Source organism: Strongylocentrotus purpuratus, unplaced genomic scaffold (genome assembly GCF_000002235.5).
Source record: "Strongylocentrotus purpuratus isolate Spur 01 unplaced genomic scaffold, Spur_5.0 spur5_scaffold_13, whole genome shotgun sequence".
In the NCBI taxonomy this organism is placed as follows: Eukaryota; Metazoa; Echinodermata; class Echinoidea; order Camarodonta; family Strongylocentrotidae; genus Strongylocentrotus; species Strongylocentrotus purpuratus.
Window position 1 is genome coordinate 25,107,737 of NW_022145598.1, and position 72,089 is coordinate 25,179,825.

Sequence of the window (72,089 nt, forward strand, 5' to 3'; positions counted from 1 at the left end):
TGACACCATTTGGTGTTATCAATCACATAAATAATTGACTGCACTATTAAGACTGATCCTCTATCATTTTCCGGAGAACCGCCCCACCGCATACACTATCCTCCTGCGATCCGATTTTCGAAGAAATGGCAATTATATAAAGTATGGAAATCTAAACAAACATCAGCTTCCCAATTTAGGTTCTGAATAATGATAGAAATAGTCATAATAAACACCCAATCGGCCTAAAATAGTAGACAATCGCACTACTGACCTGACGTCACTACGAGTCAGAGCCGATTTACCTTGTCCTCCCTCAAGAAAGTTTCAAATCCCTCCAAAATTAGATTTGATAATTCATAAGACTATTCGTACCCTCGATCAATAAGATTTAGTGAATGTTCCTATCAAATGTTGTTGCAAATGCTTCCAAAATTGGTTCGTAGTCAGGTCGTATATAAAGTGCGATGGGTAAACCCATCCATCATACATCTCCCTCACCCGAATGCTCCCCGAGCGCGGAGGCAAGCTCAAGACATTTCCAGGTGGGCCAGCGAATTTCGCTGCGTGCGACATGTTTAACCGTGCCTTCGTGTTGTGGTCGGGTTTCATTTCTTTAAGATTTCAACGAATACGGTGATAATTCGATCACATTACGTCAAGCGCGTATGCAAAGATTAATTTAATTTAATCGGCAATTGCCGAAAAGTACTACTCTTAAGAATAAATAGGCCTAATTATCTTTTCCATCAATATAGAATTCTCGTTTGGGTAACGAGATGTCGCTGGCTGAACGCTTGGACAGGTCGGCCCCTATCTGTTAAAACATGAATATTGTAGGTGCAGGGACTTGATAGAGAAGGACTGGAATCAAGCCGGCGAAACTCTTGTAATTTATTCAACGCATTCATGAGTTCTAAAGCGTAACAATGGGATGTGTAACATTCCACTTGGCTTTGAAGTTCCATGCTCCACACCGCGCTTCCACTGCGGGGACTTTCGGAAGCCAGGCACCAGTTTTACATTTATTACAAAATATTAAATTACCGGCAAAATTTCAGTGTAAATCAAAAACTTTTTGGGGGGATTGTATTGGGAATAGTGCATCAAACACATTTCCAAATTTAGAACTCCGTCCTTCCTATAATTTGTGTGCCAGAGTTGGTAAAAGAAAAATTGCATCCTGACAAAAACTCAATAGTTTAGAATGATGCGCTAAGTTGTGCATGTTTTAATGTCCCGTTATTTGATCCATGATTTACAATCTTCAATAACATTAAGTTTGCTAATGCGTGTTTTTGCGTGTTTTTTGTATTTTTGAAGTTGAAAAAAGGATGAAATTACACAAGTTTGTGTTCGCTTGTTCTACTCTTTACACATTCAACAATGGATGAGAAATCATTGAAAGGGACAGCGAACAGTTGCTGTGATACCATTTTCTGATGTAGGAATTCTAAATCCTGAAATTCATGCGCTCTTTTATCTCACCACCTGGTCAGCAGTTGCAGATTAGCGCATAACTTTTCGGCGGCGTGGAGCATGGGGTCAAAGGAGAGCGGCTTGATTCCAGTCCTTCTCTATCAAGTCCCTGGTAGGTGTTTACAAGAGCATCCTGTCACATGAATGCTCAAGAAATACAGGAAAATACAGGAACACTTGTCCACCAATATGGCAGGTGTTTTTTATTAACACGCAAAAAACCAACATAGCTGTATTTTCATAATCATTATAATTATTGGTTTCCTAAGATTCGTACCATTCCCCGATCAAAAATCTCCTTTTGTTTCCTTCTCCATTTGTTGTTGTTGTTGTTGTTGTTTTGTTTTGTATTCTTTGCTCGTTTATTCTTATTAATACGTTGTATAACTTGTTGACAAAGTAGATTACAGGATTAAATTCATGACAAAATATATCAAAAGGACAACCTTGCCTTGCGAGTAAATCAGTTAGTTGTCTTCGTCTTTTTTCTTCTTTTTTTGTGTGCAGCGTCGCTGAACCTCGATGCGGAATTTGGTTGCACTCCTGTCCTCGGCAAGGGGCTTGGTGTGGAAGATAGTCGTATACCAGACTCTAGTCTGACCTCGTCATCGAAATTAAGTTTTAGGTATAAAGCTTACTATGGAAGGCTGAATGCCGTTAGTGGACGTAACAGAGCCGGTGCATGGGCTGCCGCCCAAAATGACAACAAAGCGTGGGTTAAGGTAATTTGCTCTAGCATGTCTAAATGCACGTTGAGATGATATCAAAAAATAATTTGTGTACAGCTAGAATGCACAAGAATCTAACTTCTCTTCGTGATAGGCAGCACCTTGACAGAACTCCTAACAACGCTGATGATTATATTATAAGATACAAACTAGGATACATGCTATGACAATTAAAAACAAAAATAAGGGCTGGTCAGACTCGACCTTCAACGAAAACGAAATTTTCCTCTTGAGGTCCATCCTTAATAAACATTAAAAGGCGTACCGTCAATCGAAAATCCCGCTTTCGCAATCATTCAAATCTGACCAGCTCTTTCGTTTTGCTCATATTGAAAGCAATTGTGTTTAAATGGTACATAATTTATATAATTGGTTGTCCGAACTATTGTTATCAAATGCAAGATAATCTGGCATCGGATATATTAATATTTTGTCTTCTTTTCATCATTAAAATCACCAAAAGGTCGATCTCGGCGAGGATACTTTGGTAACTGGTGTTATCACACAGGGACATCAGGCCGTATCTATCTACAGGGTTACGTCATTCCAAATCTCCTACTCAAGAGACGATAACAAGTGGACCTTTGCTCTGGAAGAGCATTGCGGGGTGCGCAAAGTGAGTGTCATTTTCGTACTTCCAGATAAGGCCAATTTTGTTTTGGTTAAATCTACCATCTTCCTTGTTTAATCATGTTCTTTTAATTACTTGTATACTTAAACTACTTTAAAAAAAATGTCCTTATTGAATTTTGCATGCGATTTTTTTTAACCATATCTACATACGTTTACACATCCAAAAGGATGAATTTCCTATGCAAAATTAAAGGATTTGAAAAAAGTATTTTTGAAATATGAAAAAATGAAATCAAAATCAATTATTTATGTGCCTTGGATATGATATCTCTAACATTAATCAACGTTTGCCATTCTCCACCTAGGTGCAAAAGGGTACCTTGAAGTTTTCGGGGTTTATAGGAATTGCAGGGCACTTGGGAAGAGCAGAAGTGATACTGATGAGGCTTTTCATTGTTAATACCAACATTATAGATCATTATTATTATCATTATTATTATTATTATTATTATTATCATTAGAAATAAACATCCATCGCTTTCGTTCTTTTTCAGACATATGCAGGAAATTTTGATTCTGACACATATGTGACCACACTGTTTCCTGAGCCAGTAACCGCACGGTACGTCAGGTTTCATCCTGTAAAATTTCTTAATTACGCGGCTATGAGATTCGAAGTACTTGGTATCAAAACTTGATTCATAACGAGTTATTCTTAAATTGATTTATTGTGTTACCAAATCTTTTTTATTCATTTAACGAGTTATCATTAAACTGATTTATTTATTTTGTATTATTTTTGTATTATTCATTTAACGAGTTATCATTAAATTGATTTATTTTTGTATTTATTTTTTTGTATTCATTTATATATATATATATATATATATTCATGAATTAATTCATTTATTTAAAGAAATATATTTGGGTGATATATAAGGGTGAGTCGATTAAAATTCTAAATGATTTGAATAAAGCCCCATAGTTGTGTTGTCGTACGGTTACACGATTACAAGTGACAGCAAGATCTTTAAAGCTAAATAATCTCCTTTTTTCATGGAGATTTTATACCATATGCGCTGTAAAAAATAATTTGTTCATTGGTAATTTGTACGTATTTTTTCCATGTAGAATTTACTTGTAAACATTAGTTTTGCCACTTACGCACTAAATTTAAGTCTTGCTAACTCAAACTTTCAATTTAGTAGAACATACGTGGAATATTTAAGTAAAATCAAATACATAAGAACTTTAAGTAATTTCAGCTTGTATTAATTTAGTAATTTTAACTCAAAATCAGAAATTATACGTATTACTCAAACAATTTATGTTGATTATTCTTATCTTTTTAAAGTAAGGACCGATGCAGTGCGTAATAGAAATATTTACATAATTTATGAATATTCATTAAGACCAAATTAAACTCTTTTTTAAATAAAACAATTCTTTTTTTGTGGTTGAATGAAAATTTAAAGACTTTAAAACATTTACTAATTCATTTAACATGGCTAAGCAAAGACAAGACAATTTTTAATTGTTACCCAGTTCAAAACAAATCAAAACTTGATATTTCAGGAAATTGTCAACCAATTTTCCTTTTAAGATGCTACGATCAAGTATATATATACCGGAGTGTTGGCTCAGTCAGTAAGAGCGTCCGCCTCACAACCGGGAGGTCGTGGGTTCGAACCCCGGCCGCGTCATACCAAAAGACGTTAAAAGATGGGAGTTGTTGCTACCTTGTTTAGCGTTCAACAATAAGGGTTAGAGCAACGTCGATCTGGCGCTGCAATATGTAATTCTATCATAGCTTTTTTTTAATTATCTAAAATGATTACAATACTTAAATTATTTACGTTAATGTAACTCGATTTAACTGAGTAAAAATTTATTCAGCAAAATAAGTAAATTCTACTTAAGATGCCGGAGGTAATATTTACTTAATAAAAATAAGGCAATTCTTTTCCTCAATTTTATTGAGTTATTTCGACTATTATTTTTTTACAGTGTGTTTGTACCGGGTGTTTACTCGATATTCGCTGTAGAATAGACTTCACATTTACGATGGAGCGACAATTAAGTCTGAAATGATCAACAATATACCGGGAACTTCAATAAACCCATAAACGTACGTTTATGATAAACCCTACTCTTATGGAAAGCTCATCATCATAAATTTCCATCTAGAATGTTCTCCGAGACACAAAGACAAGCTAGAGTAATTTGTTTTTCGGTGGGACATCAAGTTTCGCTGCTTGCGATATCGATATTCGTACACACGATAATTAGTAATTAAGCTCTTTCTTTTCTTTTCTTTTGTTTGTATTTGTACTTTTTGTTTCTCTCTAAATGTTTTGTTTTAATTTTTTTTTTAGAGGTGGACTATGACGTGTATGGTTTTTTGTTTGTTTGGTTTTTGTCTGTCGTGTATATAGGCTCCAATTCATGGGTGTTTTAGTGCTAAAGGGTTTATTTTCTCATGTATATTCAACACGTAATTTATTCATTTAACTATAATGATGTTGATTTTTTTCTTCATATGAGCTGTATGTAATGTACTTTCAATTATACTATGTAATTTTCAATTTGTGTTGAATGTTTATCAAATATCTATTTGTAACACCTGTGAATGATGGGGGTACTGTGGAAAACAGCAGGGAAAGATGCACGGAAAATGTTTGCAATTTGCTAAAGCGTTTGTTCGTGGAAGTTGTTGTCATGTGCGCTCTGTGTACGGTCTGTATGCGCCCTGTATGCGCCCTGTATGCGCTCAGTGCGCTAGCAACACGCTATGCATTTGGTGTCAGCTCGTTAGCTTTTCCAAAGTCATGACAAAAGTTATGCACACGGCCTTTTCTGATTTCCAATGCGCGGGCCGTGCGTCGTCTTCGTGTGACCACCTCTGTTGAGAACGCGGTGCATGCGTGGACCATTCGTCCAGCGCGCTAGCAACACGTTGTGCATTCGTTGAAGTTGTTATCATGTGTGCTCTATGTACGGTCTGTATGCGCCCTGTATGCAGCTGCATTTCTTTGGAACAATCTCCCCTTGCAAATTCGCAATGCTAGCTCTTTAAGTACATTTAAAACAATGCTAAAAACACATCTCTTTAAGTCTTGTTCCTGAATAGTCCTTTCGACCTTTTTGCCTCTTATATTTTGTGTAGATTAACGTAGGATACTATTAATCTTTGAACTATTTGTATTTTGGGTGTAAGTGATTTGTAATTATGTACATGTATTATTTTCATTTGCAAAGATGTAATGTTAATTGGATTGATATAATTTGTAATGCAAATTCTGTTTCCTTTAATACTTATCAACTAATTTCTTTTAAACCGCGTAGAGGCAGTTTGCAATTTGCGGTATACAAATATCTTATTATTATTATTATTATTTATTATACCACTATGCTGAAGATACGGCTGTAGTTGACTGTTGGTTATGTGGAAAGTACTGTAACAGTAGAAGTTTGATATAATTAGCATATACAAGTGTATTGAAAATGATGTTAATTCATCAATGTTTTACAACTGTTTGCATTTCATAAACTCAATAAATTGGGCTTTATTTTAATCATTGGTATTACTTATTTGATATAATTAAAAGAATTAAACAAAACAAGAGAGGAGAAAGGAAAGGAACTATTAAAATGGTATAAAAGAGGATGAGCAAATGAATTTTGATTTCATACCTCAGAAATGTGTATCTTCTTAGTTATATGGATTCTGTAATTGAACATTTCATCATTTTGTGTAGAGATTTTTAGAGCCAAAGTGTAATGCGTATTAATTTTGTTGGGGTTAGCATTTTCAGTTAAACACAAGTTTAAATAAAAAATGTTATGTTCTAAAACAACTGACCATTTTATATTGACATTTCGGGAATTTCACCCAAACATGAATGAATAAGTTAATATGGTAAGTTTGATGGACGTTAAGAGTTGAAAATGATTGCATGAGCAAAAATCAATTAATGGTTTTAAAAAATTGGTAGATTAAAAAGGTGTAGCGCCACCTCTTGTCGGAGACAGATAATGATAAATTTATTCTGACACCGATGATGTACACTGTCGCTCATAAAGTTGGAATATTTTTGTTTTACCCCAATTTACGGAATTATTTCAAAAATAATTTAAAAATAATAGATCTAGATAATAGTATACATTCTCAGATTTAATTGAATAATAATATGCCAATGTATGTTTTCCGTGACTGCTAAAGCATGTATATGCTACTATGCTTATCAACTAGGGGACCTACTCCCTTAAGTCATAAATGACAGTAATGAGGATTAATGCCCCACAAAAGGGCACTAATATAGCACATCGACACGGTTTTGATCCTGGGGCCTCTCAGTTACGAGGCCATTGCTTTGTCACTGAACCATGACTGTACGCAGCGGGGGCTAGGGTAGGGGGCAGTTTCCATAAATAAAAAAAAACTCAGAAAATGCAATAAATTTTCAATAATTTATTGCATTTTACCCCGGTCTCCAACATAAAAAAAAATCCTCTGGACGGCTATGCATTATAGCTCAAGGCATGGGCACACAGAGGATTTTTTTATGTTGGGAACCGGGTAAAATGCAATAAATTATTGAAAATCTATTGCATTTTTTTTTTTTTTTAATTTATGGAAACCGCCCCCTACCCTAGCCCCCGCTGCGTACAGTCATGGTTCAGTGACAAAGCAATGGCCTCGTAACTGTGAGGCCACATGATCAAAACCATGTCGATGTGCTATATTAGTGCCCTTTTATGGGGCATTTATCCTCATTACTGTCATTTATGACTTAAGGGCGTAGGTCCCCTCGTTGATAAGTATAGTAGCATACACATGCTTTAGCAGTCACGGAAAACACGCATTGGCATATTATTATTCAATTAAATCTGAGAATGTATACTATTATCTAGATCTATTATTTTTAAATTATTTTTAAAATAATTCCGTAAATTGGGGTAAAACAAAAATATTCCAACTTTATGAGCGACAGTGTATGATGTGTTGAAATGTAATTGCTATTTATCTTTTTTTATTAGATGTGAATTCAACTAAATTGAATTTAATTAAATCATCTGTATTGCCTGAGGTGGTTTCAGTTCAAGATACTGAATATAATCCGTTATATGAAATATGCTTTGTTAACATTTAAATTAGTTACAGATAACCTAATACCCCCTAATACATTTTTTAATAACAGCGAAGAAACATTTCTACATATATTTTGTTACTGTATTTATTCAAACGAAATATGGTCAAAACTTGAGCGTGGGTTGTCCCGTAATAATGTACATATTCAGTTTAAAAATGAAAATAAATTATTTTGGTTAAATGAAAGTAGCAACAGTGTCCTCAACTGCACTATGATTATAGTAAGGAAAGAAACTTGTGCAGCCAAATGCAAACAGTAATGTGCCAGTTTTTGTTTGCCCATATTAGCGATAAAGTGTTATCATGATATGGAAAAGTATATATGTAAAACAAATCTGAAAGAAAAGAAATTTATGAAAAAGTGGTTTCCTTTTACAAACTGCTTCTGATTGTTTGTTTCTTCTAAATTATTTTGCCAAGTAAATCTGTGATATTTTAAAAATGAACCGCAATTTGTAACTGATATCTATAAATGTGAGTTCTTATCATATTTTGAATGGCCAAGCATATCAATTTGAAATTCTGCATGTACATATTTCTTCTTGTATACATATATGTATGTGAATGATATTATTCAATAAAGGAACCCGGTGGAAGGAAAACAAAATCTTCATTGCCTCACCTGTATAGCATAAAGGCTTGTTCAGTTATGGCGTGGTGAGGCGCTGCAATATTTAAAGTCGTCATGTAAATGAACGGCTACTGCGAGCTACATATGACTAGAATGTATTCACTGAACAATTTGAAGAGCATTACATTCTGCGTCGTTATATACGTGTATTCGTGTATGATTTGGTGAACAAGTGTAACATTGGAAACAGAATTGAATAAATGTTACGTCACGGCTTGACGCCCATGCGGGATCTCGATCCTTGTCAACTTCATAATAGCGTAGATATCTGATAATTTTACGAAATATTCGGCTAGCCTTAATAAATGTGTCAAAACTTGGATTAAAAACATAGTATAACCCCCCCTCCCCTCTTCTCTCTCTCTCTCTCTCTCCTCTCTCTCTCTCTCTCTCTCAATCCGTTATTTAAAACTCCCCCTCTCTTTCTCTCTCGTCCCTCTCCTCTACCTCGATTTCCCCCTTTTTTCCCCATCCCTCACATCTCCCCTATCTCTCTCACTTGCTATCTCTCTGAATCCCTCACATCTAACTCTTTCTCCGTCCCTCTCCTCCATCTCAATTTTTCTCTCTCTCTCTCTCTCTCTCTCTCTCTCTCTCTCTCTCGCTCTGTCTCTCCATCCCTCACCTCCCCCATCTCTTTCTATGTCCCTCTCCTCTCCCCTATCTATATTTCTCTCGCTGAAGCATACTTTCTCCTTGACTTTAAACTTAGAATAAACAATCCATGTACAAATCAAAATCCTGATAAGCACAATGAAATGTTCATGTCGTGCTCATTCCGACAGAAAATTATCCTCTTTTATTTAGGACGATCCCAGATTGATATATGTACAAAGCTAATACATCCATAAGTATAATTTATACAATATCGTTATATTTTATCCACTACGGGATTCACCAAATATATATATGTATATTCCATCATAATTTTTTTCAGAATCATATCAGGAAACACCAGGTAGGCAATTAGTTTTCATTTTGTACAATCTCATTGGAACAAAATACAAAAATATCAACAGAGAGTAAGAATGGCAGTTTGCTCAAGTCGTATCTTTCCGAGTGCTCTTCAGACTTTAAGACCAAATACTATTTAGTATTTTGTTCATCTTGAGTATAACGCCTTTCTGACTCTCAACATTTCTTGAGAATAGGATCTGAAACCTCCACATAGAGCAATACATGTGTACAACCTTATTGCGAAAAATATTGTCTGCTGAGAGTAAGACGGGCATTAATTCATATACTATTAATTTCATTCTGACTGTAAACATGTCTTTAGAATCAAATTTCGATTCTCAATAAACTATCTGTTTGGAACCAGAAGGGTGCTAATGAACTCACATACTTTAACACAGAGTTAAAGCCCTTCTGGCTCCGAACAGATGAGGTGCTTGTCTGTGAAGGATCAAAACAAAATCTCAACAGACAAACCGACAAGCAATCAATGTCATTTTGTACAATGGAAACTCGTTATAAACAAGGTCCTTGTAACCATTGAAATTACCTTGCTATATAAGGATTCTTGTTATATCAGGGTTACTAAAAGCAACTTGAAGAATATAAAGAGCTACTAGGACCAACAAAATCACCTTGTTATATCAAATACCTTGTTATATCGGAGCTCTTTATAATGAAATTCCACTGTACAATGTCATTGAGACAAAATAAAGCTGTCATCTGAAAACGAGAAGGGAGCATTCATTCAATATGCTTTAAGAGAGTTAACACCTTCGCTCTCTTCATTTCTTAAGAATTGAATCTGGAACCTCCACAACAACGAATTTGAATGCCACTTTGTACGATTTCATCGAGAGAAAATAAAAATGTTTAGAGTGAACAAAATGAGGCCAGTAATGATTGTATATCAACGACTTTGTTTATCATAATGCACAGGATCTTTTTAGAATTACAATCACATTAATGATGATGATAATAATAATATTAATAATGATAGTAACAGATTATAATAATTATTATTATCTAAAATATATATACAGCTCTTATTACTACGTTTCTAAGCGCTTTACATTGTGATTATTATCACCCTGGTCATTGGATTCAACTGTTGATCAGCCCATGATAGTACTCACGTTTCGCGTCATTTTACAAGCGCAGACATGGCAATCCAACCACGTTAATGTTCACACTTTCCTGGGTACCATTTAACACCTGGGTAAAGAGTGGCAAATTTAGAATAAATGGATAGACCATTCATTTAGGCCCTTTGACTGAAGGTGCAGCAAGACAATTCGGGCTAAAGCATGTAGTAAGACCATATACACATAACCTACTTTTTGCTACGATAAATAAGTAGAGTACGTTATTTTAAATGCTGTCTTACAAAAATAGATAAACTTATGCATCATAGGAAAAAGTGGAAATTGGACCCAGCTTTACATCGTCAGTCCAAGACGGTGTCATCTATGAACAGATCTCACGTACAGGTACATATTTATGTATCAGATGTTTTGATTTTTGACACAGAGAATTAGATGTCATGAATCAACTATTCAAAAAAAAGACAAGACACTTTGAAGCTGAAATGAGATTTTAGGTGGAAGACGGTCTGGACTTGAACATCCCAGTATTTGAATGTAAATGGTTGAAATCACATCATACAAAAAGGGCTTGTTCTCCGAATATGGCAGAATACATAGTTCACTTGCAAACGAATCTGTAAAATGATGTTCTACCTTGATTGAATGTGCCTATTACCTGTGTACTACAAATGATTGTGTATATAACATATTTGTATATCTACGTGGAGAGTATTCAAGTAACAGTATCAAATTCAAAGTAAATTTTATTTTCATATCAATTTGTAAAGAAAAGAAAGTGAAGCGGAAGCAGAAGAGAGAGGAGAGAGAAAGTGTGTATGTGTGTGTGTGAGTGAGAGAGAGAGAGAGAGACAGAGAGAGACAGAGAGAGACAGAGAGAGAGAGAGAGAGAGAGACAGAGAGAGACAGAGAGAGACAGAGAGAGAGAGAGACAGAGAGGAGGATGAGGGGGTGTAATGTAGGTATTAAAGAGGCATGTTCCCCGTATTCCAGAGGGCGTTCAAAATACGTACCCGCTGGCGGACGGTGCTAGCTGCCTATTGACACCAACAGAATACGGCTCTTACGCAGATGGCATGTTCCGAATGCCCGGACAATACCGATTATCGCATACATGTGCCGAAGTAATGCCAATCGCAGTTCGGCTCTAAGATTCGGCTGCTGTTTCCGCCCACTTTCGTGACGTCGCGATCGTCAGCGATCAGCTGGCTTGGCGAAGGCAGGCCAGGCCGCGCGTACTTTGATTGACAGCTGTATGCAAATTAGAAGTCGATCTTCGGAACCAAGATGGCGATGACTAGAGCAGCGATAACTACACTGGCGGGAACGTGCCACTTTAACATAGAGTGGAAATGTGATGAAAGTGAGAGGGAAGACAAGGGCAAGGGAAGGATACTTGGAGACTGGCTCAGGTTAAAAACCAGAGCATTAAATTATCATTCACACAGAAGAAGAAACAAGATTTGATAATACAAGAAGAAAATAAACGATACAGATTTTGCATGAATAAATGAACACGTACATTCCATCTATATTTTCTATTTGCCTTTAATATATAAACAAGTTTGCACAAATCATTCACAGAAAGACTTTGAGGGGAGATGTGCAGACAAAATGGGATTAAACAGAAGGGCTCAAGACTGTGCACAGGATAGGAGAGACCCACAAAAGAGAAATAAATGGACAGAAAATTATATCAAGAGTAAGATGTATTGATATCAAAAGATTGGGTAAAGGGGAGAACTGAGAAGGAAGAAAAGGAGGTGAGAAAGAAAGAGAGAGAGAGAGAGAGAGAGAGAAAGTGTGATCGAGAGAGAAAGAGTGAGAGAGAGAGAGAGAGAGAGAGAGAAGCAGAAAAGGAATACAAGAAAAATAATACTAGAGTGAGAATAAGTTGAGAAATTCTGATACAGCTATTTATAAAGGTAAGAAATATCCCTTCTCGTACATGACTTAAAGATGAAGTTGAGTTCTGGTCATGCGATTGCATTGTGAAAGAAACGGTGTGGAACCGACCAGAAAAGGTTGACCATCTAGCATATAAGAATTTGTGTGTATTGCAAGGTTCTGGAATCATCAAAATGATAAGAAATTTGGCCAAGTCTTGGTTAAGTTACAAACACTTGCACAGAAAGATGTAAATGGGACTACACGAACACGTGGCGTAAAAAGCCGGCCCCCGATTTTTACGATGTTACATGCATATTTAGAATATAAAGGCATTTGAAGAGCCATGCTTTTCAGAGAACATGTCTTAACTGATGTTCTTCCACACTTGCATAATAAGAATGAGTAATGCTCACAAATTATTTTTCACCTCTTCCCAGAACTCAACCTTCTCTTTAAATGGCACATACTACAGTGTAACTAGTCTGCAAGCACAAACCCTGGTCAGTGGTAAAAGTGAGTCTGCACTATAAGACTACCATATGCCATGTACTGTAGCTGCTCCTGACACCAGTAGGTAGCTGGGCTAGACTTTTCTCAAGGCACAATGATTTTTTGATTAAGTGTCAAATTAGGGTCTGTGCCTGCAGACTACATACTAACCTAGTACTAATACTGTAGTAGGAGACCAGCCTGTAGGTCCCGTGACGAAACTATGGGAACAAAGGTTTAAAAGTGTTTTGTGTTCCCCAGTAGCGTACACAGGATTTTTTCAAGGGAGGAGAGGGGAGGTTTTTTTTAATATGTTTAAATCGGGCCGAAAATTTCGCAACGAGGGGGGAACGGGGGGGGGGGGGGGGTAAGAGGAGACATTTTGTTCCGTGGGGGGGGGAGGGTAAGGTCACCTTTTTTAGGTTACCCATTGGCATATTTTTTTTTTAATTAAAAAAAAAAAAAAAAAATCACAAAGGGGTTGGGGGGGGGGGGGGGGGGTTGCTCCTAAATACACACATAACAAAACTGAAGGGGGTGACGCGCCTGGTGTTCCCTGATGAATACCAAACACTTTTGACTTGGATGTGAAATGGGATAATGATATTGCTCATATCCTTATCAAGGAGTGATGCGCACTAAATAATGCTTTTCTCCCTTTTCAGTCCTACCATACCTTTAATTTGATGTGCGACATTAAAAAACCAACACATCAATTTGGTCTATGACTCGTTTTTAATACTCGACTAGGGGTATGGAGACGTATAATGTTAAGATTCAGATTCAGATTCAGATTGTGGCGTAGTCACGAACGACTCTCCCGTATAATGTGGTGTGCACAAATATCATTGATGTTTTTGTCTCTCCTTCGGCACATCCCAAAATGTATTATGAATAGCATATTATAATCTAGGTTCTCTATAAAGAAAAGTCTACCTCTTGCGTCATACAATAAGGCCTAAAATAAGAAATTGTTGTATTGCCCTTTGGGTGCTAAAGCATGGGTCGGTCGGTCGGAAAAGTTTGTTTTTTTAAAACTTTTTTGTTGTCGCCCTCTTTGGGCCGATATTTTTCAGTTTTTAATGTGTTTTTTTTTTTTCTCCCGCCCTCTTTTGGCTGATATTTCTCATTTTGTAATGCTTTAATACATGTGTTTGAAAATTTGGTCGATCGATATTTCGTTTAGTTGGGGGGGGGGGGGGGGGGGTTATGGTCGGCTTCTTGGGGTCACCCATTACCACAATTAAAAATATATATATATTATTTATTTTTGTTATAAAAAAAAAGAAGAAAAGGGGGAGGGGGGATCGTTAAAGACATACACATAACAAAGGTTCAAGGGGTTAAAGGTTTAATCCTGACCCCCCCCCCCCTGCGTACGCGCCTGATTACAATCATGAGTGTCTAATTTGATATAGACTATAAAATGGAAGGCAAATAAAATCAATAAACCTCTGTATTCTTTTATTAGAATTATCACATCAATCGGGAAAATTGGTGGGTTTTAAAAAAAGATTGAGGAATACAGAAAAAATATGGAAAATGTTACCATGCATATGATTTATATCGCTTTTAAAATCATCAGTATACCTCACCCTTAATTCCAGCCGATAGTGGAGTAGGAAGGGTCTATACATAAGGGAGGGGCACTTATTTGAACCGGGGTGGTGAACTGTGGGGGCGCACTTGAGGACAACGAGAGGGGGGCTCTGTTTGCCTGTATGTCTGTCACTCTGTTCCCCCCTCTCTCTCTCTTTCTCTCTCTCTCTCCTCCCTCTCTCTCTCTATCTCTCTCTATCTCGCTTCCTCTCCGAGTTGTTCGAATTTTCCCTCCTTTTTTCTTCCCCCTTTCTCTGTCTCTCTCACTCTACTTCTATGTCAATCTCTCGCTCTCGCTCTCTCTCTCTCTCCCTCTTTCTCTCTCTCTCTCTCTTCCCATCTCTCTCTCCCCCTCTCTCTCCCCTGGCTTTTTATCACTCTTTCTCTCTGTTTTCCCCTCTCAAGTTCTTTTGTAGTCCACCTTTCCTCCTTTTTATTTAATGCTATCCATAGATTCATGTAATTTGAACCACTAAAGAAAGAAAAAGAAATGGCTTTAGTAATAAGGTAATGGTAAAAAGTAGGGTTTTCCGTGATAAATAGGTAAGGAACTATACGGTGCTATCAAATATTTAGAGCGATAGATGGCGCTATACACATTGCCCATTAGAGATCGTATAGTTGATTTACAGCGGTGCTTTTTTGTTGTTGCTCTTTCTCGTTTGTTGAAAAACAGTATTTACTTTTACTTCACTCTCATGGTTGGTTTACACTGTGGAACATGTAATACATATAAGTTAAAGTTGTTTTTATTATTGTTTCAATTATTCAGACAATCAGCACATCTTTACAAAGACCCCCCCCTCCCATTTCTGAAATTCTCACAATTTTAAACTATTTAAATTTAGGCTACGCCATATAAACGTGAACGACCCCCCCCCCCCCCAATTATGTTTCCTGCTATTCATTGACCCAATTTTCTGTTATTCCGAAGGTTCGTCATTCTCAGGTTTAAGTCATTCCAAAAGTTCGCCGAAGAGTTAAGGCTCGCATTTCCAACTGCTCTTTTTTCCAAAGGTTTGTAATTCCGAACATAAAATAGGGTTCATTTTCTTGAACAATGATAACTCCAAGATTTTGATAGAACCCTGTTTTATCATGGTCGTAACTACAAACCTTCAAAAATTATGAGTGCTACGCCGCGATGCCAAACTCGTCCCGAAGTTCACCATTGCCGAATCTTACAGATGAAGGACTCGACACGGCTACTGACATGGTTGCATGGGATGTCATTCCACTTGTACATGAAATTTTTGGAAATGACCACACAGTCATTGTAGCCGCTTTGATCGTTAGGCTGACTAGGTGCCCAGGATGTGTAATTGACGTCGGTTCCGTCAGCCCACTCTGCAGATGCCTCGGCCGTACGGTCATGCAGACCTATCCAGGTCCGTATGTCTGTCGTCGGCTGTATAATGACAAAGATAAATGATCAAAGTTTTATTGGATAAGACAATGGTGATCTTTAAGTAGATACGGTAATATTGCTACACTTTGTCCGGCCTTTTTTTCGTCAGAACTATGTAGGATTAGGTTTGTAGATAAAATAGATAAGATTGAGTGTTCTTTACTCAGGGACTGCTCTCTCAATAAATATGTTAAAACATAAAGACAATCTATTCAAATCTTAATGCAACAACTTGTACGAGGGACTCACATGATAAGCTATTCATTATGAATACGTAATTTTCATATTTAAATGATAATGTTGACATTACGAATTTACGATAATAAAGGTGGCTTGAATTATGTTTAAATTGACGAGTCTCGATCTAAAAAAAAAAAAAAATTATATTAAAAAAAAAAGGAATCAGCTGTCGTGACATTGGGTTTTTCCTGTGGGTAATTATTATTACCATGTATCAATTTTCACCTAGATGGCGAGTTGGAAATGTGATTCGTGTCTTGCCAAAGGACATGGTGCCGGGCTGGAATTCGAAGCCCCCCCCCCCACACCCTTGGATTGAGAGTCAAGTGAATGATGTTATATACCAAGACAACTTCACACATGATGGCAAAGAGTGGTGACCATTTCTTGAATAACATAATGATGATCATTTGTCACTAGTAGAAATAATCCCGAAGGCAGCTCATCACACAGCTTAACTGGGATGTCTTTGCAACGAGTGACAGTGCATGAAATAATTAAAAACAGTGAATGATGCCTATTATTACCAATACAACGGTGGACGTGTGAGTAAAAGAAAGAGACGTAAAGTCACACCTCCCCTGGAAAATTTAAAAAAAGTGCAAAAATAAAATGTATAGCAAATATACTGACTGCAACACACTTTTAGGTTCTAGTGGGCACAAACTTGCAGCGATAAGACTAATGAAAATGCATAAGTCTTCTTGCTCGGTCGCTACGCTCCCTCGCATAATATCCTTCAAAATGAACGAATAAATATTGTATCAAAAAGCTGTATTCCATTGGTATTACGTAAGCACAGTTTACACTGTCTGTTTACAAGATCAAGAGTTATAGAAATAGATCAGTGCAGATTTGAAGTCCCTTCCTGCCTGGTTATAGTCACTTCCGTCACCTTCGCCCCTCACTTATTATGAGATGGCTTTTTATTTTCTTTTGGCTTCTTTTTCCTTGTAAGCAAATTTCGAATTGTCATTATATTGTGCCCACTCTTTTACACAATCCTGGACCCCCCCCCCCCCCTGGCCCTGGTACTAACCCTTTTGGATCGGAGCGACTCGTACATCGCTACAATGAAGTCCATTTCGTCTTGAGAATGGATGGAGACAAGATGGCCTATCCTGCTTGATGAGGTCTCCTCGCCACAGGGTGTACTAAAGGTTCGGCAGGCTAGTTCAGCATCAAACCAGGAGATGTTTGCCGAGGTGAAGAATCTATGGAACGAAAGGCATTTAATGCTTGTATTGTGTCGAATATTGCGTTTATTCTGTCGCTGTTTTTAATATATGTTAATGTATACACATACATACACACACATAATATTATATAAATATATCAATAGTAATTAAAACAATTGAAATTAAAAATCGTTGAGAGTTCATTTATTCACCATGACCGGTTTCTATTTTATTTTTGTATCTAGTTCGTTAATTACTTTCTATTATCTTGAAAAATGAAGAAATATAATCAAACAAACACATATACAAATTATTTTTTCTATTTTTATTTGTATATTGCTGTGACGGAGGATTATCCAAATTTAATGAATTATTTGTTATATACATTATATTATATGCGTATTCTGCCGATCAAACCGAAACACATAATTGAACATAGAAAGATTCGGCTGAATACTTTGCTTCCGGCATTTCTTTCTTATACTTGAGTAAGAAATATGTGTCGCGGAACCTGTCTAGAAAGGGCACCTATCTACACTGGCCACGTTTCCTTTGTGTCGGTGGCCTTTATAGACAGATCCGACTATACACTTTTCTTCCTGCAATGATACCCATACCCCGAATTTAGCTCATCTATACAAAGAACTGTTTTGTATGCATTTACTTCACCTGGGTGGAAACTGGCAAATGCAGATTTATATCTTGTCAAATGGCATTCTCCGTACCATGAGCTTCATAATCCAGCATCTCATACACTAGACATTTTTTTTCCCAAACTTTTTAAAGGTCACTGCACCCTTATCAAGTTTCGCGTCACCCCATTCCAAAATTCACCCAGATCACAGATAAAATAATTTTGCATTATGTTGGCACTCGTCAAATATAAATTATGGATATTTGAACAAAATATTATCGAGTGAGCAAAGCAAGCGATTAAAACAAAAAGGACATTTTGACATGGTAGAAATGCTATTTCACAATCAAAACACACTAAAATATAAAGTTATATATCCGGGCACCTCGACGCAGAACATGTACATTGATACAAAAAATCATAATATTCGGGTCATCTCGATACACGAATATGACTACTCGGGCATCGCGTTGTATTTTCAATGTAAAAATTGTTATTCGTCAGGGAGCTTGCTTCCCGAATATGGCGATATTCGGGCACTTCATCGTAAAATGAGGGACATTTAGGCACCGGATCGAATATGGAGGTATGAAGGCACTTCGCTGCCTGAAATTATCTAACTAAGTTTCTCTCGCGGCACCCCGGTTGGAAAACGATGCACTGGACCAGGACAACTCAACACTTCGGTAGCTTTTAATTTGCCTCATTGAAATCCCTTTGTACCCAGCTATAGGAAGCCTCGTCAACATCAATGTTGTTCTTCCTGAGGTTCCTGTAAATATTCCTACACCGTCAACCATCGACACCTGGTTCGAAAGGGGGAAATGTGGATTAATTTCTTGCCAAATATGACATCGGTGCCGGGTTTGGCCCTCATTTCCAACCCTTAACCCTCGGATTGAGAGAGTCAAGTTAAATTAACCACTTTCTGACTATACCATACCACCTCCCTCATCAAGTCAGATTTCTGATTCCATGAGGAATTACTATCCAATCGAAATCAATTGTAGCAGAGAACACACTCACCGGTAGCAATGATCATTAAAGCCCGTCCATAGCGGTGGGCATCCGCACATCCCCGCTTCAGCTCCTGGCAACTCGATGATGGCTGGACCGACGACAAAGATCAACGCCAAAACCGAAACACTGTACATGCTGCGTCGACTTAACATGATATCAATAAAGAATTCGTAGCTGGAAGAAGCCCTCACGGTATGTGCAGCCGACAACGCAATTTGTTGAATAACTAGTCGCTGCATCAATTCAACTATCATTTAAATACTTCCATCCGTATTAGACCCCGGTCACGTCAACGAGACCAACACCAGACCGATCACATTATACCGAACTAATTAGTACATTAACGATTACCCCCGAATAGCCCGGGTCAAGGATCGTTCGGTTTGGAGAGTCTGCATGGGGTCAGTCTGGCAGTGTGGCTGTGATACGGAAGTTCAAAGACATCGATATAGAGAGTAATCGGATTACCCCGGCGGATATAACCGGTAATAAAAGCTGGTCATCCTGCCTACTTTATAATATTGAATAGGTTTGCATGTTCTTGGGTTTGATTGCTTTTTCTTGTTATAAGGAAGATCTTGTAAAGATTTCTGGAAAAAATACATGTTTTGTAGACATACATATTTGAAATCGAACACTTTTGTTATTACATTTTTATGTAGGATAACCTACTTTTCACTTCCACTGTAATCAGCAGACGTACGTTACAATAGGAAATGTCGGCTCGTATTTAAATGGCACAAATCTCTTCACAATTAGTAGAAAATGGGTTTATCCTAATATATGACGCACATAAAGGTTTCAGAATTAGGACATCACTTTCTTCTGATACAACAGTTTTCTACAATTGTCTTACAAACATGTACTCTTTCACAATCGAAAAATTGTTGAATATAGAATATAGGAACATACATGTGGGCCTGGTTCATAAAGCCCCTTATTAATAACATTTTCCACAGATCTGTAACAAATCTGCTCATAGCCATTACATTCAAATAAGATACATTAAACAGGACCTAGACTATCACCAGATACCCTAGTCATAAATAGAAAGGGAGAAAGGCCGACACCCCACCCCTCTTTCTATATAACATAAATGTACACAGTACTCGCACGCACCAGGCACGTAACCACGGAGGGGGCACGTGCTCCCCCTAAAATTTCCAAGATCGGTTGAACTTTTTTAGACCCCTTTTTTGACCTCGATCGATTACATGTATGTGCCCCCCAAACATCGAACTCTGGCTACGTGCCTGGCACGCACACGTCCACCTCGTTCCATACCTGTCTCTTTCTCTGCCCCTGTCTCTCCCCTACTCTGGGATTCCTTAATAACCCTTTCCCATTTCCAGGGGCGGCGGAGCGTTTTACAAAGTAGGGGGCACCAAGAAAAAAGGGCACTATCTAGAAAAAAGGACACCTGCAAAGGAATACCTCAAAGCGAAAATATACAATGTTTAGACATTGGTATATTGTGATTACGTTATCGGGGATGATTTCGACATTTGTTGTCTTTTTACATGGTCCAAGACACTTTGATTAAATGCATAGGTCATATTTGCTCTACGGCTAGGATACGGCGGGCGTACGCCCCCGAAATCGAAAGATACTTGCGACGGCCGCAGAAGATCTGCGGTGGCCTCAGGGTCGCCCTAGGGCGTATCCCAATCTCTACAGGCCGTACGGGTTGCCGTGGCATTAAAACGCGGAGTTATAACTGTTTTCATTTCTAGTTTTGCCGTACCGATTAGAAACGCCGTAGCCATGCCGTAGAGCGGTTCCACGGCGACTGTACGTCGGACGTACGGTAGCCTTGCGTTTTTGATACTCCAGGGGTGAAGCGGTAGCATCAGTCTGGCCACACGGTCGCCGTATGGTCCCCCTTCGGCCGCCTTGCGGATACCTGGTGGCTACCTCGTAGTAGTATTCGTCAAAAAGCTACGGCCGCCGCAGGGACACCTCATTGACCTCCCCCCCCCCCCCCCCACACTCAGTGTTATTTAGGGTACGCATATGCGTGTTCTCTCCTTTTGAAAACACCTCCTAAGTCCGGTGTGTAAGTCAATTTTGCGTTCTACGAGCCGAACTTTGGTGCGTGAAAAGTACCCCTTTACCGGACATTTTGGTAACACGCATGCGGTCATTCCGACCCGGTGTCGGGGCGGGATTGACCTACTAATGCGACCGTGCGTAATCACTTCAAAGGCCGTACGGCAGTTGCAGATTTTGTGTCTCCACAAATTCAAAATACGCCGTGCGGGTACCTTCATTGTGACCGCTACCGTATGTGACCGTGGGAATGCTGCGGCGGTCCTATATTGCTATTGGCCGTAGATATTTTAGACCGTGCGGTCGCTGCGGCAAATGTGACCTAGGCATAATGGGCAATGGGCATCATACTTTCCCATGGGCGTCAATCCTTACGTAATACCTATTGTTCAGGGGGGGCCCCCCCTGAACAATAGGTATTACGTAAGGATTGACGCTCATTTTACTTTCCAATTGGGGGTGCTGGTCTGAAAATGTTATTATAATATTTTAAGATTTTAGGATTATTTAGGTCGCAGGGCAAACATCTATGTCTTATAGAGAAGAAAAAACCCAAACAATCCTAATGGGGTTTTTAATATTAAAGCGCAATCTAATCATGAAAGACTCAAAAGATATAATATTAAGGAACATAATTATATCAACTTTAAATGCGAGCGAGCGTAGCTGGCGAGCTTCGAGTAAAAGTAAAGAAAAAGTTGCTCTGAGTCACTTTAACAAATATTAGGAGCACATCGTTATAGTGAAAGGAAAAGGATTATCAATTATCCAAAGGGAAAGGGGCACTTGTTAGAAAAGGAAATAAGCGCTTGTTAAAGTGAACACAATTATCAGGGGTGAAATGGGGGAACTTCTCGCGGGCACTCAACAGAGATGAAAAAGGGCTCTTTATGAGAATGGAAAAGGGGCATTTATTTCAAAGAAGAAGAAGCAATTATCAGAAGGAAAATGGCACGGATTACAAAGGACAAGGGGCACCGAGTCACAATAAAAGGGGATTTTATTAACAAGTTAAAGGGGCACCTCTTAAATTAAAATGAGGGCACTCACTGGAAATGACAAGGGTACATACGAAGGAATACAGGCACTTGTCAAAATATAAGGGGCATCGCTCATATCTAAAAAGAGGTAATTATGAGAGGTGAAGGGGCATTTATCAGAGATGGTAAGGGGGACTTCTTGTACCTATAAAGGGGCACTAATTTGAGATGATTAGGTGCACTTTTGAGAATGGAAAGGGACACTTATTACAGAGGAAAATGAGCACTTTTCGAAGGAAAACGGGCACATATCAGATTTTAATAGAAGCTTTTATCAGAGGTGTGAGAAGTGGCGTTTATGAGAAGGGAAGGGGCTCTTATTAAAAAGAAAAAAACATCATGGGGTAAAATGGCACTTACAAGACAGAAAAAGTTGGCACGCGCAAAAAGGGGCATTTATCAGAGGTGAATAGGGGCATTTCTCAGAGAAGAAGAGGGGATTTATCAGAAGGGGAAAGGGCACTTATTACAACAGAAAAGGGCACTTGTTGAAGTAAAAAGGGGCACCTCTGAAATTTGAATAGGGGCAATAATCAGTGTTGAAGGTGACAATTATCTAAAGTGGTAAGGGGTACTCAGTAGAATTTAGAACTTGGACATTAAAAGGGGCACTTATCTGAAGTAAAAGAGGGCACTTTTCTATGTAAAAAGGCACTTGAGGTGAATTTCAACAAATGTGGGGCACTGTGCCCCCTTCCCCCCACCCCCGGGTCCGCCCCTCTGCCCATTACCTGGTAAAATTTAGAATAATCAGCTTTTTAATCGCAAAGGACCATGGACCCGTTTCCTTCTTACTTGTAAAGATACAAACAAAGTCGATTAAACGAAATTAAACAACGAATTCATTTTATTTTAAGTCGGAAACGTGAATAAAAACAAAAATGGACGTTTTAACTTTAAAGAGGAATTCAAACCTAACACGAAACTACTTTAAAAGCAACCAGAAAAATCAAAGAAGCAGACTGGTGAAAGTTTGAATGAAATCGGTCAAAAAGTATGATTAAAAAAAAATTGTTATCACTATACGTATGGGAATTTCAAAATGGCCCAATCGGTAATATCACTTTGACGTAATGCCGGACAACTTTCGTATTTCTTCAAATACAAAAAAATGACTCAAATGTCATTTTAACAACAAAAAAAGTATGACCCATTAAGGTTCTTTCCTTTACGAGGACCTATAAATTTATAACTATACGTAATATATTTGTGAGAAGTGCCCCAAAGGAGAAAAAAAACAGTAATTGATAAAAACGCGAGAGTTGTCAATGACTACGTTATAATCCACTGACCAAACTGCCAATTTGAGATTTGCATTGGTTTAGTGAATAGTGATGTCGTATTTCAAACCTTGAAAAATCTACTATGATCTGTCCGATTTATTTCAAACTTTCGCCTTTCTGTTTCCTTTTTTCTCCCGCTGTCATGTAACTGTACTTTATTACAAAGGATGGATTGCCCTCTAGGTATTCTTCTCAACATAAATGTATCTGACGACTATGATTGATATCTATCTATGTGCACTACAAACAAGCGCGTTCACAGGGGGGGGGGGGGGGGGGGGGGTTGGAGGGTAAAAAAAGTGTCCTCTTACCCCCACCCCCCCCCCCATCTTGAAAAAATCCTGCGTACGCGCCTGATTACAAAGTGTAAAACAGTATGGTAGTAAGGACAAATCTGAACGAGACTTAATACACTTTACATGGATAGAGTCCTTGGCATTTTTTCTATTTATTTGTTTGCATCCAGTCATCATTATGAGGTCTACCTTTAATGGCAGTAGCGGATCAATGTGGCATGGGGGTACGTGCACCCCTCCCCCTCCCTCCTAAATGAGGGGTGAACAGGATGAAGGAAAGAAGAACCACGGGCTGATGATCCTTTTTTTATTTTTTTTATTATTGCTCGTCAAAAAGATTTAGAGAATCCGGATCCTCCACCGGAAGGTACTTTATAGACCTTCACCATTCATTTGCAAGTAAACCATGTGATTCCATGTACTTCATATTGTTTGTCTTAGGGGAAATACCGTTTGAGGACATACTCCGAATGCAGGAACTTGACTTGACTTTTTGTAAAAGTATCGATTACTAGTTTTAGGTTTAAAATGATACTTTGGAGGATGGCCAGATTTGCGGCATTAGCCCGCCCCCCCCCCCCCAGTATCAAAAGTGAACATTTAATACAAAAATATATAAAAACTCTCCTGGTTCTAATTAGTAATGGTGGTGACGTGTAAATGTAATCTTACCAATCTATGCTGTCATCGGAAACGGTCTAAAAACTGGTTTCGTCCAGCTATTGGACAGATTGTTTGCATAACAAAATAACTTATTTTAAAATATAATCATAACCACACAATACTAAAGTGACACACTTATATTTTGCGTTCCGTAATCAGCATCAGTGATCTTTCTTTTCACTTTGAGCAGTGTTGAGAACAATTACCTGGTTACGGAACTTCGTCGTAAAACTTAATACGACGTCATGTCCAGGTATAATGGTGAAATAAGCCAAATAGTGACTGCCAAATAGCCACAGATGTTTTACACATGGAGACTTCCCACTTTGAGCGTTTTACAATAATCACTGCCAAAGTGATGGAGGTGCTTAATGTCATGAATACCTGTTGTTTGCCCTCTGAAAAGAATGCTTTCACCTGTGTATCATAGAATGTACCATCGGTGCAGAAATGAAAAATGATAACATAATTTCATGATCCAGCAGTCGTCTCAATGAGCTCTACAGTTGTGTACAATTGCCCTTTACGCATACAAATACAGGAATTCCTGGACACTGTGCACAATTAGATGGCCTACTAATGGCGATGCCTCTTAATTGGCTGTGCAAAAATTCCTGTTACAAATGTGTTTTCCCCTCTCTAACTTGCACCTAGTATAATGTACTTTCACGATTGTTCACCATTTGGGATGTTTGCAGATGTACGATTCGACGTTGTCGGGATCGCATCCCATATCGTTCCATTTATAATCGCCCCATCTTGCGAAGAACGTGCAGTCATGGAAGCCATTGCGATCATTAGGCTGGCCCGTCCCCCAGTCCGTGAAGTTCACCGTCGTCCCGTCGATCCATTCTGAACAGTTCTCAGAGGCTCTGTCGTGGAGACCTATCCACGCCCGGCTTGGACCCTGCGAATTTAAGGTCAAAATAAATAACAAATAATAACAATAATAATAATAGGCATTTATATAGCGCCGTCTTTCTAGAAATTCTATTCCGAGGCGCATTTATTATTACCCCGGCTTTAGCCTAGCTGCCATGACAGCGCTCCAACATTTCAAGGAATTCATTCCTGCCAGGAACCCATTAACATCGCCTGGGTTAAGTGTTTCAAATGTAGATCAATGTATTGTCAAAGGACATTTAGTGCCGTTGCGGTACTCGAACCACGGACCTTGTGATCGACAGTCCGGCGACGTATCCACTTGACCAAGATAATGGGGAAAAGAAAAATCCCAATCTGATCTGAATTTTGCACATACTTTCATAAACTAATCTTGCTGCAACAGATTATTTGTTTAGGGCTTTCAAATCCCTGATAGGGCTTCTTAACCCCCCCCCCCCCCCTTCCCCTCCCATGCCCATTTTCAAACGAAAAGGGTTAGGCATCACTCAAGGCATCTCCTCATCCGACAAAATAGGGCTGGTTCCAAGGGTGTATTGGGGATGGGGGTGGGTCAGTGGCGGATCCAGGATTTTCCAATAGGGGGGGGGGGGGCTAATATTTGAAAATCGCGTCGTCCAATATTTCGCTCAGTGGGGGGGGGGGGGGGAGGGGATGAATCCTTCTTTTTTAAGGTAGGCAATACATTTTGTTGCTCAACGTGGGGGGAGGGGTGAATCCTTCTTTTTGTTAACACCCCCCCCCCCCGCCTGATTACCCAAACAACAACAACCTACAGTATCACATTTTTACTGTTCTTTTTTTTTTTTTTGGCCAGCGGGGGAGGACGTCCATGTTTTTTTTTATATTCAAAAATTGGTAAAATTATCGTTACCATCTTGTTTCTTTTCTTCTCAAAGATGTTGTTTATGCCCTGCATCTACCAGTAAATTTCTTGTTTGACATGGCTATTAGTATGTAGGAGCGCTTCTAGGAAATGAATTCGGGAGGCGGAGAGGGGAGCTTTAGAGGGGCTTGGGGGCCTTGCATTAATTTGTTACACTTGTTGTGCCTCGCGGGAAATGTAGGAGGGCTTTAATTTTTTGTAATAAAGAAAGCCCCCCCCCCCCCTTAAAAAAACCAAAATACCTCTAGCATCGCTACAGTGCTATTAGGTTTTCTTTGTTGTGCACGTTGGATCAACAAAGTGATATTAAAAATGCAAACGGATAACAACTGCAGCGTTTGGAATTGATTGCTCCTTACTCGTTTTGGTCGAAGAGATTCATACATCGCGGTCAGGAAATCCATTTCTTCTTGGGAATGAACAGAGACCAGGTGAGCGATGGTTTGGCTGGAGGTCGAGTCACCGCACGGGATCGAGAACGACCTGCAACGAAGCTCTGCGTCTATCCAGGATATGTTCCGATCGTTGAAGAACCTGGTGGATCAGAGAGATAAGGGTAGAGGGAGGGAGAGAGAGAGAGAGAGAGAGAGAGAGAGAGGGGGGGGGGGGGATAATGGCAGTAAAGTGGAGGAAAAAGAGACATAGAGAGGGGGAAGAGAATCAATACGAGATTGTCAGACAGGGAGATTTTAAAAAAAGTATGAGAGGAAAGGTGGCGTAAAGAAAGAGTATGGGAGAGAAGTTGAGAGAAAGGGAGAGAGGGGACAATAAAATGAGGTCGCGATAAAGAAAGGAAGGAGAGGTGGCGTTCAATAAAATGAGTCAAAATGATAGAGAGAGAAGAGGTTGGCACAGCTAGAAGATGGGAAGAAATATAGGAGGGGGTAAGAGACAGAGAGATAGACAGAGAGAGAGAGAGAGAGAGAGATAGAGAGAGAAAGAAGGTGAAAGGGAGAGGGGGAGAAGAAGAAACGCAAAAATTAAAAATGAATACGGCTTCAATAAATCCAACTGGAAAATGAAAGGAAAAAGAAATAGATAAATAAAGAATTCGAAATAGAGGGTGGGGGAGGGGCTAGTAAATTAGAAAAAAACGTGGGGGAGTGAGGAAATAGGCATAATTCCTAAACGTCGATGGGTCATACAGGTGCATTTTGTGGAGGTACACTGCGCTCAGAATTTCGTTTTGCCTAACACACCTCGCATGACTCAGATACAGGGTCGGAACTTTTGGCATTGGCACTTACTGCCTTGATTTTTGAAAATGAATGGATGAGTTTATCGAAAATACTGTTGATAAAAGTCAGAAATTAAGATATATGTATATCGTCAGAAAATATCTACTATCATATTAGGTTAAAGATAAAGGTGAGTTCTGGTAATGCGATTGCATTGTGAAAGAAAAGGTGTGGAATGGATCAGAAAAAAGTTGATCCTGTAGCATGAAAGTATTGGTGATGTACTGCAAGGTTCCGGAGTCAGCAAAATCATAATAAATTTGGCCCAGTCTTGGTAAAGTAACAAGCACTGTACACAGAAAGATGTATAGGGGACTACACAAATGGTGCCTGGGCTACTATACCTAGATTTCCATATCTTTCCATGCTCATTACTCAGCCAGTATACATTTTCTTCCAACATTGTTTGGCACATGAAATTTATTTGTAATCTTGAAGATTTAGTGTAAGTTTCGTTTGATTCTGTGAGAATTCATTAAAAAAAAAAAAAAAAAAAAAAAAAAACAGAACTCAAGTTTATCTTTAACATCTTAAACCAGGGAGAGTTATACTCTCCCTACTTAAACAGTCACAACAGTGTGTTAGCTGCATGGGGACATACTGATTGAAAAAAAAATATCGCTGAAGGGTAGGGGACAAGTTACATAAGGAAAGCGGACAACCTTTGCCCGAATATGAACCTTGCAATTTCGAATTAAAAAGTTAATAAGGAAGGATGTTGACATTCGGGCAGACAGATGTAATTTTCCTGGAAAAATTGTGACCGTATGCATATATGACCGAATATCCCATTCTTTGACAAGAGGCGCGATGGCTCTCATTTTTCAAAAGTTGTGAGCGATGCAACCATCGCCTGCCGTTCAATAATTGTAAAAAAACCCACGAGTAAACAAATAGTACCTGAATTAATAAATGAATAAATGAATGAATATATATATTAAAGAGATAGATGAATAAATGTATAACAAATACAAAACAACAGCAGCTGCAACAGCTAGCAACGCTAGATACAACACGCAGCAAGTGCTATGTAAAAATCATGAATGTAATGTTTATCATGTTGATTGTATTTATTTTACCTGTAGCAGTAGCCGTTGTAGGCGGTCCAGAGCGGTGAGCAGCCGCAGCCACCCCCGGCAACTCCTGGTAGCTGTTGCAAGAAAGCTCCGATAAATATTACTGTGGCGACAACCACACAACTCCTAGCAAGGGTCTCCATGTTATCGCACTTACAGTCGCATCGTGCGATGACGATATAAAATATAATTTGGCAACACGATGATCTGACACAGGAGTTGCAATGTTGTTTGACGACGCATCAGTTGTCATCCGACCACAAATTATGATGATGTCGCGACATTGAGATGCCTCCGAACAGCGGCGTAGCTCTGGGGCACTTGAGGGTAAGTGCCCCCCCCCCCCCACAATCAAACGTCAAAAGAAGGGCGAATAATAAAAAAAAGAGAAGGTGACTGACAAAATATTTAATAGGACCGCCTTTCACACCCTTCTGGCCCTTTGGATCCTCACTCGAAGGCCATATTATTCCGCAAGTCATGGTCCTGCGCCCTGAATGGCTGGTTTAATATCCCGCCTCTAAATGGTTGTTCCACGAATTACTTTGTAGCTACCCAGGTGCAGGGAGGCAGTAATGCAGTTGACATCGGAGCTTGCCAAGTGAAGCGCCCTGTTCGACACAGGGAAGCAAGTGGCATTTAAAATTATGTCAAACTTTAGCCTGGGAAGAGGAGCTAGCCTAAGCAATATATTCATCGACGCTTTGTGCCTCAGTCATTTGTTAATATTATATAATTATATGTAGGAACTAGCCTCATCAGTAGTCTTTATATCGACGCTTTGTGCCTTGTGTTAATATAGGTTTACATATAAATGAAATTATGAAGAAAATTGATAACATGTTCTTGCTTAATTGTTACCCCTTGTCATGTTTGCAGAACTGGGGGGGGGGGGGGGCAGTGACGTAGTATGTTGGACATGTTTGGTGGAAAAAAGGCACAGGACGGGATACACAGAATAATTTCATCATCAACGAGAACAAACTCATATGGAAAAGCAAAAAGAAAAGAAGACGAAGAAGAGGGTTTGTGTGTGTGTGTGTGTGTGTGTGTATGTGTGTGTGTGTGTGTGCGTGTGTGTGTGTGTGTGGTTGTGGGGGGGGGGGGTCTTTAAAATCAGATTAAAATCAGAAAGGTACTTGGCAGCAGCTAGCAGGTGGGTTAGGGTGCACAAATATGAAATGCAACAGTGTTGCCCGGAGGCATGTGCCCCCCCCCTCACTTGCAACTCCCAGCTCATTTACAAATCTCTACATTGCATACTGCACATACTTGATCATTTACATCAAACGATCGAGAAAACAAATTGAATGTTAAATAGGCCTATTTTGTGACTAAAAGGAAGCATGTACTTCGTTTAAATGTAAGCCCCCTCTCCCTCCCCTTTAATGAAAAGCTTAAATAATCTCACAACTTTATTGATCAATCTAAATAGTCATGTAGGTTTATCAATAAAGTTCTGAGAATAAGTATAATCATGAATTTTTTAAATCAAGAATAAATCATATTTTCACAACCATTTAATGACAGGAGCTTCAAGAATTGTTTTCCAAAATATATGGATAACCGTGTATGTTTATGTTATACTGTCGATCGGTCGCTGATCTTGCTTGCGCAAGGCTCATATTTTGACTGAGGTAAAGTCAAATTAACAACAGGGTCATATCGATGAAATTTCTGCTTCTATCCATGCTATTTTATTTTGATCACTCACGTACACGCCTCAGCTGTTCCTAGGTACCACCTGTACATTCCCCAGGACAATGTTGTCGGATGAAGCTGTTGTTTGTTTGTTGATTTTGCTTGTTTTTAATGAATATGTACCTGCTGTCTATTTTCGAATTGTAGTACTTTGTTATTTTTATGATGTAATCGCAGACACGTGTACAGTCTAATTGAGTTAACTTTCTCTTTATAAGTGAACATGCCTTCCTATACTTAATTCTATTCTCATTTTTATTAAATCTTCCATTTACTATTTTTTCTTCCTATTAACGTTCTTAGTCATTTTCATAGTAATATCTATAATGTTCTCTCGGTAACTCTGTTAACTTATTATGGGCGTTCCCAACTCAAGCTATGCTTTTCGGGTTTTCCCCTCCTTCTGTATCTGAATTCTTTACTGTATACTCTATGTTGAAGTAATTGTTACATAATTGTGTTTCATATTGTATTGTTGAGAAGGAAATACATGTTAATAAATACAACAAAAAAAAAAACAACAAAAAAAAATGCTAGAGAATAAAAAGAAACGAAACATTAACACACCTGTTTAAGGTTGCACTCAGCTGTTCATGAGGACATGTTGATGATTCACCATGCTGTTCTGCTCTGTCATCTTAGTTTTAAGCTTTGCCCCCTACCTGTACCCCCCCCCCCCCATACTGACTGCTCCTCTCCTCTCTCTCTGAGTCTCTCTCTCTCTCTCTCTCTCTCTCTCTCTGAGTCTCTCTCTCTCTCTCTTCTCTTCTCTCTTCTTTTAGGGTCCCTTCCTTACCCATTTCCCCCTTTCTCTAGAGCCCTCTTTCTTTCCCACACAATCACTCTCATTTTCCCAAAGATCCGAGATATAGACGAATAGCGAATGCTCCCCAGGAAGTGGAGATTGTGCACACAGTGTCTGCTGGCAAGCACTGAATCCAATGACCGGGTTAATAGTATATTTGTAAAGCGCTTAGATACATTTTATTAAGCGCTATATAAAAGCTTAATATTATTATTATTATTATTATTATTATAGAGAGAGAGAACAAATAGGACAATAGAGAGAGAATAAGAGAGAGAGAGAGAGAGAAAGGGAAATGAAAGGGATAATTATATCTGGAGTGATTATTTGACAATACATCATGATAACCTTAGACATATCGTAGGACAAGAGAGCACTCAAGCAAACGGTTGTTCCTTCTTCCGCCAATCATTATCAATTATATATTATAAGCATGTGTGAATTCGAACAGTGAATGTTTATGCTGTCGCGTCGAGAAAACCAAAAATGGTGTAGATCCCCTTTTTGTTTATCAAAGATACCATAGCACATTTTCTCCATAATTTTGTTTTTGCCTTTGGCTTTGCATTTCATTTGGCGTCATAGAATGGCGAAATCTGGGGCAGGAAGGGCGTTAGAGGTAGTTCGTAGCCTACCAAGAGTTGCCTTAAACAACTTAAAGGATAATCCTGGTGCAAGGAAAAAGGTAATGAGCAAGATTTACTTTCTGTCCTTGCAAGAATAAAGCGACTTCAGCTTCACGCAGTGTGGTTCTTGTAAAATTTTACTAAATTACAGTCCCATATACCCGTTTAAGTGTTTGTATCACGTCCCTACAAATAAATAAATAAACCTGCGCTTGTTCAGAAACCTATCCAAAATTTGACCCGTAACTCCGGCGTGGAGATACCCTACTATGAAGTAAATATTCATTAAATGTCCAAATTAAGATCATGAGTTAAAAGTCGTTATGTTTATTAGATCTCCCTGTTTCTAGACCGAAAGCTTCAGTCTCTATAATCGTCGGTTGTTCCACTGAGACTTCGTCTGGCTCCACTAGACCTCCGGTTATAGAGACAGAACGATCGCCTATGCCAGCCCGTGTTGAACTTATTCCGCTAGATTTTAGCCGCTAGGCCCCTCCCACAAACTTGCCACGGCCGTATTGTTATGCCCCCAAAATCCCCCAAAATGTCATTTTACCTCGTTCATTTCCAATTTTAAATTAGGCCTAGGCTATAATAAATCGGTTCCACTTACTAACTTGATTGATATAATCCGTTTAATGGTCCCTTTTAAGGAAATTATCGGTCAAAATCGACATCCATGTTGAAAATCTTGCAAGCCGTGTTAAACTCTCGCTGCCGTCAATCTCATCCCTTCTAGTCTACGCCGAAGGCAAAATGATTATTAAGGAAAAACTGTGCGCCATCTACACGTTCGTAATGGCGTTATCACAGTTTTTCCTTAATAATCATTTTGCCTTCGGCGTAGACTAGAAGGGATGAGATTGACGGCAGCGAGAGTTTAACACGGCTTGCAAGATTTTCAACATGGATGTCGATTTTGACCGATAATTTCCTTAAAAGGGACCATTAAACGGATTATATCAATCAAGTTAGTAAGTGGAACCGATTTATTATAGCCTAGGCCTAATTTAAAATTGGAAATGAACGAGGTAAAATGACATTTTGGGGGATTTTGGGGGCATAACAATACGGCCGTGGCAAGTTTGTGGGAGGGGCCTAGCGGCTAAAATCTAGCGGAATAAGTTCAACACGGGCTGGCATAGGCGATCGTTCTGTCTCTATAACCGGAGGTCTAGTGGAGCCAGACGTAGTCTCAGTGGAACAACCGACGATTATAGAGACTGAAGCTTTCGGTCTACCCTGTTTCGTGCTTCCTATTTATTATCATTTCTTGTTTAAATCATGAAGCAAATATTAGACTATTATTATATTTTAAACAAAAAAAGAATCCCAGAAAAAAAATCACGAATTGCCATGACAATATTCATTTCAATTTTCACTGTTTCGGAGGCAGTTATGGACAAAGCGAGCGCGAGCAAGTTTTCGACTACATGTACAAAGTCAGTAGGAAGCCCGCGTTAGCGCGCTGATCTATAGCACTAGCAGGCGGAGCAGGTATTCCACGCCGGAGCTCCCAGTGCTCCCCAAGACGAAAACTAGCACTGCGTTGATCGGAAATTGGAATCTGAATTAGACAGAGATATCATTTGTGCGTTGCGGTGTCCAGCTCCATTGATTTCATACATGCGATGAGATACTTTTGAGCTTGCAACCCGCACAAAATCAGGCTCTAAATCTGAAAAATACTTTAAATAAAGCTTGTTTTATGGTACCCATATTTCTTACAGACACGCGTAAGATACTCAATTTTTCAGATTCGGGTAGCGGGACTGCCGATTACATCGTTAAAATGTGATATTTTAGGATATATTTCCCATTGCAAATGTGGTTCTTCAGTGACTCTGGCATGGTTAGACCGAAAGCTTCAGTCTCTCTAATCGTCGGTTGTTCCACTGAGACTACGTCTGGCTCCACTAGACCTCCGATTATAGAGACTGAAATCTGGGGACCTCTTTCTGTGAGGCACTGTACGGAACAAATGGTTCGGTTCGACCGGACCGCGATGAATGAGATATGCAACAAGATTTTCACTCTTTACATCCTCATAACTGCGGCAATTATAACACAAATTAAAAATAACATATATATAGCTTATTTGACTTACGATAGCTTGCTCATTTAGATCCTAAATTAATGATTAATCCGAGAAAGTCTCGTAGTCAACATTATCCGTCTTGGTGTTAGTTGATGAATATTCATTTTTTCTTTTCGAATGTCCAATAGCTACCGTACAGTATGAGTCAAAATAAACTAACCCCCCTAACGCGTGTAACGTTTGCAATACGTTAATTATATATTTAACGTTTGTAGGCGTTACCCGTTAGACGTTAGCGTTACCCGTTAGTTTTGTTAGTTTTGTTAGTTTTGTTAGTTTTGTTAGATGATGTTCTAAAATTGACCGAACGAAGGAACGATATATGCGCTTCAAGAAAATGATGCCTAAAATATCTGAAACATCGTAATTATCATCTCAAAATACGAGCACGAGTATGTTCAAAATTAAATACGATGAAACAATGCCAGACTAATTTGAAACATCCTTATTATCGTCTCAAAATTAGGGAATGAAGTTACGATATGTGCTTCGAGATAATGATGCCTAAAATATCTGAAACATCGTAATTATCTTCTAAAATTGACCGAAAGGAGGAACGATATATGCGCTTCAATAAAACGATGCCTAAAATATCTGAAACATCGTACTTATCATCTCAAAATACGAGCACGAGTATATTCAAAATTATTTACGATAAAACAATGCCAAACTAATCTGAAACATCCTAATTATCTTCTCAAAATTAGCGAACGAAGTTACGATATGTGCTTCGAGAAAATGATGCCTAAAATATCTGTAACATCGTAATTATCTTCTAAAATTGACTGAACGAAGGAACAATATGCACTTCAAGAAAATGATGCCTAAAATATCTGAAACATCGTAATTATCATCTGAAGATACGAGTATATTCAAAAGTATTTACGATAAAACAAAGCCAAACTAATCTGAACATCCTAATAATCTTCTCAAAATTTAGTAGCGAACGAATTAACGATATGCGCTTCGAGAAATTGATGCCTAAAATGTCTGAAACCATGCCCCAAACGTCGAGTCTACCCTTTATCCTATTAAGTCCCTGCTTACTCGGGCTTCAGGACATCACTTTCACAGGTCATTCCTTTACCTCTCCTCCAAGTAAATCTAATTATCTCTAATCCTCTTAACTAGCGAGGGACAATTATCTATTACGTAATCACCTTGACTACAATACCTTTAATCACGAGTGTGCCAGATTAACTGCGTTTGTCTCAGTGTGTGTGTGTACTAGAACTTGTACTATAAATTGAAAAGGATATAGATCGCGGGAGAGAGAGAAGCGGAAACAATAGAATATCGCTGATGTTACAGGCTTTTATAACAAAAAGTAAGCCGACAGACCGAAAGAAATGAATGAAGAAAATGAAAACCAATATCACTGGCACTTGAAAAAATGAAAGAGACATTAAATCGCGGGAGAGAAAGAAGCGAAAACAATCAAATATTGATGATGTTACAGGCTTTCATGGCAAAAAGTAAGCCTACGCAACGACAGAAATGATTGAAGAAAATGAATGCCAATATCATCGGCGCTTGAGAAAATAAAACAATTAATGAGTTGCGGGAGAGAGACAGAAGCGAATTCAATTAAATATCGCTGATGTTATAGGCTTTTATGACAAGTTAGTAAACGGAACGAAACAAATTATTGAAGCAAATGAATGCCAATATCACCCCGGCGCTTGACAAAGTAAAAGAGAGATAGATCGCAGGGGAGGGAGAAGCTAAATCAATTATACATCGCTGATGTTACAGGCTTTCGACGGAACGACCAAAATGATTGAAGAAAATGAATGCCAATATCACCAGGCGCTTGACAAAATAGATCGCAGAGAAGAGAGAAGCGAAATCAATTATATATCACTGATGTTACAGGCTTTTACGACAAAAAGTAAGTCGACGGAACGAAAAAAAAATGATTGAAGAAAATGAATACCAATATCACGGTTATCACCAGGCGCTTGAGAAAATAAAAGAGAGATACATGTAGATCGAAGGGGAGAGAAGCGAATCAATTATATATCGCCGATGTTACAGGCTTTCATGGCAAAGAGTAAGTCGACGGAACGAAAGAAATGTATGAAGAAAATGAATGCCAATATCATCGGCGCTTGAGAAGGAAAAAAAAAAAGATATAGATCGCGGGAGAGAAATAAGCGAAAACAAATAAATATCGCTGATCTTACAGGCTTGCATGACAAAGAGTAAGCCTACGGAATGAAAGAAATGAATGAAGAAAATGAATTCCAATATCACCAGGCGCTTGGCAAAATAAAAGAGAGATAGATCGCAGGGAAGAGAGAAGTGAATTCAATTATACTAAATATCGCTGATGTTACTGGCTTTTATGACAAAAAGTAAGTCGACGGAACGAAAGAAATGAATGAAAAAAATAATTCCAATATCACCAGGACATTGACAAAATACCAGAGAGATAGCTCGAAGGGGAGGGAGAAGCTAAATCAATTATACATCGCTGATGTTACAGGCTTTTACGACAAAAAGTAAGTCGACGGAACGAAAACAATGATTGAAGAAAATGAATGCCAATATCACCAGGCGCTTGACAAAATAGATCGCAGAGAAGAGAGAAGCGAAATCAATTATATATCACTGATGTTACAGGCTTTTACGACAAAAAGTAAGTCGACGGAAAATAAAAAAATTGATTGAAGAAAATGAATACCAATATCACGGTTATCACCAGGCGCTTGAGAAAATAAAAGAGAGATAGATCGAAGGGGAGAGAAGCGAATCAATTATATATCGCCGATGTATACAGGCTTTTATGGCAAAGAGTAAGCCTACGCAGTGACAAAAATGATTGAAAAAAATGAATACCAATATCACAGAACTACACGTGCACTACACTGTGAAGATCACTCCCTGGCCCTTGGCTCATGAATATAACTGTCAGATCCTGAATAGGGGCTATGATAGGATTAAGGCGATTAGCAGGTAATCCCTTATAAGGGATTACGAACAACCCTGTAAATGTGATGTCCCTACTTTTTAAGGGGATGTTTGAGTCATGCATCGTAATTATCATCTAAAAAAACAAGCACGCATAAAATTATATTCAAAGTGATTTACGATAGAACAATGCCATATCAATCTGAATTTCTGAAACATTGTAATTATCTTCTAAAATTTACCGAAGTCTGGATATGCGCTTCAAGAAAATGATGCCTATAGTATCTGAAATACTTATCAACTCAAAATACGAGCATGGAATTAAAAAAAAAAAATCGACAAAATAATGTCAAACTTATCTTAAATTAAGCTGATATGATAACTTATGCAGACGGACGATAACTGACTTCAAATCCAGGTACTATTCCATCAATAAGGTCAAAATAATGAAGCAATTATGTCATCATGAGCGCGAGATTTTGCAAACGTAAGACACGTGAAAAAGCATTGTAGTCATCCCGATTTATCATTGAACGGTTGCTCGCCCTAAATCAAAGCCATTTTATTCGATGCCAATTATGCCCATTGTTAGCTCAAAATTGTTGAGTTTTTACAGGGCTACGGTCTCGCAAGGTGAACATCAGAAGCAAAATCTCATTTTCTGCCAATTTCATAGCAGGACAAAGAGGAAGAAAAACGCGATGAATAGTATAAAAGATAGGGATCCAATTTATCCGGATAGCTACTGCTTTATAAATTTGTTCCCCCTGCTTTTGATTAACCTGCCACACATTTATAATCCCATATAGGAGAACAATGCAATGCATGTATCTGAGCAGCGTCTCTACTGCTACCATCGCATGTCAATCATGAACAGTGGCCTAGCTCTTTTGTTCCATTTTGCAGTACATAATAATTAGTAGCCCCCTGCTGCCAATGACGAGAAACACCTCTATTTTCTCCATGCCTTTAAATATTTAATTTGTAGTGTGTCTTTTTTTATCTTTTGCATCCAGGACATGGCACAGAAAACATGCCTTCAGGAACGGTTGCATGAATTTATTTTTACAGAAATATGCATGTTGTTGATTTATGTTCATTATTTTGTTATTGGTTGCTATTTTTGGTACTAACAACGTCGTTTATAATACTAATTTAACAGTTTTCAAACATTCAACGTTTTATTTTGACATCGTTTTTTTTCTTCTTGCCCTGCATTAGAGTAATATGTTGAACATCACTTATGTTTCACTATGACTTGTTTTCTTTGAAACTCTTTACTATCTAGTCTTTCCGACTTTATTTTAAAATCTTTTGTTGTTTTTCATTATTGACTTTCTTAAGAAATAACTAATTTGTATTACTCGCTTTCTACATTTTCATTCTTATAAAATCATGTTTCGTTCCCCATTAACATATCTTAAAGCGGTAGTTCAGTTTTGGGGTGTATGGGGAAGGATTTGGACTATTCTCAGGACTTGGTGTCTAGTTTTTCTTTGCAACTCGTTACTAATTCAGTCTTTCCAACATTATTTTAATATTTAAGATATTTTGTTTTTCACTATTGATTTCCTAAAAAATGACTACTTTGTATTACAACCCCCCCCCCCCCCCCACCCCTTACAGTAAATGCACCTGACCTCATCGAGTCCTCAGAAGAGACGTATTTTTGGTTCTTGGAATTCAATTTAATTCCTTCCGATTCTTCAATTTGTCATTTGGTAATAACGCGATCTGACAATTGACATACTTGAATTACTTGATTGATAAAATTGTTTAGTAGGATGACCAAGTACTTACTTTATGCACTTGCCAACATCATGCACATCATTTTGTGTATAAAGTGCCTCATCACTTTCTACCAACCTGTATCGTAGATTGATCCGTGAGACTAGGTAGTAAATGTTGGAAAGAGGAAGACATGATATATGAAATAATAAAGGGAAAAAGATGGCCACGAGGAGAATGCCTTTTTATCTTCTAATTAGATCATTACGTGGCTGGAGAACCATCTCTGTGCAATACAATCTGAATTACCGGGAGCTTCGAACGTGCTCTTGATATTGCATAGCAGTGAGCCAGTTTTGTTTGTTTATTTATTTAAATACGGTGATTAAAAAAAACATGCTTTCAGCTTAGCATAGCTATTTTTAGCATGGAAGTCCCTACATGGTATATTAAAGTACATAAAAGTTACCAAGAAGTAGGTCCTAGCAGTCTTCAAGTTCCAAGTCCCTGGTCCTAGGGTGGAAACCTAAATCAATGGAAACTTCCTCCCTGCCTGTGTACTCTTACATTGCGTAAAATGCACTTTCTCTGTCATCAAGCATGGTTTGTAGTAGGTCCATGCATCAAGTCTCTCAGCAAGAAATTGAGATTAGAATCCAGTCGTTGACTGATATACTTATATCAGCAAGATAAGAGATAAATTTGTTTCTCTGGGGACTTGGTGGTTGAAGGCTGGTGGAATGTGACAGCTATAGGGCCACGCGAGCGCGAGCACATACTAGTAAATCAAGTTTAGGGGTGAATATAGTAGCGATCTTTTGTTTTTCTTCCAGTCTCTCTCTACTCCGCCCCCTTTATCTCTTCACTATCTTCCCTCCTTCTTTCACTCTCCCTCCCCATCTCTCTCTCTCTCTCTTCTTTCTCTCTATATACCCCGTCTCCCCTCATCTCTTCCTCTCCCTCTCTCTCCCGTCCTTTCAACTTTTCTCATATTCATTCCTTTCCTTAAAATCTCACAGCATGCGCGTCATTTTCTCTGACACAACAGCCATATTTGTCCATATTAATACAAGTTCATAACCCAAACAACTTTGAAATCATCTTTTTATGAAGTTATGCGATAAAGGTTATAATTGAAGAGGTGAAAATTGGGCTCTTCTTAAAACTACAAAAGGCGGCACTCATCAGGAATGAAAAAGCACTTACGATAATGGGAAATGGGCATTAGTTGAAAGAAAAGGGGCACCAATCATATTTTGATAGGGGCATTTTCCGGAGGTGAAGGGGGCCCTTATCTGAAGTAAAAATGATTAACTTCTCGTACCTGAAAAGGGGCATTTACGAGAAGGGAAGTGCTTTTTTTATAAATTGAGGTAGCTATTATTATAAGGGGCATTTATGAAATTATAAGGTGCGCTTGTCCGAGTTAAAAGGGGGTAGTTATTAAAAGGGGAAGGGTCACTTCTACAACAAAGGAAAGAGGGCACTTGTCAAAGTAAAAGGGGCACTTTGTGGGTACTTGAAAAACGGGGGGGGGGGGCACTGTACCGCTAGCTAAACGTAACACAAAAACAGTTTGCCATTCATTCTATTCATTCTCAGCTTGCTACTCTTTCTCTTTTTTTAATGGAGGTATAGTTATCAATAGAAAAAGGAGCATTTGTGAAAATACCAGGAGCGCTTATCCGAGTTAAAAAGGGGTAGTTATTAAAGGGGAAGGGGCACTTTTCTATGGAAAAGGGGCCCTTTTGAGGTACTTGAAAATGTGGGGGGGGGGGGCACTGTACCGCTAGCTAAAAGTAACACAAATACAGTTGGCCATTCACTTATTCTATTCATTTCCGGCCTGCTACTGCTCCCTATAGCCAGTGGCTTAGATCCTTACGTAATACCTATTGTTCAAGGGGGATCCCCTTGAACATAGGATCCCCCTGAACAATAGACATTAGGCCTTGTAGCTAGGACAACGCCCTTTGCCCCCGCCGAGTGTCAATAGCAGGCCACATTCAGAGTAAGCTTTTTTTGTATGTGACAGGAAGTTTGCTATTAAGCCTTGACCGTAGCTCTCCATACAAGCATTACTATAGTGTTGGAATATATTCCGACGGCTATTGATACGAATATACATACAGGAACATAATTTGAAATTGTATATGCGTACAACTGCTTGTCTTTACATTTTCATTTCATAGGGAAAATAGAGGGGACTGATGAAATGATACATTTAGATAGAAAGGGAGAGAGGATATACAGTACGAGAGATGATGAAAATAGAGGAAAGCAGCGTCGCCGGGATGCGTTATTTTTTTATGCGGCACAGATTGGGGCTTTTTTTTAAAAAGGGGTCTTGATTTACAGACTAATACTGGTCGTGTGCGTACTAAACAGTAAAGGTAGTAGAGGTCTGTTTTTAATACTGTTACATTTAATCCACTACCGCATGGAAAATCATTACATCAACAATTAAAATCAAATTAGAAAACTGAAGAGGAGGCAGCACGTCAATAAGGAGAACATCACAATAATGAGTCAATAAAACTAACTTAAACGAAGAGGAGTGTTATCTAAACACATAGTTCGCGATGGATATACAAACTTCTTCGCAGCGCTAATATAATGCTAGCTAACATGACTAGTCTCACCTAAGTGCAGACACTATTCAGAAGGGAAAGAACGTACTTCCCATAGGTTTAACACGCGCCATACCCCAATCTGTGCCGCATAAAAAAAATAACGCCGCCGGGATAGGGGGGGGGGGGGGGGAAGCAAAAAAAGAAAATAGGCAACATTTGTGGTTACCTCTTTATTTTTAATTTTTTTTTTTTTTGGCAGGGCTCGGGGCCAATTAGATACATATATATATACATCTAGCTAGGTTTACGAAAGGTCCTTGGTTTACGGTCAGCTGGGATGACGATCGTAGTCTGTAAATTTACAGCAGAAAAATCGGTGTTGTGACAAAATTAATATAGAAATTAAAATTGGAATTTACATTGCATGTACCTTAAAGTGAAGATAGGGATGTAAGTTTGTATACCTAGTGTTTTTTTATTTTTACTTTTCCCTTTTGTTGATTTATTTTTATTCAATACATCATTGTAATTATTTTTTCCCATTTCCTATAAATTACCTTCTATCTTTACGTCTCCCGATTTCTTTTTTTCTTGAAATCGATTTTTTTTTCCCCCTCTCTTTTCCATCACCTACTTCATCTGCACCCACTAATTTTGTTATTCCATCTCTTATAAATGATGATTTAAAAAAAAAAAATGTTTTATTAAAAAATTCTCAATAATTTATAAATAATAAAACCTAACTTTTATAATATCTATTTTTCGGAATTTCATTGAAATTGGGGTGGGTGTGCATCTAAAACAAAAGAGAGAAGGTCATAGATCATTAGAGAGTGGGAAGGAGAAAAACTGAGTGAGAGAGGAATTGGAGAGAAAAAGGATGCAAGAAATGATGGATGTTGAAAGATGAGGTGTTGAAATTATAATTTTATCTTTTTGTAAATATATATGAGAAGTTAAAATATTTCTTAAATCCTTTTTAAATGGTCCGTATGTTCCAATACACATGGCATAGCTCTTTAACAACGACATTAAATAATCACAGATTTATTATGACATTCCCCCCCCCCCCCCCCAAGTATGTCCCGAGTGGCGCTCTCAGAACAAAGGCGCGTAACAAAGTTAAATACATGAATATACGCGGTGTTTTGGAACTTTGGTGTTGATTGACATGACGCCTCATTTTAGATAGACAATCAGCCTATACAGTGCGTCCCAGAAAACACGAAACCGAGAATTGCCAATGTTTTATCATAACTTAATCACAATTAACATTAATAAATGAAACATATTTGTAGATCAGTGTAGGTCCACGATTAGAGAGAGAGAGATAACAAAACAAAAATTGGGGGGGGGGGGGGGACAAACATCCATAGAGAGAGAGAGAGGAAGATAAGAAAGGAGACATTGGTGATTCGAGATAGATTATCAAGAGAGAGAGAGATTAAAGGTGTAGTACCCAAATTACTGCCCACCTACCTGACCCATGCCCTGACCAGGGCAAGGAAGTGGTTGAATTGTTATGTTCCTTCTAATGATGTCGCTTGAATCCACATTGTCTTTGAAGAAATGATTCACCTACCTGAATAAATGTATACTGCGTCACTTCATCATCAGCCCATCACATCATCATCACCATCATCATGTTAGTATCAACATCATCATTATTTTTAAATGCGCAAATCTGATTTGTTGAATGAAACGCTTACAAAAAAGATATTAAAATAAAGCGTCTTTACTTACAATCGATTGCAACTATTTGTGCTACTTGGCCCAGCTCTATTATCATCACCATCGCTTTTCTTTATCATCATCGCGGCGAATATGCCAACTGTCACATATTCATGAGCTAGAAAAAATATTTATCTCCGTAACATACAACTGCTTTTCAGGACTAATAGTTTGTATTGGATATTGCTACATTGATAGCAAACTATTCATAATTGCATGCATATCATTATATTGGTATTGTATATGGGATATAATGTACAAACTGTACATCCAAATGAAGACTAAAGGATGACGAGGATGGTGTGCGATTCTGGTGAGGAACCAAAGGAGAAGAGGGCATAGACTGTAAAATTTATACAGAACTTGGTGGAAACAGGTAGGTAATTGATATTGTTCTCGAAGTATTCATCATAAAAATACATTCACTACTAATCGTAGTCGTAAATATTGGCTTGATTGAGGCAGTGAGGGATCTTAGCCTTGGTTATCACACCCCTAGGAATCACGGGCGGTTCGTGGCTTGACGTTTCTTGGTTGGAGTGGCAGGTAGTGTCTTGGTGCAGGGGGAGGATAATGATTAATTGTCTGCAAGAGGTAACTTGTGGAAACACTTACGTATGATTGGGCGGGCGGGGGGATTGGGGTAGCAGTAGTGTCTCAGGATAATGATCAATTATATGCTACCGGTAGCTTGTGAAAAAAACTTACTTACTTTATTGATTGCAAGACAATAAAGCCATAAACACCCTCGTATATATATATATATATATACATATTTTACAGATAAGAGAAATTAAAAACGAAAAACAAACATGTGGGTTATAAAGGGCCATAGATCATTGTGGAAGTAGACTACCGGTACTAGTATTCCTCACTTCATACCTAATTTATGCATAGTTTTATTAGTTAAAAACAAAACGGGATTTTAAATCAGAACAAAGCATGCATAAAAAAGTAGTAGAGCCTACAAACACCAGTCATTTTTCAGAAAATCCGTTGTGAAAAACAAGGAAAGAACTCGAAATAGCATTAATTATTTTTGAGACTGAATATCATCATAATAATCAAGTGACAAAGAAACAAGATAAAACTAGAAATTTAATTCGTCATGGGGACGAATTAGGTGGTCTGTCTTCAATTCTTATGATCATGCTCAACTTCAATTTAATTACCCCATGAAATTATGTTAATGTAAAATGATATATTTATTGTATTAAGATATGAATTGATGAATGAAGTACTGATAAACTCATGAACTGATAAATTGAACTGATGTAAAATGAACTGAATTGATGAGCTAAACGGATGAACTGATGAACTGAACTAAACTGATGAGCTGAACTGATGAACGAAATATTGAGCAATTATGATGATGCATAATTAAGTAATATTGACTGCCTTCTTGGCAATATGACGTATATCGCCTGAACCTAAGGTGAGGATGATATATGGCAAGTCGTATTGCCCTGAATTAGGCAGTAAATATTACTATTATTAACCACATCAGATATCTAGAGCAAACAAGAAACTCTTACTATCTTATACTATCTTATCAATTATAAATTACTATCTTATAAATTATGTAGCCTAAACTCCACAGGATTTCCTAGCATTAGAAGTTGCAAAAACATCGTCAAACAAGCACTGTGCATCCAGTGCTTGACCTATTTTCGATACACTGCAAATAGTGTGCCAAGGGTCTGATTGTGACGTCACAATAGAGTTCGTGCATGGTGCGCATTACATTGTCATTGTCACCAGCAGCTGGTGCGCGATGTTATTTACAACTGGCTCGATTATTTCTCATGAGTTTGACACGCAAAAAAAATGTGGGGTCAACTTGCATCCTAAAGAGCTATAATGTATTTCGTATAGGCATGTTTTTGACTATATATGCTATGTATTACAAGAGCTCGCACGCACAGACATTTACCTTAAACGGACGCTCATTTCGTTATTAATGGTCATAAAGAGATAAACATGGTATCAAATTGTTCGGAAAAAAATGGGCAATACTATGATAGACAAAAAATGACGATTTTAGTTTGCGTTCGATCATTACGAACAAAAACGTGCGCGCAAATTTATGCGCGCGCAAAGGTGTGCGCACCCAAAATTTTCGAAATGCTTGAAATGGCCTAAAACGTTACTCTAATTTGTTAAAAAAGTGATTATGAGCATTTTCTATTTTTACGCGCACCAACGTACGAACGTACGCGTACGCGCGCGTTTATTGACCTCAAGTTGACCGGACGGATATTGACCTTAATCGTTATAAATATGAATGAGAAATGATTTACGGTTATAAAGATATGATCATGAGTTGATTTTCAGAGTACTTCACAAAATGGCGCCTGGATGACGTCACGATATTTTGATGAACTTGAAAATGTTCCTGTCACGTCTTAAGATGATGACCTCTGACTGTGTCAAATTTGAAAGAAATTGGACGGTTCAATTTTGAGTAATCGTGCACACAAAATAGTGGTCACAAATTTATTTTAATTGAATTGTGTTTTTGTACAAATTCAATTAAAATACTAGAAATTTAATTCGTCATGGGGACGAATTAGGTGGTCTGTCTTCAATTCTTATGATCATGCTCATCTTCAATTCAATTACCCCATGAAATAATGTTAATGTAAAATTATGTATTAAGATATAAATTGATGAATGAAGTGCTGATGAACTGATGAACTGATAAATTGAACTGATGTAAAATGAACTGAATTGGTGAGCTAAACGGATGAACTGATGAACTGAACTAAACTGATGAACGAAATATTGAAAAATTATCATGATGATGCATAATTAAGTAATATTGACTGCCTTCTGGGCAGTACGACGTATATTGCCCGAACCGAAGGTGAGGATGATATATGGCAAGTCGTATTGCCCTGAATTAGGCAGTAAATATTACTAATATTAACCACATCAGACATTTAGAGCAAACAAGAAACTCTTATACTATCTGATGAATTATAAATTATAAATTACTATCTTATAAATTATGTAGCCTACACTGCACAGGATATCCTAGCATTAGAAGTTGCAAAAACATCGTCAAACAAGCACTGTGCATCAAGTGCTTGACGAATTTTCGATACACTGCAAACAGTTAAGGGTCTGATTGTTACGTCACAATGGAGTTCGTGCATGGTGCGCATGTTGTTATACGCGTAATATACATTGTCATTGTCACCAGCAGCTGGTGCGCGATGTTATTTATATCTGGCTCGATTATTTCTCACGAGTTTGACACGCAAAAAATTGTGGGGTCAACTTGCATCCTAAAGAGCTATAATGTATTTCGTATAGGCATGTTTTTGACCATGTATGCTATGCATTACAAGAGCTCGCACGCACAGACATTTACCTTGAACGGACGCTCATTTCGTTATTAATTGTCATAAAGAGATAAACATGGTATCAAATTGTTCGGAAAAAAATGGGAAATACTATGATAGACAAAAAATTACGATTTAAGGTTGCGTTCGACCATTAGGAACAAAAACGTGCGCGCAAATTTATGCGCGCGGAAAGGTGTGCGCACGCAAAATTCTCGAAATGCTTGAAATGGCCTAAAACGTACTGTAATTTGATCAAAAAGTGATTATGAGCATTTTTTATTTTTGCGCGCACCGACGCGCGGACGGACGCGTACGCGCACGTTAATTGACCTTAAGTTGACCGGACGGATATTGACCATAATCGTTATAAATATGAATGAGAAATGATTTACGGTTATGAAGATATGATCATGAGTTGATTCTTAGAGCACTTCACAACATGGCGCCTGTATGACGTCATGATATGTTGATGAACTTGAAAATGTTCCTGTCACGTCTTAAGATGATGACCTATAACTGTCTTAAATTTGAAAGAAATTGGACGGTTCAATTTTGAGTAATCGTGCACACAAAAGAGTGGTCACAAATTTATTTTAATTGAATTGTGTTTTTGTACAAATTCAATTAAAATACTAGAAATTTAATTCGTCATGGGGACGAATTAGGTGGTCTGTCTTCATGAAGTACTGATGAACTGATGAACTGATAGATTAAACTGATGTGAAATGAACTGAATTCATGAGCTAAACGGATAAACTTATGAACTGAACTAAACTGATGAGCTAAACTGATGAACGAAATATTTAGAAATTATAATGATTGTTGATGATCGTGATTAAATTTAATGGGAAAAAATATCAAAATAAGTAGGCCTAATGAATATGACACAAAGTATTGAGAAATTAACTACTTGATCATGATCATGATTGTCATGATGACGATAATGAAAATGATGATGATGATGATCATGAGCGTGATCTTGACATCTGATTGCAAAAAAAGTGAGGGGATATTTATATAGCATATAGTCTCAGCTACAACATACTTAAAAATCAACAAAAATCAAGCTGAAATAACGGCGATATTGCTCGCAAAAAGTAATGGATCAAGTGATAATAGGGTAATAATAAAGTAAATATGGTTGTTTATTACATTATTTGCGATTGTACGTGTTTTAATATTCAAAGGAGATGGTACAGTAAAAGGTCCAAAAAAAAGTGAAGAAAAAAATTGTTGGAGACGCCCAGACTCGAACCAGGGACCTCGAGGTCGGAAGTCAAGTGCATTACCGGTAGACTAAAACATTTCCCATAGAGAGTACACGTAAAAGAAAGATTGATTTCTCAAATCCCACTTTGTAAGTGAAATATGAGCATGATCCCGGCATCTGATCGAGAAATAAATGGCACACTTGTGATAGCTCATTGTCTCAGCTACAACATACTCAAAGCTCAGCGTAAACGAAAATAAAACGACGGAGATATTGCTCGCGAGAGACAAGAATCATCATCATTAAGACAATGATGATGATCATGAGCGTGATCCTCGAATCCTATTGGAAGAATGTGGGGTGATTTAGATAACATATAGTCTCAGCTACAACATACTCGAAAATCAACATAATCCAAGCAGAAATAATGTCGATATATTGCTCGCAAAAGAGAGGAATGTAGAATCCAGATTTTAGAAAAAGTCATGTCCCATAGAGAATACACGCAAAATGTGAAAAATTGACATGCCTCCTTTAATCGCAAAAATACGCCATGATGCTTTTGTCAAAATGAAAAATCGTGGCAACGACATTTGTTGAAAATTGTCTCAGCTAAAACATATCAAAATTTGGAAGAATATTAATCAACATTTACAGAAATACAATCAATTTTCCAAAAATATGCTGACGAATTTTCGATACACTGCAATCAGTTTGCCTAGGGTGTGATTGTTACGTCACAATGGAGTTCGGGCATAGTGCGCATTTTGTTATACACGTAATATACATTGTCATTGTCACCAGCAGCTGGTGCGCGATGAAATGTACAACTGGGTCAATTATTGCTCACTAGTTTCACACGTATTTTGCCGTTGACTTTTCAGATAGAGCCATAATATTTTTTTCTATACAGTTAATAATGTATTTCGTATAGGCATGTTTTTGCCCATATATGCTATGTATTACAAGAGCTCGCACGCACAGACGTTTACCTTAAACTGACGCTCATTTCGTTATTAATGGTCATAAAGAGATAAACATGGTATCAAATTGTTCGGAATAAAATGGGCAATACTATGATAGACAAAAAAGGCGATTCTGGGTTGCGTAAGACCATTACGAACACAAACGCGCGCGCAAATTTATGCGCGCGCAAAGGTGTGCCCACGCAAAAATCTCGAAATGCTTGAAATGGCCTAAAACGTACTCTAATTTGATCAAAAAGTGATTATGAGCATTTTTTATTTTTGCGCGCACCGACGCGCGGACGGACGCGTACGCGCGCGTTTATTGACCTTAAGTTGACCGGATGTATATTGACCATAATTGTTATAAATATGAATGAGAAAGGATTTACGGTTATGAAGATATGATCATGAGTTGATTCTCAGAGCACTTCCCAAAATGGCACCTGGATGACGTCACGATATATTGATGAACTTGAAAATGTTCCTGTCACGTCTTAAGATGATGACCAATGACTGTGTTAAATTTGAAAGAAATTGGACGGTTCAATTTTGAGTAATCGTGCACACAAAAGAGTGGTCACAAATTTATTTTAATTGAATTGTGTTTTTGTACAAATTCAATTAAAATACTAGAAATTTAATTCGTCACGAAGACGAATAAGGTGGTCTGTCTAAGTCTTATAGATTTGAGAATGGGAGAATTTATATAGACATGTAAACAATGATGATCATGATGAACATGGTGATGATCATGATAGTAAAGGTGATGATGATGATAATGATAATGTTATATGATGATAAAAACGATAATGTTAATGATGATGATAATGATCATGATCATGATGATGTTGATGATGATCATCTTCAGACCATGATGATGATGATAATGATGATGACATTGATGATGATGACGATATTGATGATGATGATGACGATGATGAGTAGGAGCATGATCCTGACATCTGATCGAAAAAATGAGGAAATATTTAGATAGCATATAGTCTCAGCTACAACATATTAAGATTTGGTTGAAAACTGTTTTGAATAACAACCGAGACACTGGTCAAAACACATTGTCATGCAGATTCATGTATTGAAAAAAGTGACCTCCCATAGACATAACACGCAAATATGACAAATTATGCATTGTCACCTTTAATCGAATATTTAACTATGATGACGTCATCTAAATAAAAAATAAATGACATATTACTGATAGAGAATTATCTCAGATACAACATATCGAAATCTGGGAGAAGATCGAAGACCGATAAGTGAGATAATCTCAATTAAACAAAGACAAAAATGACGTCATCAACAAAATACATTTTGTTGAGTTTAGATGTCAATATGTTGACTTTGTTACACTTTGTACGAGTCAGGGTAGTATGAAATCATATCTCCAACCCATGCTTTCTCCAACCATGATATAAAAATCGGGGGTCGATGGACTATCTAAAGAGCTATTTTGATTTTTAAAATGGCATGTTTTTGATCAAATTTGCATTATATTGCCCATAGCAGCACGCGCGGATTTTGAACTTTGACGCCCGCTCACGGCCTAATGAAATATGAAGAGTGACTGAAATTAATATAAATTGTCAATTACGTTAAGAGGAATCCAAATCATGTAAACATTTTGAATTTGACCATTTCCGCGCGCCGTGAGCGCGCACACCGCGCGCGGGGACATGTACGGACTGAAAATGTTGAAATGCTTAAAATGACCTGATTCGTACTCTCGTTTAATAGTTAAGTGATTTTGAGCAATTTTAAATTTTGACGCGCACATTCCCGCGCGTCATGACCTTTATGTGACCTTTGATGACATGACCTGTTGACCCTTGACCTAAAGTATATGTGATATGAATATGAATGACCATTGCTGATGCATCATGAAGATATGATGGATAACGTGATTTCACAAAATGGCGCATGGATGACGTCACGATAACCTAATGACCTTGAAAATGTTCATGTCATGACTCATGACAACGATCTATAATTGTGCCGAAATTTATTGAAATTAACTAAACCAAACTTGAGTTATCCGGGGCACAAAAAACGGGAAGAAATAAAAATAAATAATAATAATAATAATAATAATAATAACTAGACTTGAATTCGTCACGAAGACGAATAAGGTGGTCTGTCTAAGTCTTATGATAGATTTGAGAATGGGAGAAGTTATATAGACATGTAAACAATGATGATGATGATGGTGAAATTGATGATGATGATGATAATGATGATGATAATATTGATGACGATGATGATGACGATGATGAGTATGAGCATGATCCTGACATCTGATTGAAAAAATGAGGGAGATGTAGATAGCATATAGTCTCAGCTACATTATACTCAAAAATCAACAAAAAACAAGCGGAAATAACGGCGATATTGCTCGCAAAAGACAGGAAAGTAGAATCCAGATTTAAGAAAAAGTCATCTCCCATAAGTATTACAAGCAAAAAGTAATGGATCAAGTGATAATAGGGTAATAATAAATTAAATATAGTTGTTTATTACATTATTTGCGATTCTACGTGTTTTAATATTCAAATGAGATGGTACAGTGAAAGGTCAAAAAGAAAAAAAAGTGAAGAAAAAAAATTGTTGGAGACGCCCGGACTCGAACCAGGGACCTCGAGGTCGGAAGTCAAGTGCGTTACCGATATACCAAAACATTTCACATAGAGATTACACGTAAACGGAAAATGAAATTCTCAAATCCCACTTTGTAAGTGAAATATGAGCATGATCCCGGCATCTGATCGAAAAATAAAGGCCACACTTGTGATAGCTTATTGTCTCAGCTACAACATACTCTAAGCTCAGCGTAAACAAAGATAAAACGACGGAGATATTGCTCGCGAAAGACGAGAATGTAGAATCCAGTTTTGAGAAAAAGTCATGTCCCATAGAGAATACACGCAAAATGTGAAAAATTGACATGCCTCCTTTAATCTTAAAAATACGCCATGATGCCTTTGTCAAAATGAAATATCGTGGTTACTGCATTTGTAGAGAATATTCTCAGGTAGAACATATCAAAATTTGAAAGAAAATTGATCAACATTTACAGAGATACAATCAATTTTCAAAAAATCTGCTGACGTCATAATATGAAAATTGAAATTATGAGTTCGGAGGCCATTATGATGACGTCATGAGTTAATTGAGGGTCAAATGACACATGAAATCATATCTCCAACTCATGTTTTTTCTAACCATGATATAAAAGTTGGGGTCAATTGACTCTCTGAAGAGATATTTTGATTTTTAAAATGGGATGTTTTTGATCAAATTTGCATTATATTGCCCATAGCAGCCCGCGCGGATTTTGAACTTTGACGCGCGCTCACGGCCTTATAAAAGGTCAAGAGTGACTGAAATTAATGTAAATTGTCATTTACGGTTAGAGGAATCCAAATCATGTAAAAAAAAATGAAGTTGACCTTTTCCGCGCGTTGTGAGCGCGCGCAACGCGCGCGTGGACACGTACGGACGGAAAATTTTGAAATGCTTAAAATGACCTAATTCGTACTCTCCTTTAATAGTAAAGTGATTTTGAGCATTTTCAAATTTTGACGCGCACGTACGCGCGCGTCATGACCTTTATGTGACCTTTGATGACATGACCTTTTGACCCTTTACCTGAAATATATGTGATATGGATATGAATGACCTTTGCTTATGCATCATGAAGATATGATGGATAACGTGATTTCACAAAATGGCGCCTGGATGACGTCACGATGACGTGATGACCTTGAAAATGTTCCTGTCACGTCTCATGACAATGACCTATGACTGTGCCAAAATTGAATGAAATTGACGAAACCGAACTTGAGTTATCCTAGGCACAAAAAAGTGTAGGAAATAAATAAAAATAAAGAATAATAATAATAATAAAGAAAATTCTGACGAAAACAATAGGTGATCTGTTTTCAACAGACCACCTAATGAACACCAGCAAGCTAAACTGAAAACACGAGCAATGCTCGAAATGCGTCTGAAAAGCATGCAGGGCAACAAAATAAAAACATGTCAAACTATAACTGCAACAACAATTATAACAACACCAACAACAGCGAGGCCGTAGCGCTGACGGTCTACACCGCCATAGATCTCCCGTTCCGCCCACGTCAATTTGCCTATTACGCTCGGCTAGCTCCTCCCCTTCTCTAAAGCAGTCGCTATGCGGAAGTAGCGTTCCGCTAGCTACTGTGCGACGTGCTGGTAAAAAAAAGTGTGACATAAAAAGACAGATATTGGAGGCATTTCCGCTGAAAAATTAACCAGGTTTTGAGGGATATATCTCGGGAATGAAGCAATTGTAAGTCATGAAAATTGACATATATCATTTGGATGGACATTTCTTAATTTTTGTGTTTAAGAATAGTGAATTCACAGGAAAATCGCTAAGTTAAAAAGATCGTTCTTCGTGATTGTATTCGACCACGTTGTGAGCAAGTTTCCCACGCTGCTATACACTGCTCTCTAAATATTCTTTGATATTGCCGACTTGTTGTAGCTTCTTGTAAAGAGACGTACGTCTCTGCGAAATTTACCAGACCCTGTTTGCTTTCAACTGTAATGTTTGGGACATTCCTGGCGCACTCGAAAAATTCCATACCCGTTAATGAACTTCCTAACGGGTATGGGACATTTAACGGCAAGGGGACATTTAACGGCAAGGGGACATTTAACGGCAAGGGGACATTTAACGGCAAGGAGACATTTAACGGCAAGGGGACATTTAACGGCAAGGGGACATTTAACGGCAACTACAGAACCGACCCGTTAGTAACGCGTTATTTATAACGTTAGCGTTAAACGCGTTAAATCGTATAGTTTATTTTGACTCATACTGTAGCTACGTACGAGTAAGCCCAGCTTGACCAACGAACTCCCACGAAACGAGTGCTCTGATTGGCCATTTGGCTATGTTTTGGTAGGTTGACCCGGAAATATTTTGGCCGCCGGGTCATATAGCCCTATGTTCCGAGTGCATGAACGTTCGGAGATATAAATTGGATAATTCATATAAGTAAGTCCGTAAATTATCCATTTAATATTGAGTTATCAAATTTTGATAAAATGACATACCGACCTAATTTACATCTGATTTAGAAATCAGGAAATTAGATCTAAATAAAGAAAATCGGGGAGAAAATGTCGTGGACGAAAATATGTACATAGCCTGCCCCACGGTACGAGATCTCTGGGTTGCCATCTGTATTGGGGAATGACAACAAATGTCAGTTTTATTAAAGAAATGACCCAAATCAGATGGTTATTGCTGTCTATGGCATGGTATGGTAGGTTTGGGATATGTGATATGCTATTATGCGATGTATTTTAAAGGGATTTTACCATGCATCCAACCAATCGGCCGAAAACTGGAGATGGTCGATTACTCCACCTTTACTCTACACTTTTTCACAGGTTTCACAGCAAACTGCTGCACAATACAAGTGCAAACTGATGGTGTGGGTTGCGGGCGGGCGCGGGCCTGTGTGAAGTTATCTACTGTATGAGGATCTGAGACATTATGGTCGAAAAAAATACCCCCCCGCCAAAAAAAAAAAAATTTCTTTACGTTGCCAATTTGATACTTACTTTATGATAATAGTGATTAGACTAGTTGAGTATAATAAGCCACATGCATGGAGTTTTCTTGATATAGCGAAATCCCTGCATGCGCCCTTTTTTACCCTAATAAATGAAAGCCAGTAAGTACAGATTCAAAGTTTTGTTTGTATCTCTGTACATTTGATTGAGTTCAACTCATCATGTTTTACTTGATTAAATATGATTGCTTCTATTAAAGCTTATCTGTACTAGTTTATAGGAGGGATTAGGTGACCCTGGGAGGTCACTGGACAGGTGGTTATCTCGTCAACTCAGCTCTCAATTAACATAAGGAAAAAGAGGATCATGAGGGACCAATGGTCACCGATCAGGCATTGTTTTTTTTATATATAGAGGGCGCAAGTAGCTACAAGTAGTGCAGTCCCACTTTAAAGATGTCACTTTCTTCTTAACTACATGTACTATGTACGCAGGACTACAGGAGGGGGCGTGGCCAGCATGGAGGAGGAATGAGTGGGCGGGGCATGAGCGGTCAAGGGATGAGGGGTACCAAACCAAGAGTTGGATTTGAAGGGGGTCAGACACCATTCTATCTCAGAGTACCCAAGTACCCTTACTACAAAGACCACCAGTAAGTCACATCTCCTTTTAATATCAATATTATATTTTGGTGATGATCTTGTTCTCGGTTCTTTTTCCTTTTGTGTGTGTTGGTGTTGAACTATTGATATACTAGTGCAGTGACACCTCATTATACAGACCTCTGATGTAACAAGATATTTATCATAACAAGGTGATTTTATTTATTTTGTACTGTTGATATACGAGTGCAGTGACACCTCATTATACAGACCTCTGATGTAACAAGATATTTATCATAACAAGGTGATTTTATTTATTTTGTATTTATTTGTATTCGTTTTATTTCCAGGCAAGATGATAACAATACATACAAAACATCACAAGGTAGACAAAATCATATAACATTAACATAATAATATTTAGCACCAGCCAATGCCTGGGAATCACCGAAAAGAATTTAAAAATTCTGTCGAGGGGCTCTCCACATTGGCTGGTGCATACACAAAACAAAATATAAAGATATTTTGCTGGTCCTAAGACTCTTAACTCTCTGTATTCTTTTGTTGTTTTACCCTGACATAACAAGATTCCTGATATAACAAGGTAATTTCCTTGGTCACAAGGACCTCATTATAATGAGGTTCCTCTGTATTGTATGTACTATACATGTATCATTCCCTGAATTTTCTTTATCATTTTAATGCAAAAGATTAATTTGTTATTCACAAAAGCTCTATTTGGGATTTCTATGAAATACAACAAATAATTAAAAAAACACTTTCTTGGTGCAACTGATATGTTTGTTTATCATCATTTTGAACAGAGTTATCATGAAGCTAGGCTATCAATATCAACTGCCACAGATTTATGAAAAAGCTGCTCATATCCAAATCCTATATCCAATCCAATGCGAGAATTTCAGTAGCTTATAACAAATATCGTAATTTGAAATTGAAAACAAGTTTTATGAAGTAGGGCCCAGAGTCAACGTTCTATTTTCCCCTATGCCCTATTAAGTTCTTTTTCTTGTTCTTGTTCACTCTGTGCTCATATGGTAACAGGGACGGATCCAGAAGGGGGGGGGGGGGCACAGGGGGCACTTGCCCCCCCCCCCCCCCACCCCCCAAAAAAAAATTAGTGCTCAAAATGTGTGAATCTCTATAACTTTAAGGTTGAATGGATCATTTATATCCATAGATATGTTTCCTTTTTGTTAAATCTTGCACTCCCCATAGTATACATCCCCTTCTCTGGCTCAACATCATTCTCAGTTTCATTCCAACTACAGTGACACAGGGTTAGATCATAGCACCACTACTGTTTCACATTGATTAGGGAAATACACTGTATGCTGTACTCGCTGACTGAGTTGCTTACAGGCAGGGAAAAAAATACTTTAAACATTTCGGGGGCTACTTTTCAAGCTTGCTTGCATGAAAATAACACTCTTCAATTTGTTTTGCATTAAACTCTAGGCAGATTTTTGGGGGCTCTGTTATAACTTCCGGGAGCTCTTTTGGGCATTTCGGGGGCTAATTCGCCCCGAGCCCCCATGTATTTTTTTCATGGCTTACAGGTGACTATCATGTCTGGGACAGGGCAGACCTTGGCTGAGGTTTGAACCCACATCCCCTTTAAATTCCCAGTACACTGGTGACACCGTCTAATCTTTCCTCTTTTTTTGCCTCTCCCCCCTGACTGCAGTCTTCGTAGACAGTACGTGCCCGTCACGCTGACAAAGCTTCAACATCTGATTGACATGGGTCGTATCGACCCTGATCAGCCTATCGACGCGACGTCCTTGGTCAATTCAGGAGCCTTTGAAATCAAGATCATGGAGAAACAGTATGGCATCAACCTGATTGAAGAAGTAAGTCATGCGTCTTGTTCTCATAGGGGGCAGTGTTTGAGGGTCTACTTTCAATTTCATCATTAATAGATTTTATCTAACAACATTTTTTAATACCCGTATTACTATTATTTGTATTTGCTGTTTAAATCATAAGATTACACTATGAATATGACAGACAAAGAAAACGGACAAAATATACAGTTCCTCAGGTAGACAAAGGAACATCCCTTCACTGCTATTATGTAAAAATGTGTAGAACAGGTGAATATATGTGACACCTGTTCTACACATTTTTACATAATAGCAGTGAAGGGATGTTCCTTTGTCTACCTGAGGAACTGTATATTTTGTCCGCTTTCTTTGTCTGTCATAATCATAGTGTTAGATCATGGGGGGGGGGGGGGTGCATGAACAGCCTTTTTCAGTATCATCATGGCCTTTTATTAGGCATCAAGATATATTAAAGCCTTCTACCAGTTTCTAAATTAGAGTGGATGGAATTGCTTAAACTGTCCTAGTTCATGGATTTTCTACCCATGATTAAGAAATTTGTAGTACATGTAACTATCAAAATGAGAGTTTAAAAAAATAGCAGATTCAAAAAGCAGGATAAAATGAGAAGTACCGGTATGGGTGAAGAGATGGTAGATAACTCATACATAACTTTCAACCAAAAAACCTCCTACATGTTTTCTTCATTCATAATGCCACAGATTGCCAATGTCTGATGAACAAATTTTTTCTTTTTGTTTTCATCTAATTTTGTAGCCCATTCAATTTTTATTTTAATCATTGTTAAAGAGTATTGATACCTGTGCATAAGTCATATCAACAAGACTGACATCAAACCAAAAATAGACTAAATATAAAATGAAATTACCATGCATGGCCAAGAAACGTTAAGTTTTTACTCGGTTTGGAGTTGGTTTAGCTGAGGTACGAGACAAGTGACCAATCGCATTTGGGCAGTGATACTTTAAAGGGATCCGGTAACTTTGTCTCAGATTCTGACTTTTACAAGCCGATCGCCTGTCTGATTATCAAGATTAATCGAAACCAAATTTTGCGTTTGCCTAACGGTTTTCATAACACTACAGTCTATTGGGGGAAACGAGTATGTAAAACAGGTCACTCAAAGATTTTTACTTTTTTGAGGCACTTGATCATTTTGAAGCGCTATTCTTTTTTTAGGGCCTCAATATTACACCAGTTCACACAGACACTGATAACACATACATGTAGGGCCGTGCATCTCAGATTTAACATTGTTAAACGATGCCTTTAACTCAAGCTGTCAATTCTTCCCACTCAGGGTTTGGATAACTTTGCTGCTCAGATCAACATCGAGGTGCAGCATATATCGGAGCTAGCCATTGCAGCCATCGAGAAATGCGGAGGCATCGTAACCTCTGGATTCTACGACCCCATCAGCCTCGACGCCCTCGCTTACCCACTCCAATTCTTTCAGCAGGGGAAGCCCATCCCGAGGCGCGCCCTCCCACCGAAGGACCTCGTCACGTACTACGCCAACGCTAGTTATCGAGGGTATCTAGCCGACCCTGACAAGGTTCACCAAGCAAGGGCTGATCTCGCGCAGAAGCACGGTTATCTACTTCCCGATTTGACGAGTGATCCAAAGCGGGAGATGCTGCGGATGAGGAAAGATCCTCGTCAAATTTTCTTTGGACTTCAGCCTGGATGGTTTGTGAACCTTTCTGATAGGACAGTCTTGAAACCAATCGATGAAGACTTGCAGGAGTATTACAAGTCGTAATGGCTCCTCTTGTGAAAGAAAATCACCATTTTTTTTGCATCGGATATGGAGAATAGATTCGACACTTGGCCACATCACTGCAGCCAGGTTGGTTTCTGAAAGAATACTACAAGTCGCAATGACTTCTCTCATGAAAGAAGTTAAATCTACCCATTTTGGATATTACAAACGAATGTGGCCATGTTCTGTTGTCACATTTTGAGGTTGTTCAAGTCGTATGGGCCACTCTACAGAAAGAAGCTAATGAACATCTACCCATTTGGGAATCGGATAAGGACAATGCATCAGAACTGAAGCCAAGTCGACTTGGCTACATTTTACATTTTAGGTTTTGCTCTTTCCAACTGAGGTTGAGTTATGACTTCACATGCCTGTTTTTTTTTCTTCTGAAAGATGGCAATACTGTAGACAGCTCCAGAAGATCGATTGAGTCGTGAATTCAATTAAAGTGACTCAGTAACATTGTTGAAGGTTGATGAAAAAAAATGCATAATTTGTGTATGAAATGTTACTTATTATATTCCATCTACTGTACTGACCCTCTAACAAGCAAAAAATCCTGAAAGAATTCTTAAGCCACACAAATATTTATGGTTTTCTTTGAAGGCGTCACTGTGCAACACCATCTAACAGTAAATTCTCCCGACCACTTTTGAATTTTCCCAACCGTTTTTCCATGAAAATAAGACATAAGACAGGCTTTTTAAAATCTGTCAGCACTAAAATGTCTGGAATGGTATATAGAGACAATTCATTGCTTTGTGAGGATTATTAAAATTTAATTGCATTCACCTGAAATGTAATTAGATTCTTATAATATAGTTGGGAGAATTATGGAATCGATCAGATCAGTTTTTCTCCCAATTTTGTCATTAATAATGGTCTGTTTTCACTCAAACTTTCTGATTATCTTTATTTGTACCTCTAGCATTAAAGTATCTACCTTAGTCCCATTTTTTCTCATCTGAACAGTGTTACCAAGTCCCTTTAAATATGTTATGACTCATCTTTAATTTACTTTACTTGTATCAAAGAGAACTGTTGCTGAGCTAGCGCCGTGAGCATCCCTGGACGGTGTGTGCGCTCTATGGCCCGAATTCACAAAGGAGGTTTGTTGACAAACCTTGGTTTTCGTACGTCATATGACGCGTTTTACGCGGTTTTTTACAAACCTGGTTTGTAAAGAACAAAAGGAGGTTTGGCGAAACAAAAGGAGGTTTGAGCTCAAACCTTGCTTTGTGAATTCGGGCCTATAAGTTTACACTATTATTATTATTATTATTATTATTATTATTATCATTATCAGAAAATATTGATAATAACAAAATAACATAATAACAAAAAATAAGTTTACCTATAAGTTTACACTATTATTATTATTATTATTATTATTATTATTATCATTATCAGAAAATATTGATAATAACAAAAAATACATAATACATAATAATGCACCATCAATCTTGTACACTATTCTGAGGCGTAGAATCCCTTGTATTTTTTGAAGTGGGGTACTGTATATGTATGTGCCATCTATTTGTATTGTCTATTTATACCCTTTTCACATCTATTTTTCTTAACCCCGGACTATCCTTAACCCCATACTATCCTTAACCCCATACTATTTTTTTTGCTGTTCACATCTATTTTCTTAACCCCGGACTATGTGCTTAGCCGGGGTTAAGAAATTTCACGCGATTCACACTACGTTCGCCTTAGCCCCGGACTATTCGATAGCTCATGAATATTAATGCTTTTGCTACCGCGCAAAGCGTTTTCCCTTTATTATTTTACCGATACAAATCAATTACCCATTTTTCATCCAATTCACTTGATAAATTTACCTACGTAAATATGACTGATAATGATAAATGCAATAAAAAAATTATGAGCTACATGTTCTTTCACTATTTTTTTAAATCAATTTTATAATAAAGATTTTTTCATAATGACCTCTGCCTCGTAAAAGACTAAACGTCAATACAGAGAGCATGCATGCGTAACGTGAACTGCATGCATGCGTAACGTGAACTGCATGCATAGCGCGCGATAAATGCAAATTCACGACCACACGACCACGCTGTCTGTGATTGGCTGTTGCTTAGCCCCGCTTCTCCTTAGCCCGGTTCGGATTCACACTACGCAGCTTAGCACCACAATTGCCCGGCTAACCCCGCAATTGCCCGGCTAACCCTGCTATTTTGCAGGGCCAGATAGTCCCGTACTATTTGTGGGGTTAGCCCACTTTGGCAAAACGTAATGTGAACAGAAAGCCGGCTAAAATTACCCCGGGTAATTGGTGGGGCTAAGGAAGGAATTGGTGGGGCTAAGAGCCCCCTTAGCCCCACCTATTTCCCGGGGTTAAGCAATATTTGGTAGATGTGAAAAGGGTATTATACCCTTTTCACATCTATTTTTCTTAACCCCGGACTATCCTTAACCCCATACTATCCTTAACCCCATACTATTTTTTTTGCTGTTCACATCTATTTTCTTAACCCCGGACTATGTGCTTAGCCGGGGTTAAGAAATTTCACGCGATTCACACTACGTTCGCCTTAGCCCCGGACTATTCGATAGCTCATGAATATTAATGCTTTTGCTACCGCGCATGCGCCTTTCGACTAAATGAAGGGGAAAAACCCGCGCGCTAAATTCAATATAAATATAAATTCAATTGAACTATAATCAATATCGGTCAACGAACTCTTTGCTTGTGGTAAAAAGACCAACAATATACAGTACGGTACGTAATAATTTTAGCTCGCTCGTGTTGTGTTATCCAGCCTTGCGCAAAGCGTTTTCCCTTTATTATTTTACCGATACAAATCAATTACCCATTTTTCATCCAATTCACTTGATAAATTTACCTACGTAAATATGACTGATAATGATAAATGCAATAAAAAATTATGAGCTACATGTTCTTTCACTATTTTTTTAAATCAAGTTTATAATAAAGATTTTTTCATAATGACCTCTGCCTCGTAAAAGACTAAACGTCAATACAGAGAGCATGCATGCGTAACGTGAACTGCATGCATGCGTAACGTGAACTGCATGCATAGCGCGCGATAAATGCAAATTCACGACCACACGACCACGCTGTCTGTGATTGGCTGTTGCTTAGCCCCGCTTCTCCTTAGCCCGGTTCGGATTCACACTACGCAGCTTAGCACCACAATTGCCCGGCTAACCCCGCAATTGCCCGGCTGCGTTATTTTTTTATGCGGCACAGATTGGGGCATGGCGCGTGTTAAACCTATGGGAAGTACGTTCTTTCCCTTCTGAATAGTGTCTGCACGTACGTGAGACTAGTCATGTTTTAATAGCTAGCGCATTAGCGCTGCGAATAAGTTTGTATATCCATCGCGAACTGTGTTTAGATGACATTCCTCTTAGTTAAGTTTTATTGACTAATTATTGTGATGTTCTCCTTATTGACGTGCTGCCTCCTCTTCAGATTTCCAATTTGATTTTAATTGTTGATGTAATGATTTTCCATGCGGTACCGTAGTGGATTAAATGTAACACTATTAAAAACAGACCTCTACTACTATACTGTCGTCTAGTACGCACACGACCAGTATTAGTCTGTAAATCAAGACCCCTTTTTAAAAAAAGCCCCAATCTGTGCCGCATAAAAAAATAACGCTGCCCGGCTAACCCTGCTATTTTGCAGGGCCAGATAGTCCTGTACTATTTGTGGGGTTAGCCCACTTTGGCAAAACGTAATGTGAACAGAAAGCCGGCTAAAATTACCCCGGGTAATTGGTGGGGCTAAGGAAGGAATTGGTGGGGCTAAGAGCCCCCTTAGCCCCACCTATTTCCCGGGGTTAAGCAATATTTGGTAGATGTGAAAAGGGTATTAGAGTCAGAAGAGCATTAACTGTATATTATACAATTATACGAAGCTGTGAGAAAGAATAGTGGAAATTATTTATCTGAGGAGTGAGGAGGGACTGGTAAAGTACTATTTTTTCCGAGGGGCAAAGCCCCGAGGATAAAATAGCAACTATTGCAGTCCCTCCGAAGATATATAATTTCCACTATTCTTACGAACTAAATGCTTGGTATATTTGTTTTATATCACTTCGTTACGATCCGAACGTTTGATTAATGATTGGCTGGCATTATGGTTTTTAACTTTATTCTTATGTCACCCACATTGGACCGGGTATATTGGAGAAGTTTATAATCAGTTTGAATTTGTCAATTTAACCTGCGCACAATTATATTAACGCGCATTTAATGAGACGCGCTAATTGCGCATTATTTTTAACTGAACACGATGTGACGTCACAATGCTTTTCTACCTGAAAATCTCATAGAGCATGCGCAATTCTGCCCATGAAAAAATAGTGGAAAATATTCGGAGCTCTGGCAGAGATTTGTTTCAAATAGTGAAATTATATTTTATCACATGACCACTAATTGACCAATCATGTATTCAGAAAACTCATGAATATTCATTGAAGGGATATAAAAGATAATATACAAATAATGCACTGCAGTGAGGGCATTAGTAAGAATTACCCACACAAGGTACCGAGCGTGGGTAATTTTACTAATGCCCGAACAAAATGCTGTGTATTATTTGTTTTATATAATTATGACGTGGATCCTTGTTATTTGACAAATCACCCTCATCTTCACCCTCATTTCTTCAGTCGAAAGCATTTCAAACGTAGGCGTTTTAAATTCCGTGGCAGCCATTTTCGCGAGTAAAAGTAAAGCAATGAAATCTTGATGGTTACAATCGCAAAACATGATCGCCAATGACCGGTAGTTATCCAAATTTTGCGTTAGGCAAAATAAATGCATGGTCACGTGTATGCTTTCAACCAATCATTTGATTAGGATCCACGTTATCATTTTATAATACGAGTTAAAGCCCATCTTGCCCCAAACAGACAATATAAACAGAATATGTTAAAAAGATCACTCTGACTGTGACATTCTGTGAGATAAGGCTTTTCCTTTAATAAAGAATATGAAAATGAGCAAATATGAAAGATCTTCAATCAATATACAGTTTGAATAAGTGTGTATGAGCATGTCTAATCTGCTGCAGCAGTGCCAGTGGAGGGGGGGGGGGTGTGCATTGGGAGCACTTAGCACCTACCCTTATCCCCTACCCCCCCCCCCAATATACTATGATCAATATTTTGTAAAACTTCTTTACCAAGTATTTTGAGTTTAATAGCATGATAAAAGTCCCAGCCCTATTCTACATTATCTATATATTATCTATATGTATGTATTGTAGTGAAAATAGTGGTTAATAAATAAGACATTTGTTGAGAGAGAGAGAGAGACAGAGACAGAGAGCGAGAGGATGGAGGGAGAGAGGGAGAGGAAGGAGGGGAGAGAGAGAGAGAGGAGAGAGAGAGAGAGAGAGAGAGAGAGGAAGGAAGGAAGGAGGGAGAGAGAAAAAAAGAGAGAGAGGAAGACATGAAAATAATGGTTACAGAAGGAGAAAGCAAAAGAAAGTGGAGCATATAAAATAAAAGAAAGATAGGAATAAGAAAGTCATTGAGAAGTGTTAACCCTATTTTAACTGGGCTATTGCATATTTATGGCAATTTATGCAAATAAGGTCATAAAATTCACATTTTTTGCCCATAAATCATAAATTAATCATATTTAAGCATTCTTTTTCACTACATATATGTGATAGACCATTTGAAATATTAATACAACACAAACAATTGGAAGAGCCAGGTTATTCATTATGTTATCTCTTGTTTTGATAATTTCTTCTGTATTTCAATGTTTTTTCAACTGATGTATTTTATTGTTTTTTGTTATTTTATTGTTTTTTGTTGTTTTATTTCATTTATAACTACAATTCAACTATTTTGACCCCAAAACAAACACCTAGAGTTTAAACAAGACTAAATAACCAATGTTTTATCTCTTTTCAGGAAAAATGACATTTCTATATGTTTTGTACACGAATCACAAAAATGAGCGATTTTCGAAAAAAAATCGTTTTAAAAGATTTGTAAGACTCGAAAGAAAAAAGTCATGAGAGGAAAATTTTATATCTGCCGCGGATTCGGAGGCCGCGGTTTCGGAGTAGTCGCGAAATGTCTACAGGGGGGGGGGGGGGTGTCAAATTGCCCCCCCCCCCCCAGTTAACATAGGGTTAAAGGGCAACCCAACCCTTGTAATGACTTAATTTGCTTGAAAGCAGGGACAAAAGAAGAGCGACAGGGTGGTGAATGTTTGAAATAAGTAGGCCAATAATAACTGAATTATGAGTGTTTAAAATATGAGATCACTATAGCTATGCAAATATCAAATTGGCAATTCTGCCAATCCGGGATTGTGAAGTAGTCGTGGACAACTCTCCCGTTTTTCATGAACAAACAACAGTCATTAATTTCTGATTTTCTCCCAAGTGCCTTCTCCCTTGGGACACAACTCAAAATATATTATGGATTGTATGTTAATATTTTAGGTCCTCTTAAAAGAAAGACCCTCCCGAGTCATACATATATATTAGTAATGTTGTGTGATGAAACCAATCGAAAAGTCTAGCACTGCATCACAGTGACATCACCGATTCTGGCAATTTGAAGTTCCCATACGTCTAGTGATTAAGATTTTGTTTGTAATGTTAAATTTCTTATTTTGTTGACCAATTTCGTTCAAACTTTCACGAGTCTACTTTTCTGAGTTTTCTGCTTTAAGCTCTTTAAGTTGGATTTCCCTTTAAGAACTCCAACAGACCAACTGATTGCTATCAAAAAGAAAAATATATTCCGTTAGTAGTCCGGAGAAACCTAATCCGAATATAGATTTATCTCTGTAGATACTTATGATGAAACTTTTTTCATGATTTTGCACCTTGACCCAAATTCAATCAGGCGAAATAATCATCACGGGAACAGGTTTTTTTCCCCCAGATTTAATTTTGTATTTCTAGTAAAAAGAATATCTTTTTTTCTGGAACCATTGTGATGGTTGAGCTTTCTATGTTAATTTTTTTGGTCTAAATTTCGAAATCTGCAGTTATCAATGAAAACATGCTGATGAATGCATTGGATTTGCCTTTAGGATTAAAACATGTTCATCATTGTGATGCATGACAAAACCGGCTCTCATGCACGTAATAGTGGACAAGGTCATGTTTTAATTACAAAGGACATGGTTTATGGTGTTCCTATCAATCCGAAATTTTACTGTAGAGAGACTTACATGTGCATTGAATTTAATGGATTTGTTACTTCAAATAGTCCGAATTTTATTATTTTCAACAAAATGTAAGGAGAGTATAATCCCGATTTTGTTCGTGTTTTTCGCTGAATTGTGCCAATTTGGGTTTCAAGGGGGGGGGGATGTGCCCCCCCCCCCTCCCCCAACCGGCTGCTGGCGTTATCTAAAGTTGATCATGTATTATGATCATATGGAAATCAACATGCAAAGGGGCATGGCAGCGTTGTTGCTTACTAACCTCGCCCCAATATATATAAATACACGTATATATCATCGGGGGGAGTATAACTATACATTATTTTTGACTTTTTGGTAGAAATGTAATACTGTAAACAGCAGAAAATCTGTAACTGGGGAAATTGGCAGATGGGCGAAGAGAAATTAGTAGAAAATGTTTAATAGAGTATTTTTAGAGGGCTAGAGCAAAGGCCAATGAACGCCCCCAATAGACCAAATTGAAGATTTAAAGAAGAAAAAAATGCAGACGGAGGCGAACACCTTTATACGCATACCTTTACATGTACCTCTTTTGCCTGTACCCTTTCAGTAATCAAAACGTGCCTGAGGCAGATGCATTTTCATTTCAAAATTAATAATTGGCCTAATGCTTTTTGATTTGGGTGTTTACGTTATCTAAAATTGAATCAACGATTCAGTTGGGCGGATGAATATTTGGACGCTCTCTGTTGAAGAATGACAGTACATATTGGAGGGGGGGGGGATGAAGCTGCCCCTCCCCCCCCCCCCCCCCACGAAAAAAATTTAAATCCGGAGTTGGCACTAAAGTACATATGAACTAAAAACTGTAAACAGCAAATGTAATTGGACGCTGTCTCTTGCAGAATGACAGTGAATATTAGGGGGTGAGGCCGACCCTCCGCCCCCGCCCCCGCCCCCCCCCCCCCCCCTCCGAGAGATGGCTTTTTCCTGGATATAAATGTTGTAATACATATTACATGTAGCCTGAATGGTATACTGACTGACTGAAAACTAAATGTGGCGTAGAGTGGGTTATAAACATTGAAGGCGCACTGGCATCAGGGAGGGGGGGGGGGGATGTTTTTACTATTCGATTTACGTCGCCCTCAAAATAAAAGAGGGGTGTGGGTCTTATTGTTTTCTTTCCGGTTATGATTTTCATCTCCCCCGATCTCCTTCAATTTTGATTTACCTTTAGGGGGTAGGGGTAGGGGGATGTGCCCCCATTACTGCTGTAGTTACGCCACCGGGTGCCTGGAATCCAACCCCGCCCTCCCCCCCCCCCCACTCAGTGTTATTTAGGGTACGCATATGCTCGTACCCTCTTTTTGAAAGCACCCCCTATCTGAGGACTGCCAACATTTCCGAACCCCCCTTTCGCGGGCTTTTCGCGTGCTTTTCGCGTGCTTTTCCTGCCTTGGAGACCCCCCTAAATCAGGAAAAATGCTAAATGTACCCCCCTAAATTCGGAATAATTTCTCAGGAGTCCAAAGAGATGAGAGAAACAAAGAAAAACACCCCCTTTTTAAAGAAATCTCCGGGTGAAAAGTCAAATACACCCCTTTTTTTTTACAATTATCGGGCCGGACTTTGTCGCACGAAAAGTACCCCTTTACCGGACATTTTGGCAACACGGATGCGGTCATTTCGACCTCTGAGTGGGGGGCCGGGAATCCAACGCTTCTTGGCCATTTTCGTACGAAAACAATTGTCATCTTTTCCCCCCTTTTTTTATCAAGATTCTTAGATTTAAAAATAGACCGCTTCCACCCAAATAACTCCAATTATAACCACCGACAAATATTCGGCATTCAGGCGCGTATGAATTGCCGATCCTCCTCCCACAAAGAAAAGGGGCATCACAAATTGATAATCTTTCCTTTGTACTCGTATCTTTCCAGCACGGTCCTGTCAAAAATCTAAAAAGAGGTCGTCAGATTCCGATGCTTTCATTTTCGGATATGCGCTAGAGAACGGCTGGAAGGATTTTTAGTCTTCGCGATACCGAATTTATTTTCTTTGCCACTTAGGCCTGTATGACTTAAATTCTCAAAATATGTCACTTTGTCATCTAACTCGAATGCGTCACAAGTTTTGCAGGCAAATGATTTGAAAGAGTTTTAAATCTAATGTTATAACCATGTTCCTCGAGTGAAGAAGCTGTGCAATACACATTTTGGCGTCTATTTGTAAACACAGTATTTGGATTTAATGTGAACTCGGTTTTTAGTGCTTCATTCAAACGACGAAACGGACCAGACGTTGGAGTAGGCTACAGTGACATCGGTGAAAATTGAATTTCAGCACCGGGTAAGTATTAGCTTTCTTGATTTACTCTAAGTAATCTCCCTTTGCCACAACTATTGTACTTAATATCAAGGGATATATATACCAAAGGCTTCGAGGCTCCTGTGCACAATGTACACCGGTCATTAACGGGGTGCCGTAGAGGTAATCAAACTAGACACGAAGTGGGTAGTTTTGCAAAGCCATTGTGTTCCACAAAGCAATACTTCTGTCAATCGGACTGGTGTCTATTGTTTTGTGCAAAATTGCACGTGTGGCAAACGAACAACTGTGCAGAGAGGCGACGAAAGCAACCGAAGGGTTAAGTACAGAAAAGGACGAGGGGTTGCGGGGGGGGGGGGGGTGAAGGCTCTGCTCCTAACTTTTCTGGCACGTATGGCCGTAAAATTGCCACTTGGTCCAATGACGACTCTCCCATCCCCCACCAATTGTTCTGATAGTATTTATTCTGCTCCCTTGCAGTTAATCTACTCTACACATGCTAAATGCCGTCATTATTTCGTCCAATTTAGGGAGGGGTCGTGCATCCCAAATATTGGACATGTTCATTGACATATAGATGTTTACCGATGTGTTTAAGTTATGCATATCTTAATTAATTCACCTGCCATTTGCGTAATGCATCTCCGATGGAATCTACTTTGCAGACCTTAGATGTTGCTATATCTGACAAATTTCAGGCAAGCTTTTGACTTGTTGGGGTTTTATTTTTGTTCAAGAAGTATGTACATAATTAGTAAACAACAAGAGTACTTCGTCTGGTATGCTGCCTACATGAATTCGTGTGCTTCACTTTTTTTTAATAGTCCCTGTATTTCATAAGCATGACATTTATTGCTGCTGAGCTATTAGGTTTTGGGAGTGACCGATCTTTAACAAGTAACTGTTGACACCTGAAATGACTGGTGTGATTGTTGTTCTCAATTATTGCACAATATCATGCACAAAGAAATTTTTTATAGCGATGTATCCTGTCTGTGTTGAAAATGAGTCTTGATTTTTTTTTTTTTTTTAATCGTGTTTTTTTCTTCTGGATATTACATCAAACTAAACGCCGCTGAGCATCCATATTAAATTGTCGTTTTCTTTCTTACTGTAACTTGTTAGGAGAAAATATTGTGAATGGACCCGGGTGCTGAAATTCCTGTACCTCTTTAGTACAATTCTCTTTGAACAGAATGCAAGCATGGCTGCAGTCCTGGTGGTACAAAAGAAAACATCGCATAGAAAAAGAGGATTAAAACTGTGAACTGCTATCGACCTTCATATTTTGATAACGACCGTTTTAAAGAGAGTCGGTACGCCTTGTGCTCGTTTGTGTTCGCTGGGGGAACTTGCATAAAGTCATTTTCATCTTTTATTCTCGTATATACAAGTTAGTTCACGGTTGGTTTCTTCACTAATTTGTTGATCGTTCGTCACGCAAGACCATCATTCAGCTGTCAAGTAAAAAGGAATCTTTCTTTGCGGGGAGAATCATAATTTTCGGGTGCAATAATTCGCTTAACCCTACCTTATTATTATATAGGCTAATGGAATTTTAATGGATGATCGTTAACGGCCAAAAGAAGACCTACATCTATATATGCTGGATTTTAAAAGATCTTTTGTGGACACTGCACGATGTATCTTCTGTCAGAAAACTTAACGAGATATTTCGTCGGCATGCCTTCTTGGCAAACTGTGAGCCCTTGTCATTCTCCCGAAATCTGCACTTAAGTGTAGAGGTAGCCAATTTATGTAATGTCCCGACCCCTGAAAAAGCTGGCTACAATAATGAGCTCACAGCTATCAAAGAACCCTAATTAATTTATTTTAATAGCCACGGCCCTACTTTAGCTAAAAGTTACTTACCTGAATGAAGACAATTATTACTTCGCAATATTTCCAAAAGAATTTACGAAAAGAGAAACTTTGAAATGCTCATGGCACGAGAATACATGTATCTCGGAACATTTCGTTTTAATTTGCAAAGGAAATACATTCTTATGCTTCATATGAAACGTGCTCATACAATGCCTGCAAGTTTAAATTGTATACTGTCCTGTAAATTAAAAACAAGTAGCTTGGACTTACTCTGTATTTCACTTTTGTCTTTTACTAATAAAGGTGATATTTTAAAAAGTAAGAAGAAAATTGTTGTATTGCGGATCATTATAGATGGCGCTATAATCATTATGCTGGGAGAAACATCAACGTTAAAGCGTATCTGCCATAGTTTACAGGAGGGATTAGACTGCTCTGCAAGGTCACTGGACAGGTGGTTATCTCATCAACTCAGCTCTCAGTTAACATAAGAAAAAGAGGATCATGGGGGACCAATGGTCACCGATTAGGCATGGTTTGTTATATAGAGGGCGCAAGTAGCTACAAGCAGTGTAGTGGGCCTTTAATGCATGATATCATTGATATTGGGTTTATACTTTATTTATTCTTTCATTATTTCTTGTTATTTCTTCTTTTTATGGGGATGATCCTTGAGGGAAACATTTTTTAAGAATTTAGACTGAATGTACAATCAAATCGTATAATATTCCTGCTATAATGACTATAACAACAACGTCAACTTGGTATAGATCAAACTACAAATGAGAGTCCCGAAAGAATAGGTACATGTATTTCAATCGGGTATTTTTGTGGAGAAGCGGAGAGGGGAAGGGGGGGGGGGGTGGACCTTATTTGAATTAAAAATTCCAAGATGAATGGCAATAATTAATGTCCCTTACGTAACCAAGTATACTTCAATGGGAGAGAGCGAGAGAGAGAGAGAGAGAGCAAGAGAGACGGGGGGGGGGGGGGGGTGGGTGGGTAGCATTGAAAGATTTGTTTTCATTTATATCTAGGCATGTCCACGGCGATATAGTGACAGGTGCTTTAAAGTTTATTACGAATTTGTTTGTTTTTTACCCATAATTGATAATTACATTTTTTGGGTTAATATGTGGATCAGGAAAATAAGTCTCATTTCCCTTCCCTGATCGAGTTTTGTATGGGGCCGGCGGAAAGAAAAAAAACAGAAAGAAATAAGATTTTAAAAAATAGAAGAATTAAAATGTAGAGCTTAAATGGCCCCTTTCACGTAAATCCTGGGGGATCTCTTCATGATTTGAATTATTCATTTCTCATAACCCCGTAAAATACATTAGTCTAACTTTAATTAGGGTGATACACAATCCAAGCCAGAATTGCATTGTTTACAAAAGTATAGGCTAAATGTTTGTTGTAGACAACTACAGTGTACCAAGATTCTTTTCTTCGGCATGCAGTAAACATTACAAAATGGGGATGGGGGAGGAGTGGGGGGGGGGGGGGGCTTCACCGGGTGTGTCAAAAAACCGAAAAATCATCTGTTAAGTAGAATAAGGGTTATCATAAAAAATAAAAAAAACTTTGAAGTTAGCATGTGGCTTTTCTGATTTTCATCTGAAAGTGATGATGCAATGCAAAAAATATAACGATTCTGTATGAAAAAGTTACAGAAAAGTAATGCACTTCCATGCACCCACTTTCATCGAATTCGAAAGTTGGGTATTTAGGACAGGGGTTTGGGTATTGCTGATATCTTTAAATATTTTATATCCATGCACATGCACAACATTTCCTGTTTTGCTGGAATATTTGGGAGCAGAATTGAGAGCAAAACAGACTACACGAATGATAAGAAGCTTCAGTTTAACCACATATTTTTCTGTGTTGGATAAATCAAAATAAATACATGCACAACTTGACTTGATATACAGTCATGTACTCCTCCCAATGCTATCATGAATGTTACTTGCTCTCCCTCCCTGCTTCTCTTAGTCCCTTCTCTTCCCATGCTCTTTTTCCATCTTTTTTACTTCCTAACCAGATTTGCTCGCATCGTTTCATTTTTTATGTATTCTTATTTTCATTCTCGAAAGGACGTCACTTATCACCCCTTTTCTGTTTATACCATATCATTATCATACATTTAAAGGCCCACTGCACTACTTGTAGCTACTTGCGCCCTCTATATAACAAACAATGCCTAATCGGTGACCATTGGTCCCCCATGATCCTCTTTTTCTTATGTTAACTGAGAACTGAGTTGATGAGATAACCACCTGTCCAGTGACCTTGCAGGGCAGTCTAATCCCTCCTGTAAACTATGGCAGATACGCTTTAAAGTTATAAGATTGTAAATGTAAATTTGTTGATGTATATGGCAAATAAACATTAAACATCAAATCATATCATTATTTTGAGGTCATTGATAATTATGACTAATCAGAATTGTCTTCATCGTTGTACAGGCTAAGGATCGTACCTGCATGCTTTCGGGAATTATACATTCCGATCTGTATATTTAACTAAGGTCATTGTGACATTCATTTTCTTTTTCTTGAACAAAATATATTGAAATCTGATTATCTGTTTTCATTAAGATAATTGAGTCTCTGGTTAACGTCATTCTTTTCATTCAACATCAATTAGAAGAAAAAAATATACAATAGGATGGATTTAAATCTGAAGTCCATCTTTGTATTGCGTTACCATATTGCAGCAGACAGGTGACACATTATTCCGATTACAATCCACTCCGTTATCAATAACA

General features: G+C 38.2%; 4 protein-coding genes across 4 annotated transcripts in view; 2 read left to right on the plus strand and 2 right to left on the minus strand.

Annotated features, from left to right (window-relative positions):
- The window catches only part of LOC105437895 (coagulation factor V-like), a 24,554-nt gene extending 21,680 nt beyond the window's left edge, over positions 1–2,874 (plus strand). Inside the window, exons 8-9 of the mRNA XM_030983644.1 lie at positions 1,966–2,180; positions 2,650–2,874. Of these exons, the coding sequence (XP_030839504.1) occupies positions 1,966–2,180; positions 2,650–2,874 (440 nt within the window). The remainder of the gene's footprint in view (positions 1–1,965; positions 2,181–2,649) is intronic.
- A 12,430-nt stretch (positions 2,875–15,304) lies between these two features.
- LOC754290 (echinoidin) lies at positions 15,305–19,435 on the minus strand. Its single transcript, XM_011665029.2, has 3 exons — positions 19,064–19,435; positions 17,265–17,439; positions 15,305–15,985 (listed from the first exon to the last, which is right to left on the minus strand). Exons 1-3 carry the CDS (start codon positions 19,309–19,311, stop codon positions 15,743–15,745), a joined length of 666 nt encoding a protein of 221 aa, XP_011663331.2. The 5' UTR covers positions 19,312–19,435; the 3' UTR covers positions 15,305–15,742.
- Positions 19,436–24,318: 4,883 nt separating this feature from the next.
- Positions 24,319–28,798, minus strand: LOC582976 (echinoidin). The gene is made up of 3 exons (XM_782904.4): positions 28,495–28,798; positions 26,537–26,711; positions 24,319–25,295 (listed from the first exon to the last, which is right to left on the minus strand). Exons 1-3 carry the CDS (start codon positions 28,632–28,634, stop codon positions 25,065–25,067), a joined length of 546 nt encoding a protein of 181 aa, XP_787997.1. The 5' UTR covers positions 28,635–28,798; the 3' UTR covers positions 24,319–25,064.
- A 2,723-nt stretch (positions 28,799–31,521) lies between these two features.
- LOC581576 (39S ribosomal protein L15, mitochondrial) lies at positions 31,522–58,849 on the plus strand. Its single transcript, XM_781565.5, has 4 exons — positions 31,522–31,682; positions 54,269–54,426; positions 56,082–56,247; positions 57,542–58,849. Exons 1-4 carry the CDS (start codon positions 31,584–31,586, stop codon positions 58,001–58,003), a joined length of 885 nt encoding a protein of 294 aa, XP_786658.2. The 5' UTR covers positions 31,522–31,583; the 3' UTR covers positions 58,004–58,849.
- Positions 58,850–72,089: the final 13,240 nt, after the last annotated feature.

Excerpts from the sequence above, each read along its gene's own strand:
- LOC754290 (XM_011665029.2), bottom strand. The coding sequence starts at position 19,311 with ATGATAGTTGAATTGATGCAGCGACTAGTTATTCAACAAATTGCGTTG. Across the intron at positions 17,440-19,063 it reads TTTAATGATCATTGCTACCG|ATTCTTCACCTCGGCAAACA; the intron begins GTGAGTGTGTTC and ends TTCGTTCCATAG. Across the intron at positions 15,986-17,264 it reads AGTCGCTCCGATCCAAAAGG|CCGACGACAGACATACGGAC; the intron begins GTTAGTACCAGG and ends GTCATTATACAG.
- LOC581576 (XM_781565.5), top strand. The coding sequence starts at position 31,584 with ATGGCGAAATCTGGGGCAGGAAGGGCGTTAGAGGTAGTTCGTAGCCTA. Across the intron at positions 54,427-56,081 it reads CCTTACTACAAAGACCACCA|TCTTCGTAGACAGTACGTGC; the intron begins GTAAGTCACATC and ends CCCTGACTGCAG. Across the intron at positions 56,248-57,541 it reads GCATCAACCTGATTGAAGAA|GGTTTGGATAACTTTGCTGC; the intron begins GTAAGTCATGCG and ends CTTCCCACTCAG.
- LOC582976 (XM_782904.4), bottom strand. The coding sequence starts at position 28,634 with ATGGAGACCCTTGCTAGGAGTTGTGTGGTTGTCGCCACAGTAATATTT. Across the intron at positions 26,712-28,494 it reads TACAACGGCTACTGCTACAG|GTTCTTCAACGATCGGAACA; the intron begins GTAAAATAAATA and ends CTGATCCACCAG. Across the intron at positions 25,296-26,536 it reads AATCTCTTCGACCAAAACGA|GGTCCAAGCCGGGCGTGGAT; the intron begins GTAAGGAGCAAT and ends TTAAATTCGCAG.